This window comes from Hakea prostrata, chromosome 10, assembly GCF_041222555.1.
Source record: "Hakea prostrata isolate BN-2017 chromosome 10, UWA_Hpros_2, whole genome shotgun sequence".
Classification (NCBI taxonomy): domain Eukaryota; kingdom Viridiplantae; phylum Streptophyta; class Magnoliopsida; order Proteales; family Proteaceae; genus Hakea; species Hakea prostrata.
The window spans coordinates 35,366,937-35,439,025 of record NC_142609.1 but is presented as its reverse complement, the minus strand read 5'-3'; the positions used below and the strand labels follow the sequence as shown (position 1 = coordinate 35,439,025).

Below are 72,089 nucleotides of genomic sequence, written 5' to 3'. Positions count from 1 at the left end.
TGCTTTGATTCTTAATGTTGATCCTCCCATTCTCAAAAACAAAAAACCTTTCAGATTTGAAAAATTTTAGACCCTTGAACCTACATTCTTAAATGTCATCTCTGAGCACTAGAAAGTTGATTTCAAGGGGTCTCCATCTCATATTCTTCATTCAAAGCTTATCCACCTCCAACAGCATCTTAAAAAGTAGAATTGCTCTCATATTGGAGACCTACATAACAAAGAATCTCAAATTAGAAGGGACATTGATATCCTTATGAAATGTCCTTCTCATCTTAGAGATTCACATTGGGAATGTACTGAAAACAAATTGTTGGCAGCACTTAGATTGACTCTCAATCAAATTGATCAAAAATGGTTTCAAAAATCTAGAGTTCAATGGCTCCAATCTGGAGATAGAAATACGAAGTATTTTTACATCACAACCATGAAAAGAAGAGCCCGAAATAGGATCAGATCTCTAAACTATAATGGAATCTGCCATACTTATCCTAGCAGCATTGAATCAGCCTTCATTTCTCATTTTAAATCTGTCTTTAAATCCTTCAAACCCACATTTGTTGATTCTTATCTTGACCCTATTAGAGGAAGGATCTCTAAAGAACACATCAGCTTTCTTAATTCCCCTGTCACTGATGAAGAAATTCAATCCACCATATTCAGTATTCGAAGTCAAAAAGCTCCGGGACCTGATGGATTTTTTAGTGGTTTCTATCATGCTACTTGGAACATCTGCAAAAAAGAGATCATTGATCATGTCAAGAACTTCTTTAGTACAGCCACCTTAACATCTACTATCAATCAAACATTCATATCTCTTATCCCCAAAGTTGATGTCCCTTCCTCGATGAATGATTATAGACCTATTAGCTTATGCAATGTCACCAAGATTATGGTCAATAGGATCAAACATATCCTTCCAAAAGTCATATCCTTCAATCAAAATGGATTCATCAAGGGGAGACATATTCAGGATAACATCCTCATTGGTCATGAAGTCATGCATAAGATCAATCAAAGAAAGAAAGGGAAAAGAGGCATAATGGCTGTGAAACTTGATATGAGTAAGGCATATGATAGGCTTGAGTGGATTTTTCATTGACCAAGTCCTTCAAGCTTATGGTTTTCCATCAAACTGGATCAATGGATTATGTTTTGCATTACTACTCCACAATTCTCGATCCTTATCAATGAAAATCCATCTGATTTCTTCAAGCCCGAAAGGGGTCTAAGGCAGGAGGACCCTCTATCCTCTTATGTGTTTGTATTATGTGCTAAAGTGCTATCCAGTCATTTGGAAGAAGCTAGATTAAAAAATAAAATTAAAGGAATTAAACTTTGTAAGGGGGGAGAAAGTCTATCTCACTTGGCTTTTGCTAATGACCTCATCTTGTTTGGCCAAGCTAATTATAGGGAAGTATCAAACTTCCAAAACATCATCAAGAAGTATTGTATGGCTTCGGGTCAACTTCTCAATTCACAAAAAACAAGAGCACACTACAACAAGAGCACTCCGAACATAATCAAAAAATAATTAGTTGAAAAGTTCAATGTGACTCCCACTTCTGAACTTGATCTATACTTGGGTATCCCGTTATTCAGTGGTAAGCTCAAGCAACAATACTGTTTGGGGCTTATAGAGAGAGTCAATAAGAGACTACATGTAAAATTCGGCCTTATCCTAACCCTGACCCGGCCCGGATTTTATACTATTGCAGGTCCGAAGACCCGAAGTTGAGGTAGAAGAGACTTGTGGGCCCTCGTAGTTGAAGATTCGATGCTTGATCAAGAGCCTATGGACATTGACAATGATGCCCCTTACTTGAGCACATTGTCAGTGTTGAGTGAAAATCTGCGCATTGATGACAATTGAATTAGTTGAAGCACTTATTGGACCCCTGTGATCAATCCGAAGGTATTTCTTGAAACTAGACTTGTTGATTGACTTGTAGGAGAAAACCCAACTCAATTCGGATCTGTCTGGCCTTCCAAATCCACTCTTGAAGTTGCTGTCATGCCTTGGTTGGCTGCTTGGTCGACTGACAGTTGACTAGCCAGTCGACCAGCAGTAATGAAATCCGAAAAGTTACAAAATCACTTTCCATTTTGCCCCTACCTTTTTGGAACTCGTGAATGAGGACCTAAACTAATCATTTGTAGTCCAGAGCACGAAGTTGGACACTCTCTTGGGCTTTTCTTGATGTTTATGAAGATCTTTGACTCCAATCATTAGTATTACACATCAATCATCAACTGATGGTATGATTCCTTCTATTCTTCTTCTAATCTATTCATTTTCTACCAAATTATGATCTTAAGACCATGGTTGAAGTGCTGCAACCTTGCAAACACTTAACCATGAAGTTTCCCCATTCAATCCCATGATCATCACCTCATGCTTGCTATGTTATGATTCAATTAGGATTACTTACATGTCATTACTTTGATTTCTTCCATTTCAACCTTGTCATGATTCAAAACTGATATGTAAATACATGTTAGGTCTAGATTACTATGAATTCATGATTCTAACTTGATTCTTACCATTCTCTTGATTGATTCCCATCATTCTTTACAATTTCAATCAATCCAATTCGATTTGTGATATTTATCATATAGAACATAAGGCTTCAATTTGGGTATTTATAATTGGACCGTTGGATCGTCATGAAATTTAGTGTGTAGTATCATCATATTGTTTTAATCATGCCTCCAAATTTCTCGTCGATCGGAGCACCGGAAGGTCAGTTTCGGACCAAGTCTTCAATTCTGCCCATGGTTAACAAGTCTTAGTCGACTGACAGTCGACCAAGCCAGTCAACCAAGAGATGGTGACATCCCTGTACTTGGCCAAATTGCTTCGTTTGACCTCTGATTCGATTGTTTTCTTCTCTGATGTTACTTGTATGTTGTCTAGGGTACCAACAATGATTTTTGGGACTATCCTTGGTGATCATTGATTTTATTTACGACTCGATTAAGGTAAGGACAGTTGTTAACTCAAGTACATTGATTATGTAAACATGCTTATACTTTGAGAACTCAATGGTTATATTCCTATGTGTACTCCTTAACCATGCATGACTATTATATGCATTTTTATCAAGTAATAGTATGTTACATATCATTTGGAATAAATAATTATCCTTTATGATTATGTATATGATTAATCATGTTTTGACATGTCTTTAATTATATGATGAATTGTTGAATTGATATGATATGATGAGATTGAACTTGTGGATGACTACGAATGACTTGGGATTGAGGAGTGTTGTTCCGACACTTCTGTCCTTGGACATCGGAGGGAATAGTATGGGATATTCTCCGAAGGTGTCCATCGACGCTTTCCCGGGTTATTGGATGACATGCATAGGATTGTCTAGGTGTATGGTTAGGATTATCCTTGTTGTATTAGACCCGAATTGGAAGGGTATTGAGACCAAACGACCCGTGGTAGAGTATGGTTGATGGGCGCTTAAGACCGGTAACCACTCCGTGAGAGGACTTAAACCATACTGCGGATACTTGAAAGGGGCCATTTATTGGTAGGGTTGCAAATGGATAGACCTGGGCTCACGGGCGCTTAAGACCGGTAACCAACTCATGAGAGGACATGAGAGCTTCCCGTTTACCATTTGTGGATGACCAATAAGGTTGATGAGTCCGTAGTCCGAGTTGGTCGGTGCCATAGGATACGCTAACTCTAGTGTGAAGGATACGGAACCGAGTTGGTCGGTGCCATAGGGGAAGTATCCGAATCTAACATGATACGACTGAGTAGATGATTTGCATTGGGCTAGGCTATGCCGTGACATGCGCCAATACTTTTACCAATGGTGATATGAGAGAGTGGTGACTTAACCCCCAACCATGGTTTGATGAGGACTTTACCCAATTATCCCGGCAGACCCAAGATATCTTGTATTATTGAGGGGGGGGGGGGTGATAGATGACCTAAAGAATTATGGTGCTATGGCTTAAATCATGCCTACCTTAGAGACTAGCATACTTAGGGTTAAAATCATATATCATCAATGTATCATATCATCTTGCATCATATCATGACTTGTTTCGAATGAACTGTGTATTATGAAATGACTTGCCTTGCTGAGTTCTTTTGAAGTCATTCCTTTCGTGCAATTTGTTAGATTATCCTATAGGTGTAGACGATTCTGATGGCACACTCTACGACCCGAACTATGATCCCGCATACTATCGTTCGGGTGATGGCTACGATGAGAGTCAGGATTATTGTGCCGAGGTGGATTATGGTTCGTACCAGGGTTAGCCCCACCATGGTGAGGGAGCAGCCGCGCTGAGTTCACTTCATCCACACTTATGAAGAAACAATCATTAGGATAGAAGAAACCTTTGCGTAGTGCCCCATTTCCCTGGATGACTGTAAACATTTGGATATATTGTCTTTAACTCTTATGGATTTACTCTTGATACTGATTGTAATTAAGTTTAATTAACCACTTTTCCACTATTCTTGAAGGAGTGACTCCTGATCACTCTTTCTCTTTGAGATTATTTTTATGTGAAGTTGATACTTGATAATTCCGTACTCTGATTGATTATCTTTTCTTATTCATTTGATCTGTTTATTGCTTACTTTAAACATTGATTATATTGTTCATGATTATGTTATCGTGTATGTGGGAGGCATGGCCGCTCGATCTGGATCTTCGAGCTGTGGATCACATCTCGGGTATGCCAGATAGGATACCAGCTGGGTGGATGTGACAGAGTGGTATCAGAGCCCAAGATCAAGTAAGGCCCCAACCACAGAAACGATAACGGAACATTCCGAGTCATAGATCCAAGGTGACTCAATTATTCTTAGAAGTGAATAATAGGTAACTCGGACTAGAAACCCGATTAATGAAGCATAAGTGAATTGTTGAATAACATACAATAATTAAAATTTAACAATCATCACTTAACGAAACGCAAAAGAAAAGTGAATAATGCACAATAATAGATGAAACAAAAGTAACTTTCATTAACTTAAATAAGTTTTACAACGGATTACATATGGGAAGCATAAACTGAAATCCTAGTACAATCTATCTATCTAGGAGATCGTCGTCGATCTCTGGGTGCTCTAACATCCTCAGTAATCTGAGTGAGCTAAGACTGCATCTGATCATGTCTGGACTCTATTTGTGCAAGCCTCACCTCCAGCCTCTCATACATATGTGCCTGACTCACCTCCATCCTCTTGTATCTGAGTCTGCTTAGCTCCTAAACTCTCGAACAACTGCTCCTGTCTGACCCCCATCATCTCCATCATGGAAGTCATAGACAACATTTGAGCATACAGATCCGGTGCCTCTGGTGCAGCCTGTGATGGACCCCCAACCTCAAACTGTGGCGCAGGAATCTCCTGATCATCGGGACCGACATCCTGCATGCCTATGTCATCTCCAGCTTGTTCCTCTGCTGGAACATCCACATCATCATCCTCGGACTCCGACTCGTCCCCTAGACTGGTAGACCTGGCAACTCGATCTAACTGCATCAATCCAATAGTCCTCGTACAGATGGAATACCCTACACCTCCAACAACTCTCTCCTCACCATCCAGGTCTACTCCAAAATACCTGAAGATGCGTGTCAGTAGGATCCCAAAGCAAAGGTTCCTAACACCCGGATGCGTGATAACCTCGATCAGAACATTCTGTATGATGTAAGCTAGATCGATCTCGAATCCCATATAGATCCGATAGATGAGCAAGGCATCCATCACCGTAACCACATGATGATGTCCCGCTCTTGGTATGATGTTTCTCCCTACAATCCGTCCAATGATTCTGGCTGATGGAATCATCTCGCCGCTGTTCCTAGGCTGATAACACCTATCATCATTCCAAAGTGTCATACATACCTCGTACAACTCATATAGAAGCATATGTCGGTTGAGATCCTCTCCTACTGATATCCACACACATGCATGTGGACAATGTGGAACCCCGAGAATCTCTGCATATGTACGAGTAGTAAATCTAATCTGAGTCTCTTTGATCTGACTCGCTATCACTAACTCCATCTGATCAGCTGGGCCCTCCACAAAATAAGTCAAGTTGCTGTAAAACAGCCGAACTAACTCTGGGTACACCGGTAAATCCTCAGTGAGTAGGTGTGTCCATCCCAAAGTGTCGAATCTCTCCCCGATTCGAAATGTCGTCAACTCTCCAACCCGAAATGGTCGAACATACTCTATATGACAGTGCCCAAAGTATACCTCGTAGAGGAACTCGGCCAATGGTGTAACGAAGCGGTGTCGATCAATCACCTCCGCTTGTGGCAGCAAAGGCACCTGACCTCTACCTCTCTTGGCTCCTTCTACCCTACCTCGAGCGCGACCACCTAGTCCTCGTCTCTCCATAGTGTATAAATACCTGTAGAGAAGATCAACAAGTCAATGTTAGAAGATTACCCAAAATTGGACATGAAGGGCGTTTTCGTAATTTTTTGGAAATTTTCAAATTTGGGGAAAATTCAAATTGAGTATACTGGCATATGAACAATGCTTAGAATTGCATGATTGTGAAGTTTTTTGGAAGAAAACCGGTCGAAATCGCGTCCTAAAGTTGAAAATTCATCAAGCTAGAAAGAGGAATTTCGACGTTTAGGTCAAATTTGGGGATTTTTTATATTGTTGAAATCAGTTGAAACGAATTGCATGGTAATGTCTAGCATGTCATTTGGAATGTGTAGCATCAAATTTGGTATTAAAACTCCTAGCGGTTTGGGAGAAATCGAAGTTTTACTAAAAATTGGGAATTTTCGACTATGTTAGCGAGAACAAGTTGAAATTTTGTGTTTGCTTGTTGTTTAAGCATTGTTGTTGCATGTAAACTATGGGATTATGTTTCTAAGCATGCATGAACATGTTTCTAACTTAGAACAACAAGTTTAACATGGTATTTTGAGAAATCCAAGTGAAGAAATCAATTGAGAAGATGATGAATAGTAATTTCCTTACTTGGTTGAGTAATGCTTGTTGTGTTGATGTTGTGGAAGCCTCAAACCACTTGAATCTACTTAGAAGTGATTACTAATGTGTTCTCCAGAGCCCCTCCACAAGGAAAATGAGTTAGAAGTGAGAAATAAAGTGGAAATGAAGCTAAAAACCTGATTTTCTCGTTACTGTTGAGCTTGGTCGACTGACAGTCGACCAGCCAGTCGACCAAGGCTAATGAAAGTGAGAAAATTTGGATTTTTGGTGAAGTTTTTGGATTTTGACCAATGTTTGATTATTTGCTTATTATATTGATGAACCTATGTATGAATTGAGCATTTTAATCATATGGTCAAGTGAGTTTTGATGAATATTCGTGTCTCGACGTGATCGACTTTCTTTTGCAGAATGGTTCTACTGAGAAATCGTCTTGTCGGCTCCGGTAGTACCGGTAACGAGGAGACACCTGCTGGAGGGTTTGACCAACAAACCCAGGAGGACAGCCATACTATCAATGGCATCCTCAATGCCCCTGATATTGGAAGCTTCAAGGACATTGCCAGCGTCGTGACGAACATGATGAAACAGCAGCAAACTCAGTTCAACCAGATGATGGTTGGTTTTGTGAATCTTCTGGAGGAGAACCGTGCAGGTGGGCATGGTAACCCCAGTATGGCGGCCCTGTATGTGGAGAGGTTCACTGAAACCCCGCATACCAGGCTAATGGAGAGCTTCTTGAAACTGCAAGTGCCATCCTTCACTGGTGTATCAAAGGATGTTATGTTCCCTAACAGATGGCTAAGGGAATTAGAAAAGGCCTTTCGGCATTTGCAGTGTACGGATGCACAGAAAGTACTCTTCACCGAGCAGAAGCTTCAGCAGGAAGCGAATGCATGGTGGACTTCTTCTCGCCCTATTCTGGAAACCCTCCATGCTGGTGTTGTCTCATGGGAAGTATTTAAGGTAGCCTTCTGTAAGAACTATTTCCCCGAGGCAGTGAAGGATGCCAAGGAGACAGAGTTTATGGCATTGGCCCAAGGTTCCCTTTCTGTGGCTGGACTAACAACAGAAGTTTGAAGAGTTGTTCTTTTTCGCCCTTGATTCGATAAAGCCTGACAATGCGAAAGCAAAGAAATTCTTCAAAGGACTACGGCCATCTTTAAAGACATACCTCACCCTTCTCCCTCTTGAGAGTTATGCCCAGGTGGTTCAGAATGCAAAGAAGTTGGAAGAAGCCAAAGCGGAAAATACGCGTGTTCAGAGACCTTGGCAGCCTAGGCATCCCGGTCTTGTGGATCACATCGAGCGTTAGTTTGTGAGGCCTTCACCATATCCCACTCCTGCCTTCCAGCCTAGGAGTGTGGGTCAGAGTTCTAGTGCTACTTATGTGGATCCTCATGGCCAACCTAGTGGAGCTCGACCTACAGGATTTGTGCAGCCCCCTCGGCCTGGTATGGTTCACCCTCGGCCTGCTTTTCAGAGACCCCCTATGGCAGCCACTTCTATGGGACAGTGAGATATTGTGTGCTTCCTTTGTAAGCAGCCTGGACATTTTTCTTGCTTGTGTCCGAAGAAGTCTGCCTTGCCTGGTGTTTTTGCTCCTATCATGAGAAGCGCTCCTACTCCTATTTCTGCCCCGCCCCCTCCTTCTGGCAGAGTATTTAGCATAGCTGGTACTGAGTAGGACCCTTGCCATGAAGTTGTAATAGGTACATTGTTAGTCGCTTCTTTTCCAGCATTTGTGTTGTTTGATACGGGTGTATCTCATTCATTCATTTCATCTACTTTTGCTGTGAAGACTAACCTAACACCCAGATGTTTATCCAGTTGTTTGTCAATTTGTACCCCTGTTGGGTCTGCTGTTAAACTAGATAAAGTGTTAGAGGAATGTCCTATTTTTGTTTGTGGATTGAACTTGAAGGCAAATCTAGTGTTGTTTGATATGAGGGATTTCGACGTGATCTTTGGAATTGATTGGTTGACATCCTACAACACTGTGATCTTGTGCTCTTCGAAGAAGATTCAATTTAGATTGAAAGGGAATTCAGTTTTGGAGTTCCAAGGCAAGAAGGGAAGAGTGAGCAAGAAGACTTTGACCGCTTTGATGCAAGTCCATGCTTTGGTGGAAGGTGCTTCATCTGGAAGCAAGGTCAAAGAAGGGAAGAGACTTGAAGATGTCAGTGTTGCTTGTAAATTTGTTGATGAATTTCCAGATGATCTATCAGGACTACCCCCTGATAGAGAGGTTGAGTTCTCCATAGACTTGACTCCTGGAGCATCTCCGGTGTCTAAGGCTCCATATAGGATGGCACCTACCGAGCTAGAGGAGTTGCAGACACAGCTGAATGAACTCCTAGATAGAGGTTTTGTGCAGCCAAGTGTATCGCCCTGGGGAGCTTCGGTCTTGTTCGTGAAGAAGAAAGATGGTAGTATGCATCTGTGCGTTGACTACCGGGAGTTGAACAAGTTGACGATCAAGAATAGATACCCGCTGCCCTGGATTAATGATCTATTTGATCAGTTGAAAGGCGCGGCTGTGTTCTCAAAGATTGACTTAAGGTTTGGGTATCACCAGTTCAAAGTGAAGTTAAGTGATATCTTTAAGACGGTGTTCAGAACAAGGTATGGACATTATGAATTTAAAGTTATGCCTTTTGGCTTAACCAATGCTCCTTCCGTGTTCATGGACCTCATGAACCGGATATTTCATGATGTGCTCGATAAGTTTGTAGTCGTTTTCATTGATGACATCTTGATCTACTCGAAGAGTGAGGAAGAACATGTGAAGCACCTGAACTTCACATTGCAAAGGTTGAGAGAAAAGAAACTCTATGCTAAGTTTAGCAAGTGTGACTTTTGGCTCTCAAGGGTATTGTTCCTTGGCCATGTTGTCTCAGCCGAAGGTATTCGTGTTGACCCGGAGAAAGTGCAAACTGTTACCGATTGAGAAAGACCGAAGACCGTGACTAAGATAAGAAGTTTCCTTGGTTTGGTGGGATACTATCAGAGATTTATTGAGAACTTTTCTAGGTTGGCTGCCCCTATGACTAAGCTAACTAGAAAGGAAGAGAAGTTCGTTTGGACCGAAGCTTGTGAGAAGAATTTTGAAGAGTTGAAAGTTAGATTGACAAGCGCCCCAGTTTTAACTATACCTGATAGTTCCGGTGGGTTGACAGTCTACACTGATGCTTCCAAGATCAGTTTGGGTTACGTGTTGATGCGACACGACAAGGTTGTGGCTTATGCCTCTCGGCAATTGAAGGATTATGAGCGGAATTATCCCACTCATGACTTAGAGCTTGCGGCCGTTGTTTTTGCCTTAAAGATTTGGAGACATTACCTATACGGTGAGAAGATCGCTATCTTCACAGATCATAAGAGTTTAAAATACTTCTTCACCCAAACAGAGCTGAACATGAGACAAAGAAGATGGTTGGAGTTGGTTTCTGACTATGATTGTGACATTCAGTATCACCCGAGTAAAGCAAATGTAGTTGCGGATGCTCTTAGTAAGAAGGGTCAAAGGAAGGAATTGGATTTGTGTGCTTTGAGTTGGCCCTTGTCGTCGATGGAAAGGTTTGGTTTAGAAGTGGTTCCTGAGGGTTCGGATTGTATTCTTTATGCCATAACGGCAAGATCCACCCTTAGAGACTGGATTGTTGCCTTGCAAAGTTCTGATCTTGAGTTGAAAGAGAAGATTGAGAAGATTGCCACAAATTCAGAAATGGACCCTGCTTTTAGTACATCTTTAGATGGTACCTTATTGTTTAGAGGTAGACTCTGTGTGCCGCTTGTTGAGGATATCAAGAAGGAAATATTGAAAGACTTGCACCAGTCGATCTTTACAATACACCTTGGTTGTACCAAAATGTACAAGGACTTAAGGGAACATTTTTGGTGGAATGGTTTGAAAGCAGATGTTGAAGATTTTGTTGCCAAGTGTGAGACTTGCCAACGTGTGAAAGCCGTTCGTCAACCTCCATCCGGATTGCTTCAGCCCCTTCCTATTCCTAGCTGGAAGTGGGAAGATATCTCCATGGACATCGTGACTAGCTTGCCTCGGACAAGTAAGGAAATGACACTGGGTGGGTGATTGTCAATACGTTGACCAAATCAGCCCATTTTATTCCTATGAAGATCACTTAAATAGCTAGCTAGGCTTTATGTGGACAATATGGTTCGTCTACACGGAGTGCCCGTGAGTATTGTTTCTGATCGTGATCCTAGGTTCACCTCAAGGTTTTGGAATGGTTTGTAGAAAGCCTTGGGAACCCAATTGAATCTGAGTACAGCCCATCATCCACAGTCTGATGGACAATCTGAGCAGACAATTCAAATCTTGAAGGATATGCTTAGATCCTGTGTTGTGGACATGGGAGGAAATTGGGATGAATACTTAGCTTTAGTTGAGTTTGCCTATAGCAACAGTTATCAAGCAACAATAGGCATGGCTCCATTTAAAGCTTTGTATGGTAACACTTGTAGGACACCTTCGTATTGGACTGAGACGGGTGAAAAAAGAGTCTTAGGCCCGGAAATGATTGAAGCTACAAGTCCAATGGTTGACATGATTAGTGAAAGGATTAAGTTTGCCCAGTCAAGACAGAAATCTTATGCCGATAAGAGAAGGACAAATTTAGAATTCCCAATTGGTGAGAAAGTTTTCCCTAAAGTGTCACCTATGAAAGGGGTGACAAGATTCAATGTGAAAGGAAAGCTTAGCCTTCGCTTCATTGGACCTTATGAGATTTTGGAGAAGGTTGGATCCGGACCTGTTGCATACCGCTTGGCCTTGCCCCCATTTCTTACTGGAGTTCATAATGTGTTCCATGTTTCGATGCTTCGAAAGTACGTAGAGAACCCAGAACACATACTACAACAAGCATCCAAAGGACTTAGTGCTGATCTTTCTTACGATGAAGGACCAGCTGAAATCCTAGATAAAAAAGACAAGCAGCTGCGGAATCGCACCATCCCTTTGGTGAAGATTCGGTGGAAGAACCATACCCTAGAAGAAGCTTCATGGGAGAAAGAAGAAGACATGAGAGAGAAGTTTCCTCATCTTTTCAGAAGCACAGGTATGCTTTCAATTTCGAAAACGAAATTTCTTTTAAGGGGGGGGGGGAGAATATAAAATCCGGCCTTATCCTAACCCTGACCCGGCCCGGATTTTATACTGTTGCAGGTCCGAAGACCCGAAGTGGAGGTAGAAGAGACTTGTGGGCCCTCGAAGTTGAAGATTCGATGCTTGATCCAGAGCCTATGGACATTGACAATGATGCCCCTCACTTGAGCACATTGTCAGTGTTGAGTGAAACTCTGCGCATCGATGAAGATTGAATTAGTTGAAGCACTTATTGGACCCCCGTGATCAATCCGAAGGTATTTCTTGAAATTAGACTTGTTGATTGATTTGTAGGAGAAAACCCAACTCAATTCGGATCTGTTTAGCCTTCCAAATCCACTCCTGAAGTTGTTGTCATGCCTTGGTCGACTGCTTGGTCGGCTGACAGTCGACTAGCAGTAATGAAATCCGAAAAGTTACAAAATCACTTCCCATTTGGCCCCTACCTTTTTGGAACTCGTGAATGAGGACCTAAACTAATCATTTGCACTCCAGAGCACGAAGTTGGACACTCTCTTGGGCTTTTCTTGATGTTTATGAAGATCTTTGACTCCAATCATTAGTATTACACATCAATCATCAACTCAAGGTATGATTCCTTCTATTCTTCTTCTAATCTATTCATTTTCTACCAAATTATGATCTTAAGACTATGGTTGAAGTGCTGCAACCTTGCAAACACTTAACCATGAGTTTTCCCCATTCAATCCCAAGATCATCACCCCATGCTTGCTATGTTATGATTCAATTAGAATTACTTACATGTCATTACTTTGATTTCTTCCATTTCAACCTTGTCTTGATTCAAAACTGATATGTAAATACATGTTAGGTCTAGATTACTATGAATTCATGATTCTAACTTGATTCTTACCATTCTCTTGATTGATTCCCATCATTCTTTACAATTTCAATCAATTCCAATTCGATTTGTGATATTTATCATATAGAACATAAGGCTTCGATTTGGGTATTTATAATTGGACCGTTGGATCGTCATGAAATTTAGTTTGTAGTATCTTCATATTATTATAATCATGCCTCCAAATTTCGTGTCGATCGGAGCACCGGAAGGTCAGTTTCGGACCAAGTCTTCAATTCTACCCATGGTTAACAAGTCTTAGTCGACTGACAGTCGACCAAGCCAGTCAACCAAGAGATGGTGACATCCCTGTACTTGGCCGAGTTGCTTCGTTTGACCTCTGATTCGATTGTTTTCTTCTCTGATGTTACTTGTATGTTGTCTAGGGTACCAACAATGATTTTTGGGACTATCCTTGGTGATCATTGATTTTATTTACGACTCGATTAAGGTAAGGACAGTTGTTAACTCAAGTACATTGATTATGTAAACATGCTTATACTTTGAGAACTCAATGGTTATATTCTTATGTGTACTCCTTAACCATGCGTGACTATTATATGCATTCTTATCAAGTAATAGTATGTTACATATCATTCGGAATATCATGCTTAATTATCCTTTATGATTATGTATATGATTAATCATGTTATGACATGTCTTTAATTATATGATGAATTGTTGAATTGATATGATATGATGAGATTGAACTTGTGGATGACTACGTATGACTTGGGATTGAGGAGTGTCGTTCCGACACTTCTGTCCTTGGACATCGGAGGGAATAGTATGGGATATTCTCCGAAGGTGTCCATCGACGCTTTCCCGAGTTATTAGATGACATGCATAGGATTGTCTAGGTGTATGGTTAGGATTATCCTTGTTGTATTAGACCCGAATCGGAAGGGTATTGAGACCGAACGACCCGTGGTAGAGTATGGTTGATGGGCACTCAAGACCGGTAACCACTCCGTGAGAGGACTTAAACCATACTGCGGATACTTGAAAGGGGCCTTTTATTGGTAGGGTTGCAAATGGATAGACCTGGGCTCACGGGCGCTTAAGACCGGTAACCAACTCATGAGAGGACGTGAGAGCTTCCCGTTTACCATTTGTGGATGACCAATAGGGTTGATGAGTCCGTAGTCCGAGTTGTTCGGTACCATAGGGGAAGTATCCTGATCTGACATGATACGACTGAGTAGATGACTTGCATTGGGCTAGGCTATGCCGTGACATGCGCCAATACTTATACCAATGGTGATGTGAGAGAATGGTGACTTAACCCCCAGCCATGGTTTGATGAGTAGTTTACCCAATTACCCCGGCAGACCCAAGATATCTTGTATGATTGAGGGGGAGTGACAGACGACCTAAAGAAGTATGGTGCTATGGCTTAAAGCATGTCTACCTTAGAGACTAGCATACTTAGGGTTAGAATCATATATCATCTTGCATCATATCATGACTTGTATCGAATGAACTGTGTATTATGAAACGACTTGCCTTGCTGAGTTCTTTTGAAGTCATTCCTTTCGTGCAATTTGTTAGATTATCTTGCAGGTGTAGAGGACTCTGATGGCTTACTCTACGACCCGAGCTATGATCCCGCATACTACCCTTCGGGTGATGGCTACAATGAGAGTCAAAATTATTGTGCCGAGGTGGATTATGGTTCGTACCAGGGTTAGCCCCACCATGGTGACGGAGTGGCCACGCTGAGTTCACTTCATCCACACTTATGATGAAACAATCATTAGGATAGAAGAAACTTTGCATAGTGCCCCATTTCCCTGGATGACTATAAACATTTGGATATATTGTTTTTAACTCTTATGGATTTACTCTTGATACTGATTGTAATTAAGTTTAATTAACCACTTTTTCGCTATTCTTGAAGGAGTGACTACTGATCACTCTTTCTCTTTGAGATTATTTTTATGTGAAGTTGATATTTGATAATTCCGCACTCTGATTGATTATCTTTTCTTATTCATTTGATCTGTTTATTGCTTACTTTAAACATTGATTATATTGTTCATGATTATGTTATCGTGTATGTGGGAGGCATGGCCGCTTGATCTAGATCTTCGGGCTATGGATCACATCCCGGGTATGCCAGATAGGATACCGGCTGGGTGGATGTGACACTACAGGGATGGAAGGAAAATCTTCTAAGCTATGCTGGAAAATCAGTTCTGATCCAGTCAGTTACTCAAGCCATGCCAAGCCATTACATGTCATGCTTCATCCTTCCTAAGAATGTAATCCCCTCTCTCTAATCAGCCAACAGAAACTTTTTCTGGTCTACTGGTGAAATCAAACACATGCATACCATTGGATGGAATACCATCTATCTACCTAAAAGAGTTGGAGGTCTCAACATAAAAAATCTTGAAGCATTTAATCTTGCACTTACTGCTAAGAAAATTTGGGACCTCATTTCAGGTAAGGATTCTCTATGGTTCAAAGTTATGAAGGGGAAGTATTTCCATAACAACAATTTTCGTCAAGCAACTGCCAACCAATCCTCTTCCTGGAGCTGGAAATCTCTCATTAAAGTGAGAGATTTATTGAAGGGTTACATCTTTCATCAAGTGGGTAATGGCAATGACATTGATCCATGGGTTAATAGATAGATACATCCATCTCTTGTGCTACAACAACTTCATCCTCTCTCGTAAAATGCTCCTAGTAAGGTATCTTCTTTCATTGATCATGATTCAAATACTTGGAAACATGATTTAGTTCTTGATTTGGTGGAGCCCAGAGATAGCCAAGCTAATATTCAACATACATCTCCCACTTTCTAAGAAGCAAGACAGACATTATTTGGGATCAAACCTCATTTGGTAACTTCACGGTTGCTTCAGCTTATAAAGTATTTTGCAACAGTAATACCCAACAGAAGTCCATTCCTTGGTTAAAGTTGTGGAATCTCCCCTTAGCCCCAAGAATCATTCACTTAATCTGGAAGTTACTTAATCAGAAACTTCCCACACCAAACTTGCTCAAGAACAGAGGATGTGATATTCCAAATATTTGTTACCTATGCTCATCCGATATGGCTGATATGGATCATATTTTCTTGAAATGTCAATATGCAAGACAGATATGGAAACAATTTAGAATCTGCTGGTGGAATCATTCAACTAACATTGTGGATCAGATAATCAATTGGATTGCAGCTACTAAATCAAATTCTCCATCAGGTATTGCTCTTACACTACATATTACTACTCTATGGATTATCTGGTCTTCTTTCAACAAAGCAAGTCATGGTGATTCCTTCAAAAGTCCAAGGCAAGTATGGTGGCTTGCTCAATCTCTACATACTGAGTACCTTCATAACTACCATTTTAAGGCAGTTAGATCCAAAACCATGAATATTCAGTAGACTGCTCCTCCCAAGGATCACATTAAATTCAATATTGACGGATCATTCATCAGACTTGCGGACAATCTCTTTGCAGCTGGTATTGGTGGAGTTGCCGGAAATCATCTTGGGCATTTTATTCTCAGTTTCGCATTCCCAAAAGGCTGCCTCGAAGCTCTTCAAGCTGAAGCCTTAAAGATGGCTTTACTAGTGGCTCTTTCCATAAATTTGAAGAGAGTGATCTTTGAGGGTGATAATGAAGTTATTATCAATATCATTAATCAACCAAAATCCCCAAAGCCATGAAGTATCTCACCTATCATTAAAGACATCCTTATATTGAAGAATCAATTTGAATCCATAGCTTTTGTACATACCCTTAGAGAAGGAAACAATGTAGCTGATCGGCTGGCTTCCTTTGTTGCCAATTCACAGTCCTCTTTATTGTCTTTTGTTCCCCCCCCCCCCTTGATACATTGGCTTTTGAATTTTGACTATGCAGGTTGTAACTTCCCTAGGGGTTTTTCTTTCAAATAAATGTCTTTTGGCACAAAAAAAAAAAAAAAAAAAAAAGAGATTATGCATGGGTTGACACCATAGAATAAATATAAATTATGGCAAAATTATCTTTTATGTCAATTGGTACAATGGCTTTTGAGGTAGGGGATGGTTGAAAGCTGAAAGTTGAAATGAATAACCCTACAAACATTACTATAACCGTATTCTATATCAAATACAGAGTTGTACATATAACTTCAACATCGCGAAACTACCTTCCTCTCAGTCATTTTATCAAACACTTTTTGTACATTGTCCATAGAATGAAAAATGACAACCAAAAACACCAAGCATCACTCAACTACATGCTCTCAGTCATTTAACTAAAAACTTTCTGTGCAGTCTGCAAACCACCCCATTTTTTTGGAAGTATTGACAAATGATGAGTGAAGAGCTGTGTGTAAAGTCGATGATATGATGGAGAAAGATTGGTTCAAATTGACCTAGATGTGTTCTTGTTTGTACCACCTGCAATTCAATATATGTTTTGAACTATTGAGGATCAAGAAAATGGCGGTGGTGAAGGCACAGAGCTGTTGAAAGAACTTCTCGATGGCAGATCCAAATGCATGAATTGTGGAGGTTGCATTATTTTGTCCTACTGACGTGCTTTCTTTCCTTTTGCATTTTAGCGAAATTCGATTTCAATTCAATTAATTAATAAAACTTATCTATTAAATGTTTAAATTGACTTTGCAGTAGTATTATAGCAAAGAGGAGTTTGTATCCAATGTAATCTCTAAGAACGAGAGAATTTCAACCTCCTCACTCTTCTTTTTTTTTCTTTGTAAATAGGACTTTATTTTAAAGAAGGCAAAGAGTGCACCGCTTGATTACAAAGAGAAATCAACCAGGGGTGGGAAGATGGCCTACTTGTCGTGCCTTTCGACAAAAGACCTTCCCTAGCTAGAGAGTGAGCTACAAAATTGCTCTCTCTACAAAATAATTACATAGGAATGTCTAATTGAATGTATTAAGTTTGTTTAAATTGAAAAATTCTTATCAATTCAAAGGTATTTCTTTTCCATATCAAACTAAACACCAACCAAAAAAAGAGAAGGTTTCATAAAAGGGAAAAAAAAATCTACAATTTCATAGTATAAGAACCCAATTTTAAGGCAATGAATCATAGTACAAGATGTAATTTAAAAGGGTTTTTGGTTTGAGAATTTGTTTATGATTTAGCATCCGGTGGAGCTTGATGAATGAGCTTGTAGTCTCTATGTTATTACTTACTATTTGTGTTCTTGATTTCTATAGAGTGGGTGGGTGGGTTTTCTACAACGTGGAATGACTTTTAATTTCTTAATGGAAATTGAAAAATAGCAATCTTGCTTTGCATGGAATTTTTGCTTTCGTTATAGGATGTTTAACTATTTCTATACGTTCTTTTTCTTGCATACCATGAGTATTAGTAGGGATAGGGAACAAACACCATCAATGGGGATGTAGCTCACATGGTAGAGCGCTCGCTTTGCATGCGAGAGGTACGGGGTTCGATACCCCGCATCTCCACCACTCCCAAGCGAGCAATGATTAATTGCATTCGGTGGAATAGGGTTTCCATCATATCTGACTAAGAAAGATGACACAATGCCCCTGTATGAGCTTGCTTCGTTTTGGACTTTTACTATTATCGCGCAAAATTGGCTCAGGGAGGTGGATGATCCAACCACGTCTCTTTATTTCTTTCATTTTCACATTTTCTGTGCATAACAAGTTTCAAAGAGATTGAACGGTAAGAACAATAATCGATTTCTCAAATCTAATGGCGCAAGCAGGTTTCCCTAGATTGATTGAAGTGATTTGTGAGTTGTTCGTTGTATATCACTTGACAAGGGTTTGATGGCGGCAAGAGAAAGAAAATGAAAGCCAATTAAGAAGATCATATAAGAAGATCATTTCTGATATTTGAATTTGAAAACACGTGGGAGATACTTTTGACTATTTTTTTCTTCTTTTTTTGACTGTTTAATTTAATAATCAAGATATTGATTTTATACACTGCTTCTGGGTTCTGATCGCTTGCAAAGCAACTTGGGGAGCGGCAGAGTGGTAGGAGAACATCCAACAGCCCACTTCCGTGATGTAAGTTGATCTACTTGGAAGTTGAATCTTTTGAATTGGTGAAAGCTCATAAAGGTTTTAGTTTGAAGATTTTCCTTTTAACCAGAAAGGCTGAAACTATCTGTAAACTGCTACTTAGCTTTCATGACTTCCCTTCCTTTGTTTTCTGAGCCATACACATATTCTTTTGACTCTGGTTGGAGATTTCTTATTTGGTGTTCTTAGAAAGGTGAATGGTATTCCGTTGTATCATTGATAGAGGAAAAGAGTTAGGTCTGCAAAAATACAATCTCTTAGTACCTTGGAAAATTTCCAACAAACCAAAAGACATGAAAAGAATCAATATGTTCCAACTAGCACCATTTACATACCCTACTGATGAATCAACTACCAAACCCATCTTCAAATTAGCCCCCTGATGGATTCTTAAACTATGTAATTGTTTTTGCCCATGCTTATTTATAGCTTTGTTTGAACTTTCACTCTGATTATAGCTACCAAACATACATCGCTTCTACGTGGACTGTGGGACTGTTCAGCAATGGATTTTGAGAAAGTGGTTCACAATGGAGGATGTCACTGCAAACATGTGAGATGGAAACTGGTAGCACCAAGAAGTGTTGTTGCTTGGAAGTGCAACTGTTCTGACTGCAGCATGAGAGGCATCACCAGGTTCGTAGTTCCTGTCAACCTTTTTTGAACTGTTAGGAGATTCCAAGAAGTTTCTCACAACATACACCTTTGACATGCATACGGCGAAGCACACATTCTGCAAGGTTTGTGGCATAACCTCCTTTTATATACCAAGATCAAATCCCGATGGGATTTCTGTGATTATCACATGTGTCGATCCAGGTACGCTGGATCACATTGAGATCAGGAATTATGATTGCAGAATCTGGGAAAAGTCCTATGACCAGTCTTCCGTTGCTTCATTCTCAAAAGTGGAGAATGGTGGACCAGAATGATTCCCAAAAGGAATTGTTGTTGCTATTGTTGTTGTTGTTAATGATTACATAGATAATGAAATGAAAGAAATTAACTCACGTCTTGTTCCATATTGCACAGCAAGTGCATTTGTAAAAAGCATCTACTTTTCCAAGCGTAAGGATTTGTAAGGGTCTCAATTTGTTTTGAATTTGGGAATTCAGTTTGGCAACTGGTTATTCATTGACATCCTTATGCTAAGCTTTAGGTCGAACAGAAATTGATTTGGTTTATAATTGGTTAGTATGATTGGGCTTCAAACCTATTGTAAGCCGGCTTCTAGGTTGTAACCACATAAATTAATTCATGGTAGATTGCTTGGAAATTGGTGATCATTAGGTGGATGTGCTTCTAACAAAGTGGGTAGCCTTCTATATCGAAACATTAAGATCAAGGAAGTCATGGATTTGAAGCTTTGTTCATTCATACCTTCTCCCCAATCCCCCCCCCCCCCCGGGCCTTTTCTCATTCCTTGGCTGGTTTGATAATGACTAAAAGAAAGAATGGTGATCACCATTCACCAGCATGAGGTGATTTATATATTTATTTATGGGCTCGTATTTGGGAATTGGCAAGGGGAGGGGGTTATTAGATTGAGCTTCGCCTTTTAAACTCAAATATTTACGTTGGATATGCTAGCCTATCCCTAACTAGAACCCTAACCCTGGTCTTTTAAGAGAAATAATGTCAGTTTGAGCCAACTTAGACCGACACCTAGATCTTAACTACAAAAAAATAAAACAATTCATAATTGTATATTATTACTCTACTTTCAACAAAAGTATCATATAAGGTTGTAGGGCCCCATCCATGGTTGAACACTCACTCTGGACCTTGTCCTAACCCTAATCTAGCACCATTGGACTCACCCACTAGGTCAGAATTTTGAGGCCAAATCATACCAGGCCAAATGTAGATCATGTGTAACATTCTGACCTAGAGGCTATTTGGACTAGCTTAATGGTACGGGATTCCTGCACAGGGCCCCATTAGATCTGTCGATGCGGTAGCATAAGTAGCTTATGTCCACATTGTCCACAACAAAGATAACAAGTAGAATCTATTAAATTTGGAAAGAGAAGATACATCATTTCCTTGTCTTTAACGTGCTCAATTTTACAATTGTCCAGTTGTACTACTGAAATTACATAAGCGAAATATTTAGCTTGGTTATGCCTTAGTCTACTCCCTATCTCCCTAGTTGTTGCTGTCCCGAACTTGTGGTTCCATCTCAAAGAAGAAGTCCCCAAGAGGTGTACTCGTGAGGAGAAAAAAAAGCACAATCATATGCATATGATGCTCCCATACATCTCATAATGCAGATTCTCTAACTTTAGTAACACACTTTATGGATACCGGTTCTCAGGAACGGTCTCTCAATCCATAAAGAAAGTGCACGATCGAGGATATAGGGTAAGTGTCACACCCCACCCGTCGGTCACGGTTACCCGCCCGACAACCCGTGGGTGCAATCCGTCACAAGAAAGGTTTTAGTCTATCAACAATATTTAAGACAAATATAGATAATCATGAGCAAAGAATATTCAATAACTGAATTAAATGAATTACAGGAGCCCAAAATACTCCAATATCAAAGGAAAGAAATAAAGAATAAAGGATAAAACAAAAATGAGGGCAGCGGAATAATTCAAAAGTATTTATATCAGTTTCTTTCCAGTTTGCTTCTCTAAGTCAATGAACTTAGACTCCAGTTTAATAAGGTGAGGGGTTCTCCAATTCTTCTCCAGTCTCTGTGCGAACTGCCTGACCACCTTTCGCCTCTGACCATCAACCGGTGCGATAAGCGCACTCCATGCACCCGCAGGAACTCCCGCACATGCTATTCTCTGTCACACCCCGCCCGTCGGGCCTGGTTAACCGCCCGACAACCCGTGGGTGCGAACCGTCACAGGATCCATAGTTTTAGTCTATCAACAATAATAAATACAAATACAGATAATCAAGAGCAAGAATAGTGCAATAATTAATAAAAAGGTTACAGGAGTCCAAATACTCCAATAAATATCCAAGAACGAACGAAAGAGGGAAAATCAAGAATCAAAAGTAATATCGAGTTCAGCGGAAGCAAAATAAATAACTAAATGATCTTCTCTCTGGTTTTCTTTTATAAATCTAAAAACTAGTTTTCTAACTTAGCAAATAAAGATGTCCTCCAATCTTTCTCCATACGATCATCAAAATCCTGGCAATCTGCCTCCGTCGGCCATCAATGGTGCTAAAAGTGCACACACGCATCTTCAGGAGGCTTCATGCTCTGCAAGTTCATGTACCACTGTCTGTCTCACATCAGCTTCATATGAGAAGGCTCTTTCATATGAATCATCTCCAACTTCCGACATTGTGCAGCCATCTTTACAGTTTATATAATACATACTGTTGGTGCAACCTAGAGGGGGGGTGATTAGGTTGCAACTAGTGGATTGTCCCAATTTTTCGGTTTGTGCGGAAATACACGGTAAATTGAAAATTCAAATGAAACTAAACAATACAAGCAACCACAACACGAGATTTATAGTGGTTCGACTATACAAGTCTACGTCCACTCCTCTCTTGGCCTCAAGAGAGTATTCCACTATTGATTCTCTTTCAATACAATGGGTAGAGATCAAACCCTTACAATAATCTTTGTTGCTGGGCAAGAGAACCCTTTACAATCTTTGTTTAACAAGCAGGGCAAGAGCACCCCTTAACAATCTTTGTTTACGGGCAAGAGCACCCAAGCAATCTTTGTTCACGGGCAAGAGCACCCAATGACCAATTCTAATCTACCAACCTTGACTAGAATTGAAACAGTTACAAAGGAAGGATGTTACCTTAAGAGGTGTGACACTTTACCTCTTGTGTGAATGTGATGCAATGTGAGTTGTATGCTCAAATGGAAATGTATGCACCACCGACGCCTTCAATCACCTCAAGCTTGGCTTCCACAAGCTTAGAAACACCTTGGTATATTTCTTCAAGGTTGGGAGAAGGGAAAAGGCAAAGCACAAGGCTTTCTTGCAATTTGAGAGCTTTAGGATCACTTGGGGAGTGGGTGATCAAGTGTGAGTGTTCTTACTCTCAAAATGAGGTGAATTGGGTTTATATAGAGCACCTTTGAGTGCCAAAACCCAATCCCCATCGGATAGAAAACGGACACATTTTTGTTCTGTTTTTCAGCCCAGACGGACGTCCGTCTGATCAAACGGTCATCCGTCTCAAAAGTATCCGTTGCAAACAGCTGTAGAGGATATTCTCTTTATCGTTGGTTCTACTTGGAGTCTTCATCCTCTATCTTTTTGTAGTTTTGTGTGTGAGAAACTAGGATTTGGAGTTGAGGAAAAAATAAAACTAAATTTCAATATTAATTTTTAATTTAGTCCAAACCGTTAGTCAAACTGAATCCAAACCATTAGGCCAAACCATTAGTCAACCCGAACCCAAACCGCACCAAACCGAAACCGCACCGAAACCGTTATCTTTTAAATGGGCTGGTTTGGGCTGAGGGTTTTTCAGCCCGAAACCGCTCCAAACCGCACCGTTGACACCCCTAGATATTTGTAATGAATAGGGGTGTCAATTTGGGCCCGAACTGGCCTAGCCTGCGCACCGCCCTAAAACTAAGTTGCAATTCATTATAATCCTTTTTAATAGTTTTAAATTAAATATTGTTGAATCGTCATATTATCTCTAGGTAATTGGTATAGACAATCAGAAAAATTGAGCAGACTTCAAATATAAAATAGTCATTCTACTACTTGTAAGGGACAATCAAAATAATTACATATGAATGTCTAATTGAATGTATTAAGTTTGTTTAAATTGATAAATACTTATCAATTCAGAGGTTTTCTTTTTTTCCATATCGAACTAAACACCAACCAAAAAAAGAGACGGTTTCATAAAAGGAAAAAAAAAAAAATCTACAATTTCATAGTATAAGAACTCAATTTTAAGGCAATGAATCATAGTACAAGATGTAATTTAAAAGGGTTTTTGGTTTGAGAATTTGTTTATGGTTTAGCATCTGGTGGAGCTTGATGAATGAACTTGTAGTCTCTATGTTATTACTTACTATTTGGGTTCTTGATTTCTATAGAGTGGGTGGGTGGGTTTTCTACAACGTGGAATGACTTTTAATTTCTTAATGGAAATTGAAAAATAGCAATTTTGCTTTGCATGGAATTTTTGCTTTCGTTATAGGATGTTTAACTATTTCTATAGGTTCTTTTTCTTGCATACCATGAGTATTAGTAGGGATAGGGAAACAAACACCATCAATGGGGACGTAGCTCACATGGTAGAGCGCTCGCTTTGCATGTGAGAGGTACGGGGTTCGGTGGAATAGGGTTTCCATCATATTTGATGATTAAGAAAGATGACACAATGCCCTGGTATGTAAGTTGAATCTTTTGAATTGGTGAAAGCTCATAAAGGTTTTAGTTTGAAGATTTTCCTTTTAACTAGAAAGGCTGAAACTATCTGTAAACTGCTATTTAGCTTTCATGACTTCCCTTCCTTTGTTTTCTGAGCCATACACATATTCTTTTGACTCTGGTTGGAGATTTCTTATTTGGTGTTCTTAGAAAGGTGAATGGTATTCCGTTGTGTCATTGATAGAGGAAAAGAGTTAGGTCTGCAAAAATACAATCTCTTAGTACCTTGGAAATTTCCCAACAAACCAAAAGAAATGAAAAGAATCAATATGTTCCAACTAGCACCATTTTCATACCCTACTGATGAATCAACTACGAAACCCATCTTCAAATTATCCCCCTGATGGATTCTTAAACTATGTAATTGTTTTTTCGCATGCTTATAGCTTTGTTTGAACATTTACTCTGATTATAGCTACTAAACATACATCACTTCTACATGACTGTGGGACTGTTCAGCAATGGATTCTGAGAAAGTGGTTCACAATGGAGGATGTCACTCCAAACAGATGAGATGGAAAGTGGTAGCACCAAGAAGTGTTGTTGCTTGGAAGTGCAATTGTTCTGACTGCAGCATGAGAGGCATCACCAGCTTCGTAGTCCCTGCCACCTTTTCTGAACTGTTAGGAGATTCCAAGGAATTTTTTTTTTTTTTTTTTTTTTGGTAATGAAAATTTTCATTGAAGAAGGGGCCGAGGCCCAGAAAGTACAGAAGAGTCATCTTAGGAACCAAGAGAGGAATGTGGACACTCAGTCCTATAAGAACAGGTGAGCGCCTTCCGGGCTTGGGAATGGGCTGAGCCATTTAGCACCCTAGAAATATGTCCAAAATCACAATATTCAAACTACTCCTTAAGGATTCCTATATCAAACAAGATCCCAGATATTGGCGATGGAGGGTGAGGGTCCTGAGATACAATAAGACTGATTGCCACTTCACAATCTGAGAACACTCTTATCCTTTTAAAACCACGATGGCTGCACTCAGGAAGTGCTGATCTAATTGCCAAAGTTTCACCAATTAATGCCTCTCAATAAGATACTTGTTCAGATACAGAGACCACTACTTCACCTTCATAATTCTGAATTGCAAAGCCGATACCACCACTATTGTTTTCAAGGGAAAAACGCTGCATCACAGAAGACCACCCATGCATCTTGATCATCAGAATTTCGTCTATCATTCACTTGGTGAGATGGAAAAGGATTGTGTCCACTCTTCGGTTGATTACAAGCCTTACGAAGTGCCCAAAATTCCGCCCACATTTTTTGAGCTCTTTCAAACACTTCTTTCGGGTGCCAAGTCTTTGTGCCAAAAACTCGGTCATTTCTTGAAACCCATATATACCAGCAAATGTAAGCACAAAGGCTAATGGTTTCTTTCTTCATTACCTTAGAGGGAAACTCTATTTTGCAAAGAGACTCCAGCCAACTACTGATGGATGGATTTTGGGCTTAGTAAGATAGTGAGCTTCCAAACCAGACTGGTTTTGCAAAGTTGCAGCCCAATATGATATGGTCTAAGGTTTCTATGGCTGCTCCACACTCTCTACAAGAAGGGTCACTTTGGACTTGCCTCTTCAATAGATTTTCAAACGTTGCCGTACCTTCCGCACATAATCTCCATAAAAAGGATTTCATTTTTGGGACTGAAGCCGGACTTCAAATTAACTTCCACACACATTTGGGAATTGCATCCCACTTATGTACTCTAGAGGAGGAAGCTCCCATAGCTTGAGCTTTGTCTCTGTTGTTAACTAACATATGGTATGCAGATTTAGTTGAATAAACCCCATTTCTCGAAGGTCCTAAAATTAACTTGTCTTCCCTGTGGTTTATGCTCAACTTGATTTTTCTCAAAGCAGTCCGACCTCTCTCATTCAATATTTGACTGGTTTTCTGGAAATCCCACTCTCTATTGTTTTCATGTATAAAGTCAGCCACCAAATTAACTTGACAGTCAACTGGTTTCACTGTTGTCACCCTATAATCCTCATGTGAAGGAAGCCACTTGTTGTCCCAAATATTAATCTCCTGTCCATCGCCCACCTCCCATAAAAGACCAGCCTCAAGTACTTCTCGACCCACTAGAATACTCTTCCATGCCCAAGAGGGTCTATTTCCGGATTTTGCTTGCTTAAAATCCATTGATGGGAAGTAAATTGCCTTCATAAATCTTGCCCATAAGGACCCAGGGTTTTGTATCAGCCTCCATGCAACCTTTCCCAACAAAGCACGATTATGAAGTAGGGGTTCCCGAAAGCCGAAACCTCCATTCTCCTTAAGACTTACATAGCCTAGTCCATGAAATCCAGTGAACCTTTTTCTCACCCTCCTTGTGCCCCCAATAGAAGTTACAAATGTCTTTCCTTATAGCATCATGAACTGAGGTTGGGATAGAAAAGTGAAAACCTGTGTAGGTGACAATAGATGAAGCCACTGATTTGATTAACACTTCTCGACCTGCATGAGATAAATACATGTTCTTCCACCCTTGAATCTTAACCCTTGTTCTCAAAGACAACTCCATAAATATATCCTTTTTTGAAACCCCAAATTCGGTAGGGAGACCTAAGTATTTTGAGGGTCCCTCCCCTTGTTTGATGCCCAGGATTCTAGAGAACCATCTACAAAATCTTTGAGGGGTATTCGGACTAAATGTAATGGATGACTTCTTTAGATTCACTGCTTGTCCACTGGCTGCACAAAACAAGTCCATATAGTTTTTCAAACTGGTCACCTCTTGAAGCTTCATTTCTGAGAAAAGTAAGCAGTCATCTGCAAAGAAGAGTTGGGATATAGGAGGGGCCCTACCCCTTACCTTAATACCTTTCACCTGCTTTCCATCTTCAGCCACTTCAAAGATTTTGCTGAGAACCTGAGCACACAAGATGAAAATAAAGGGCGAAAGACGTCCCCCTGTCGGATACTCCTAGAAGGAAAAACTAATCTTTCTCCACCCCATTCAACAAGAGTGTGTAAGACACTGATGTAATACTTTCCATCACCAAATCAATCCAAGTAGTACAAAAACCCATCTTTAAGAGAGTAGCTCTAATGAAAGACCAATTAAGTCTATCATAGGCCTTCTGCATATCCAACTTAAGGGCTACAAATTTCTTTTTGCCGTTTTAATATGCCTCACATAATGGAAGATTTCATGAGAAATAAATATATTATCAGATATCAATCTTTCAGGCACAAAAGTAGCTTGGGTAGGTGAGATAATACATGAAAGAGCCAACTTTAATCTTTCTACCATAATCTTTCCAATGGCCTTGATGATCACTCCTCCAAGACTAATCGGTTTGAAGTGTTTAGGCAATTCAAGTATTTTCACCTTTGGGATCAGGCACACATAAGTTCGACTCAATTTGGGAGGCAGCTTTTAGGTGATGAAGAAATTGACAATGATAATTCTGTTGTCATGTTCCATCAGCTTCTCATAATCTTTTGTCTATTAGCAAGTTTACCTTTGATAATTCTGTTTTCTTTGAATTTCATGATTCTTACTTCCATATTAAAGGATAGCTTCTCAGGTCGTATCCTGGTAACAGGGCCTCTTAAAGATGGAGTTTATCATCTTCCTGTGGAGCAGTTTTTTTTATAATTCCATTGTTGCTTTTTCAGCTATAAGAGCTTCTACTGATGTATGGCACTTACGTTTAGGACATGCCAGTTATGCTACTGTTAATAGGGTTGTTTCTCAATTTGATCTTCCATGTTCCGGTGCTCGTTCTTTAAATTTGTGTAGTTCTTGTCAGCTTGGTAAATCCCACAAGCTACCTTTTCATTCTTGTATTACACATACTACAACACCTCTTCAACTTGTGTATTCGGACTTGTGGGGTCTTGCTCATGAGGCCTCTAGAGATGGACACAGATTTTATGTGAGTTTTGTTGATGATTTTACTCGCTTTAACTGGTTATATACAATATCTCATAAGTCTGAAGCATTTAATGTGTTTCAAGTCTTTAAACTTCTTGCTGAAAAACAGTTCTTTGCAACTATTAAAGCTTTTCAATCTGATTGGGGTGGGGAATTTCAAAGTTTTTCCAAGTTTCTTGTTCAATGTGGTATTCAACATCGTCTATCATGTCCATATACCTCAGAACAAAATGGTAGAGTTGAGCGTAAGCATAGCAAATTGTAGAAATAGGACTATCTTTACTTGCTCAGTCAGGTTTACCTATGAAATTTTGGGTTGATACCTTTTCTTCTGCAGTTTTTATTTTAAATAGATTGTCCTCTGCTGCATTACACTTTGACTCTCCATTCTTTCGTTTGTTTCATAGAATCCCAGATTACACCTTTCTTCGTGTTTTTGGTTGTTGTTGCTACCCATTCTTAAGACCCTTTAACAAGCATAAACTGGACTATAGATTTGCTTCATGTGTTTTTATTGGTTATAGCCCAAAACATCATGGCTATAAGTGTTTTCATCTAGCTATTGGTAAAATTTTTGTTTCTAGGCATGTTGCCTTTGATGAATCATTGTTTCCTTCTCAGTCTCACACTTCTTCATTTTCTACTCCTTCAGTCTCCCCCTCATTTCCTTTACTACTTCCTTCCTATGTTGTTCTTAATAATGGTGAATCTGGACGGCAAGTTCTACATGACTCTAGGTTACAGCTTAATGGTTCTTTTCATGACAAACCTGGATTACACTCTACAGATTTTTACTTAATGATCAGCCACAAAATGCTGTCCCTGTTGTTGCTCCTACACATATTAGAATAGAGGTTGTTAATTTGTTACATATAAATGCATTGCCTGTTGCGAATGAGCCACTACCCTGTTCTCTTTCTAATGGGAATGCTGTCCCTGCTGTTGCTCCTACACATATTAGAACAGAGGTTGTTAATTTGTCACATACAAATGCATTACCTATTGCTAATGAGCCACTACCCTGTTCTCTTTCCAATGGGAATGTCATTAATCAACACACTGAGGCAACTATACCTAATTTTGGGTCAGCTTGTATTGATGGTAATGGGCCTCCACGTACACTTAATGTTGGATTTTCTGATAATGAAAATGAAAATGGCTCCTCACGTGTGTCAACAAGTGCTACAAATACTTCACAGATTGTTGGGTCACCTAATACTGAGATCGAAGCTGTTCCAGTGTCTTCTACTAATTTTTTTGTTGCTCGTCATCATCCAATGGTCACACCCTCCCAAGATGGAACCCGTATCATTAAAGTTCCAAAAAGATTTTATGCTACAAAGTATCCACTACCTCTTGCTCTAATGGCTAATGGACTTTCTAATTTGGAACCTTCAAGTTACATTCAAGCTTCTAAATTTGTTGTTTGGCGACAAGCCATGGACAACGAATTTAATGCTTTAATAGCCAACAATACTTGGATTCTCGCTCCTCCACCCGCTGATAGAAAGATAATTGGGTGTAAATGGCTTTTTAGAATTAAAAGGAAATCCGATGGGTCAATTGAAAGGCATAAAGCCCGTCTCGTTGCAAAGGGCTATACTCAAGAGTATGGTTTAGATTATAAAGAAACGTTTAGTCCTGTCATAAAACCAACTACCATACAGATTAATATTCTTAACTTTGGCAGTTTCCCAAACTTGGAAGGTTCGTCAATTAGATGTAAATAATGCCTTTTTAAATGTCACTATTTTTGAGGATGTCTACATGAAGCAACCACTGGGCTATGTTGATTCACACTTTCCAACTTATGTATGCAAATTGCAAAGATCATTGTATGGACTCAAACAAGCACCCCGTGCCTAGTTTCAACGATTAAGTTCTTACTTGATTACTCTTGGCTTTGAAGGGTCCAAGACGGATTCTCCTCTCTTTATTCGGCGTCATCCCACAGATTCTCTGTTTGTATTGGTTTATGTTGATGATATTTTGATCACCGGACCCTCTTCTCTCGCCATTGATGACCTTCTTAAGCTGTTGTCTTCTGAATTTGCTCTCAAAGATTTGGGTCTTGATAGATTCTTTCTTAATGTTGAAATGATTCCTCTGTCATCAGGAATTCTCCTCTCACAACATAAATATATCTCTGGGTTGCTTTGTATAGCTGCCTTACAAGATGCCAAGCCTATTACCACACCCATGTCATCTTCTATTCATTTATCGAAAGATGGTGGTAAACTCTTGACTGATCCAACTATGTATCGAAGTCTTATGGGTGGTCTACAATATGTTACAATTACTAGACTGGATCTTTCATTTTCGGTCAGCAAATTATGCCAATTTTTATCTGCACCAACAGAAGATCATTGGATTGCTCTCAAGCGTCTTCTTAGATATCTCAAAAGAACTATTCTATTTGGATTACATATTTCACCAACCTCCTCTTCTATCACGGCTTATATTGATGTTGATTGGGCAGGATGCCCAGATGATCGTAAGTCTCAGGGAGGGTATCTTATATTCTTGGGTTCCAATTTAATCTCTTGGCAATCCCGAAAACAGTCTACTATTGCGCGATCGAGTACGGAGAATGAATATCGTGCTCTTGCTCTTGCCACCACAGAAATTACATGGATTCAGTCTCTTCTTGCTGAGTTAGGCATTCCTCAAACAAAGCCTCCTACATTATGGTGTGATAATATTGGGGCCACCTATCTCTCCGCCAACCCGGTCTTTCATGCTTAGACTAAACATATCGAAGTTGATTTTCATTTTGTTAGAGATAAAGTGGCAAAGAAGGTTTTGTTGGTTTGATATATTTTCACTATTGATCAATTGGCTGATCTTCTCACCAAGTCTCTATCCGCTCCTCGGTTTCTTCTTCTCCGCTCCAAACTCAAGCTTCTTGATGGCCCCTTGACTTTGAGGAAGGGTATTAGAGATAAATAAGATACATGTATATTCTGTTTTGTTAAAATGTAAAGACACATGTCTATTAAGATGAAATCTCTATTCTATATGCAGATCCAAATGCATGAATTGTGGAGGTTGCATTATTCTGTCCTAATGACGTGTTTTCTTTCCTTTTGCATTTTAGCGAAAATCGATTTCAATTTAATTAATTAATAAAACTTAAATGTTTAAATTGACTTTGCAGTAGTATTATAACAAAGAGGAGTTTGTATCCAATGTAATCTCTAAGAACGAGAGAGTTTCAACCTCCTCTCTTTTTTTTTTTCTTTGTAAATAGGACTTTATTTTAAAGAAGGCAAAGAGCGCACAGGTTGATTACAATGAGAAATCAACCAGGGGTGGGAAGATGGCCAACTTGTCGTGCTTTTCGGCAAAAGACCTTCCCTAGCTAGAGAGTGAGCTACAAAATTGCTCTCTCTACAAAATAATTACATATGAATGTCTAATTGAATGTATTAAGTTTGTTTAAATTGATAAATACTTATCAATTTAGAGGTATTTCTTTTCCATATCAAACTAAACACCAACCAAAAAAAGAACGGTTTCATACACTACAAGAAAACGGACTTACAGCGGCACTTCGAGCAAGACTATAGCGGCGTTTTTCAAAAACGCCGTTGTATGTTAACTTATAGCGGCGTTTACCAAAAAACGCCGTTGTATATATATTTTTAACGGCGTTTACCACAAACGCCGTCGAATGTCTCTTTATAACGGCGTTTTTTAGAAACGCCGTCGTAAGTCCACTCACTTCGTATGACCACTTCAGTACTTGAAGCCTCTAACTTGTATGTGTCTTTAACGGCGTTTGTTATAAACGCCGTCGTATGCCCAGTGCACTTCGTATGACCATCCCACTCCAACTCTAATCTTTTTAACGGCGTTTGTAAAAAACGCCGTTGTATGGCCACTGCACTTCGTATGGCCATCGCACTCCAACCCTCTAAATTTTTTAACGGCGTTTTTAAAAAACGCCGTTGTATGGCCATCTCACTCGACTTCTCACTCCGTTTATCACGGCGTTTTACGAAAACGCCGTGGTTGCCCTAATTCAGTCCCCGCCTATTTTTCACTCACCCGCCTGTTTTTCACTTTTAGAAGACGGGGAGTCGAATAAACCCATTCATTCTCTCTCGATCGCTCTCTATCTCTGCCTCACTCACGCTCTCTCACTCTGTTCCTCTGGTTCACTGCCTCCAGCTCTCTCTCTCGCTCTCGCTTTTTGCCTCAGCTCTCTAGCTCTCTCCCGTTCACTGTCTCTCGCTCACGATTTCTCTTGCTGCCTCTGGTTGCTCACGCTCGCAGGTCTCTCTCGGTCGCGCTATCTCTCCAGCCCTGCAGTCGGACTTCAAGCACTGCAGTTGCCGTTGCCGTATCTGCAGTAGATAATCTACTTTGCAGCACTGCAGTCGGACTTCAAGCACTGCTCTCATTTGCCGGTAAATTTCTCCTTTCTAAGCTTTGGGTTTTTTGGTAGGTCTGTGCTCTACCTTCTAATCATTGGGATTTTGGGTTTTTCTTGTGGGGTTATAGATCAAAAATGGCGATGAATTTCTTTTATGCTTCAATTAGTTTTCTTGTGGGGCTCTCGCTCACGCTCGCAGGTTTTTTTTGTTTTTGGTTTTGTTTGATGAATGCTGTAAGCCTGCTTGTTATATCACCTCTAACTCGGCCAGAGTGACCAGCCGAAACTTCGTGATCAAGACCAGAATGGCGAAACCAGACTTTACCCACGGTGTCTTGGTGACTCTGTCGATTTCCGACTCTCAAACTATAGACCAATTCCATCCCTTCAAAGGTGACTGAATCAATTGCTGATTCTGTTAATGTTGCTCTGCACTTTTAAATATTCAATTAGGGATTCATCCGGTTGCACTTTTAAATCATTGGAACAGCAGTTGCTCTTATTTCAATTTTTGTCTATTTCTGATTCATCCGGTTGCAGTTTTTACCACTAATTGTGAACCTAACAATTGTCTGGGGATATATATATATTTTTTTTAATTTGATTGTAACTGGAAGAAAGATTTTCTCACGCTGTCGTTGTTATGTTACTTGTGCATCTGCCATGACTTTCTGGTGTAAATAATTATAAAAAGGGATGAGAAGTAGACATTTGTTTGTAGTGGTTTCTAAGTACTTAAACTCTGTTTTTGATTCCACAATAATCAGACTAGATTCCAAGCTTTAATAAATCACTTTGCTTGGGGTTTTTGCTCAACAATTTATGTCTGTCCGGATGAATAATAGATTAACACTTCTACCATGTCAAGGGGCTAGAGTTTAATCAGCTAGCATTTGGACAATCCAACTTCATTTTTCTAGTGTATTTATACTTTGTTCTTGGCATTTATTGAGGTACCACATCTGTATTGCAAACACACTTCGGGGTCATTTTTGTCTTGAATGAAATTCTGAATAAGCAGAGACAATCACTTCTTTTGTCAGCTAGAACACTTTGCCCATTCTTATTCCAAACATTAGAGCCTCAAATTAAAACCTTGATATAGCCTTTTTTTCCTTGTGGCACCAAAAAGAATCAAAGAAGCTATATTTCAAAAATTGGACCATGCATTAGGCCTCGATAGGGGCTTCCAGCGTATCTTCCCAGTTTTATTGAATGGAATTTGGACCAAGAAATTTTAAGCAGAAAATTGTGAAGTTTTCTTGAACAGAAATGTTTCCCAAGTCTCTAATGCCTGTGGTTTAGGCTAGTATTTACAAAGCTCCAAACAAAAAGAGGGCAATGTTTTGCCGTATTAAGATTTATGAAATTTTCAGATTTGAGAAATCCCCAGCATTTAAAAGCTGAGAATTGTAGCCATTGCCATGATCCAGTTTTATGTTCCTGAATTGGCTGGTTGATTTTTCAAAACTTTTTTCAATGCCATATTTTAACCATTTTTATTGGAATCAAACAGTGGTATATGCTTATTTATAAGCAGTATGTTGAGTGATTAAAGTAAGAAATATATAACATTTGGTTAATTGATATTTGGCATAAAAAGTGTCTCGGTTATGATCCAGGTTTCCTCCAGATTCAATGAGGATAATGGAATATGTGTAGAGGTTTTAGGTTGAAATTTGCAAAACGTGGACTCTTTTGGTCAAAACTAGTCAAGTTGAGTCAAAACAGGGGATACTTTAAATTGCAAGTTACCGCATATGAGATTTAGTTCGAAGTGTATAATACAGAATTGATTGCATATATATAGTGTTACTAACTTCTAATTGTAAATATTATTTAAGTCCATGTCTCCAAGATGCAATTTGCAAATGGCCTATGGAGTAACTTTTGTGATCGGTCCTTATAGGACACCATAGAATTCCAAATCCCAACCCTATATTGCAGTTTGATCATGGTTTCCATGGCAACTAGACAAACCTAACTTTAGTGTCTGATTAGCCAAGAAATCAATAGGATGAGCAAGATTACTTACTAATTGTTTATCAACTTTGCTGCTCTTCTATGAGATTTGTCTGATCTAAGATTAGAATCGTACCTTGGTGTGTAATATTCAAGAGGCTTGGTGTCCTTGGTTAGTAATACTTAAAGGTTGCTTTACTAGGTTCTTGGTGGTTCAAGTCCAGATCCAGCTGTGGCTGTGGATTCTGCCTTCATTTATCATCAAATCTGAATCCAAACTTACTGCCGGACAGGGCTAGACTAAGGGTAGAAGACCCCGACCAGCAAGGACAAGCTTCTTGCACACAACAGGAACAAATCAACAACAGCCACATCTTTCACTCCTGTACTTTGTATCTTCTGCTAGATTGTACTGTATATCTGAGTCTAGTTTTTCTTTTTTTTCCAACAATATAAAAGCATATCAGATTTGTGTTTGTCATTGTGGATTGGAATTCAACATCTTATCACCTTTTGTTCTAACTAGTTTCATTCTTAGTGTGAGGATCTATAATTCTTAACATGTATTATTTTTGTGTTGGATATTGATGGTTTTTTAACTGATCATTGTTTGGATACATAGATTCTTGTTAAATGATGGATGAGAATTATGAAGATTGTGATTATGATAATGCTTTGGACCACGAGGACCAAAGTGACGCTGACCATGGTACGACTGCGTCCTCTTCAGGTACAATATTTGATTTCTACTTTTCAATTTCAAGCATATTTAAAATGATTGTTGTAACTTATACTGGGATAGACACTAATGTTGTCACATTTTTCAAATGTAGGGCATAAAAGAGGGCGAGGGCGTACCATAGGAAAAAAAATTAACGACAGAGTTGGGAAGAAAGATGTGGATCTCAATAAAGACAACGCTATGGTTGGAAAATGTAGTACTGAGGCATCCACGTACATAGGGATACTTGCTAGGGATCCAGTCAGGTTACCATTGAACTATCCAGATTGGAGAAAGGTTCCATTACATCACAAATTAGATGCATGGGCCAGACTTAAGGTATAATGACATCCTTTATTATCTTATTTATGTTATTAATTCATGGGATTTCACATCTACTAATGTATCTTCTTTATTAGGATAAATTTAATGTGTCAGATGAAGGTCGACGCATTTTTTTAATTAAGTTAGGTCATGCATGGAAGGATTTTAAGGTTAAATTATTGAAAGAGACAAAAGAAAAATACGCGAACATATATGATGCTCCTCGTCCTACTAGTCCCATAGAGGTTCCATCAAATCAATGGGAGTACCTCAAAGTCAAGTGGACATCTGAAGAGTGGAAGGTATACAATTTTTTAAGCAGTTCTGTGATTTTAATATTTTTTTATCATAATAGAATTCTATTTTTACTTTACCCATTTACTTATAAAATATATGACAAACATGTGTTTGATATATGGTAGGAAATGTCTGCAAAGAATAAAAGGGCCAGAGAAAAACAAAATATATCTCATACAACTGGTCGGATGAGTTTTGCACAACTTGAACATGAGATGGTAAGTTTGTTATTCACATCTTGTGAAAATGGAGAAATTATGAAGTCGATGAGATTTTAGTGACATTAAGGATCAGAAATTAATTTACTTGATAACCAGCCATAATTACCATGTGGGTTGTTCATTGAAGAATCAAATTTAGTTGATATGTCTACATCGTCTCATATGCTGGGTTAATTTTTAGGAACACTTTTTGTCCCACCCCTTGTCCTTTAATATCAATGTCTACTTTTCTTGAACAAATCTACAAGAAAAGTAAGCTAAAGTAAGATATGTCAAAAAAGAAAGCATTAGCTATATTTCCCAAGAAGTCAAGAGAGCAGACTAAACCATGGCTTAATTTGTTACTGTTTTGTTTGTGATTTTACTTGGTTTCATTTCTGTGTCCTTGTTTAGTTAATTTGATAAAGTCAAGTAGTTGTGCTCGGGTTCACTATACTTAATACGCATGTGACGTAGCTATGTCTTCTAAGTTGAGTCACCACTTGTTGTCCTAGTCCAATTATCTGATTTTGGTTTTGTAAATCGATTTAATTCACAAACCAAGACACAACTTGCACATGAGATGGTGAGTTTCTTATTCACATGATTTTAATCTTTTGTCATGGTTGGTTGTTTAGGAGGCTGAAGGTGAGGATGTTACCAGAGTTAAATTTTATAAGAGAACTCACCAAAGAAAAGATGGTAGCTTCATAAATCCGGCTGCCAGAGAGATTGCAGTATGATCTTTTGTTTCAATTAAATTTAGCTTATAGAGAATACTAATATTTTCTATCATGGTATAAACTAACTTATTTTACATTTTTTTATAGGAAAAACTTGATAACGAATTAGAGAAACAACTTCCAGAGGTAAGAGACACTTCTGCTGCCCAAGACAATGCTTTTGAGGTAGTCATTGGGAAGGAACGTCCCGGGCGGGTTCGTGGTGCAGGTGTAGGAGTTACACTTGCTAGTCGTCGCCTCACTAAGAAAGACAATGAGATACGATTGGAAAGAGAAAAAAATCAGCAAAAAATGGAAAAGATGGAGAATGAGCTCAAAGACGTGAGACATGACGTCACCCGATTAACTCAACTTTTTATGGATAGGTTTGGTTCACAAGGTTCAACTGACTTATGTAAGTGTGAAATGTCTTTATGAATTTTATTGGTTTCTTTATGTTATAAATTATTGACATTTTATTTGTACAGCTGATAATGGAAGCCGTTGAGGTCCTTGCTAGAGTTGGATTGCAGAATCTCCAAAAATTTGAAGGTTATTTTCATCTTCCTAAACTTCTTCCTCTTGTCTCTTCTGTGTACCTTAGTTTTTCAACTTCTTCCTCTTGTTTAAGATTAAAGACACTTCAGCAGGTGAAATATATGATTCAATTTGGAATGGGTTGCTTTATTAGAACTGGGTCAACACTAACCAAGTCTTGTGTTGTAGCAATAACAAACAGGTTTAACATTTTGAAATCATAGTTTCCCTGTGATATCCTCCCATTGTCCTAATGCAACAGCTCTTACCATTCCCTGGTTGTCAAAAATTTCCTCCTCTTACCAAACCCCCAGAAGGTATTTTATCAGTTCAACATCATGTTCTAGTTCCTGCCCATTAAGCAAAGCCCATTGACAGTTCTTTCTTCCTTTTCTTGCGTGTGTACAGGGCAAGGCCTTAACTTAGTTTCGTGTTCAAGTCTTGCTAGAACACTTTCTCCCAGGGAGATGTGGCGCGTCAAATGAATTTTTCAGATTCTAAATGTTGCAAATGTTGAACTGCAAGTGTGAAAATAAGAAGCCTTGGCGAGATTTAAAGGAGAAAGTGAAAAGAAAAAGGCCTGGTGTAGTAACTCCATTGCAAATGATAAAAAAGGGAAAGCACTCGCCGACAAATCGACAGCAACTATTCCTCCCAGTTACATTTTGGTAAGCATCTAGAACTCTTTCTCCTTTACTCACTTTATATTTCTAGGAAGCCTACTATCACTGCACCTGTCAAAGGTTGACTTAAATCCAGACTTTTTTTTTTTTTGGTAATCGGTAATCAAGACTTGAGAGAATAAAAAACATGTAATTAAATTTTAAAATGGATAAATTTGGATAAAAAATGTCACCATTCTGATGTAGACTATAAAGATGAAAGTCTCCTAGAACCCCTAGTACATAATATGGATCAGTGTGTAAAAGGCACTGGAACATATGAATCCATGTGCAAGAGAGTCCATGGAACACTATTATGGTTCATTGAAAAAGAAGGAAATGGTGCCGTGTCAAGATTTGAAACCAATACAAGGTGAGAAGTTGATGGAAAAATAAAAAGGAAGTTTTGAAATAGAATATGGCAAGAGGCAGGCCAGAGGGCAGAGGGGGTGGTGGTGGTGGTGGTGGTGTTCATTTCAAGATCCAATCATGGATGGATGGGAATGGCAAGTGGGGCTGTGGCCTGTGAGTCACGCGTTCGACTAGAAAGTTGCGTGCCGAAAGAAGCCATGAAACGTGTTGTGTTGGTCCAACTCCAGCATGGGTAAAGTTGCAGACAAAAAGAGCTCACCAAGATCCCATGATACACACTACTAGTTTGCAATTTGCATCATGCTTAGGGTAGAAAGAATATTCATTTTCCTTGTTTACTTACTGTTGTCGATTTTGGTTCTGCTTTCACTGTCTCTAACCTAAATGTTAATGTTAGGGGATCTATCTATCTATCTGAAAAGCAAGAGAGTCACCAATTTTAAAAACCTTAAGATTCTCAAATTTTAGTTGTTCTATTCTTTCTAAGGTAAGTCATCTTATCCATAGTTTTATCTTCCTTTAGAACGAAGCAGGGCTTGCTAGATGCGATCCATTCTATTTATTTTTTCTTGTTTGCAGATCATGACCTGATATTTTAATATTTCAATATTTTAAGTTTGTGTACAAACTAAAGGCAAGGTAGAAGCTTCCAATCCTTCACAATAGGAAACACTAACTTGGACCTAACAACGAATCACGATGTAACCAAGGACAATTAAACTAACCATGCATCTAACTAGGAGACATTCCACAAGCACAGCCTACAGCTTATGCATGTGTACATGACATATATGTGCCCAAAGGATTGGGGGCCTGGGGCTGTAGAGTATTAGAAGAAGAAGATGAGGGGTTGGATGAGATGATTCAACTTACTGTTGATTAAAGAGCAGAAAATTAAAGTCAAAGATGTCTTTGAACTTGCAGAAATTCTAGCAACTTGGAGTCTTCAATGAAGATTGAAATTGGTCACTTGGGGAAGGATGAGCAGACTTTCTATTTCAGTTGGTCTCTAAATTCAGTTTAATACTTTCAAAGCATGTCTCAGACAAATAAGAGACTGCTATTGTGTTTCCTTTTTTGTTTTTATTCATCCCCTGCTGTCTATTTCTGTGCAACAGCCTGTAGAGGCTCCCAAATGATTTGTTGAATGATCAAGTTTTGCTTTGAGCAAGTTCTTTATCCCCTTTTGTTGAACTATTTGACCAAATCTTTAGCTATTAGGTAGAGAAGTGCAATCATTGGATGAAGTTATATATCCAATGTATCATAGTCAATGTTAATTATCCCAAACTACATTCTGAGAATGCTTCATTCTTTTCCTGGATATTTTAAATATTGAACTGCCTACAAATGGACCATGCAATATATTATGAGGTTTTGCTGTCAGATGATGAAACAAGAAAACTAACCATAGAAAATCTAGACCAAGGATATGATAAAACAAAAAGGGAAATGTTTATCTTCATGAAAGTGGAATATTTTTGGAATCTAGTTGACTTGTGAGAATCTTTAGGCATGTCTGAAGTACTTAGTCTTGAATTCCATGCATTTAGTACAGAGAGACACCAGGTATAATTCTGCTAGATACTTGGTGGTTATTCTGGCATTCTCATGATAGTGGATTTCATGTGTGTGAGAGAGGTAGCTTATCATGGTATCTTTTTGTTTAATTAGAAGCATGAGATACTAAGTGAGGATCTTCAATTTCAGAAGTGAAAAATAGGTTAGTTAACTGTGAAGCAAGATGGCTAAAGTACCATAAGATATATGACCCCTTGGTGAGAATAAATAAAGTTGAGAAAAAAAAAATCTCAAAATTTAATCTCTTGAAAGGTGCTTCAGGGAATTCTGGAGAAGGATTTTTCTGATAAGGGTTTGATTTTCACAAGAGCTTCATTTTTGGAATGCTGCTGTTTTTTTTATTTCTCTTAATTAACATCTTAGTGTGCCTGATAAGTTATACTCTTATTCCTAGCTATTACATTACATGTAATGGATTTTGTTCTGCTGTAAATTCTAGCCATATATCTTGTTATAATTTGCTCCCTTAATCATGTGATCCTCTTTATTACTCTTAATTTAAGGAGCTGAGTCATTTTTAGCTCATGTCTTCTCTTTTTGACAGATTAATTGGATTGTATCGCACGTAGTGAAAAAGTAATTCCACAAAGTGTGTTGGTGCAAGTGCTGTGAGGACTCTTGAAAGCTTGATTCATTAATTGAAACAAAGAGTTTTTGTTGCCGTTCCTACATCAGTGATGTTACAAGCACCCTCCAGCTTGGTTTTTGCTTTGGGATTCGCTGCAGATGCAAATGACAGATCAGAATATCTCCTCCAGTACTCCATTAGTATAAAAATGAAGATTGTAAAGTAGAGCATTCCTGTTAAATATTGGACTTCATTTGTAAACTTGAATTTGGATTGATGGAATTGGATATTCATTTGTAAATTGAATTTAGATTTTGATGGAATTGAATTTGGCTTTTTGGATTTTTTTTTAATTAAAAAAACCTATCCCGGCGTTTTCTAAACGCCGGCATAAGTATTATATATGCCGGCGTTTTTAAAAAACGCCGGCATAATGTATTATATGCCGGCGTTTCTCAAAACCGCCGCCATTAAAATAACTTTTCACGGCGTTTCTACACATATTTAACGGCGTTTTAGTAAACGCCGCAAAAAGTACTTTTGACGGCGTTTTATAAAAACGCCGTTAAAAGTGCCGTCGTAAGTACCCATCACCGGCGCTTCAATTTAACGCCGCTGTAGCTTTACGGCGGTGCTTTTGCCTGCGTTTGTTGCGGCGTTTTCGAACCGCCGGGAAAGGTTTATGGCGGCGTTTTTTGGCTTATGGCGGCGTTTTCAAAACGCCGCCGTAAGTGCTTTTTCTTGTAAAAAAAAAAAAAAAAAAAAAAAAAAAAAAAAAAAAAAAAAAAAAAAAAAAAAAAAAAAAAAAAAAAAAAAAAAAAAAAAAAAAAAAAAAAAAATTTTTTTTTATATTATTTTTTTTATTAAAAAACCATGAGAGGATGATGAAAAAAGATTAAATCGCCTACACAATACACAAAATTTTGGATTTTTGTTTACTTTAGAGGGGGGGGGGGGTTTCCACAACGTGGAATGACTTTTAATTTCTTAATGGAAATTCACCAATAGCAATTTTGCTTTGCATGGAATTTTTGCTTTCGTTATGGGATGTTTAACTATTTCTATACGTTCTTTTTCTTGCATAACATGAGTATTAGTAGGGATAGGGAAACAAACACAATCAATGGGGATGTAGCTCACATGGTAGAGCGCTCGCTTTGCATGCGAGAGGTACGGGGTTCGATACTCCGCATCTCCACCACTCCCAAGCGTGCAATGATTAATTGCATTCGGTGGAATAGGGTTTCCATCATATCTGATTAAGAAATATGACACAATGCCCCTGTATGAGCTCGCTTCGTTTTGATTGGATGATCCTACCACGTCTCTTTATTTCTTTTATCTTCACCGTTTTTGTGAGTTGTTCGTTGTACACTTGATTTTATACTCTGCTTCTGGGTTCTGATCGCTTGCAAAGTAACTTGGGGAGCGGCAGAGTGGTACGAGAAGATCCAGCAGCCCACTTCCGTGATGTAAGTTGATCTACTTGGAAGTTGGATTAATTTGCACCAAAATTTCAATCTTTAAATATTGAATCTCATTCGTTTTGATTTCTCATTTGGATGTGTATATCTATTGAATTGGTGAAAGCTCATAAATGGTTTTAGTTTGAAGATTTTCCTTTTAACCAGAAAGGCTGAAACTATCTGAAAACTGCTATTTAGCTTTCATGACTTCCCTTCCTTTGTTTTTTGAGCCATACACATATTCTTTTGACTCTGGTTGGAGATTTCATATTTGGTGTTCTTAGAAAGGTGAATTGTATTCTGTTGTTTCATTGATAGAGGAAAAGAGTTAGGTCTGCAAAAATACAACCTCTTAGTACCTTGGAAAATTCCCAACAAACCAAAAGACATGAAAAGAATCAATATGTTCCAACTAGCACCATTTACATACCCTACTGATGAATCAATTACCAAACCTGATGCAGTCACAGAAGAACAGGGGAGTTGCAGAAGAAGAATTAGAAGAGGAGTAGAGGAATTTGAGGACTTTGGAGAATAACTTCTTTCATATCCTTTCTCTATGGCTGAGCTATTACATTTATAATAAAGAAGACAAGAGTAATTTGAGTCGGTTACTCCAGATCTGTTCTCACAACGTGAAGTTTGTTAGTGCAAATAATCTTTCAGAAAGGCGGGAAGTTGTTTGATCCGTCGTGGTCTGCCAGCTGGGCTAAGTTGGACAGCTGGGGGTGTAGTATGTGCATCATGGACAGCTGGAGGTGTGGGATATGTAACATTATCTCCCCCATGTTTGACAACCTTGTCCTCAAGGTTAAAAAAAGGAAATTGCTGCTGAAAGTCTGTGTAAAGAACCCACGTTGCATCGTCTAGAGACATCCCCTCCCACTGAACTAACACCTGGATTTTGGGATCACCTTGGATGAAAACCTGTCATTTTTGTAGAATAGCTGCAGGCAGAATTTCGGGTGGTGGAAGATGTGGCGATGTGGCAAATGGAGGAGGAGTTCCAACGCAAGGCTTGAGGATTGAAATATGAAAAACAGAGTGCACCTGCGAACCTTCAGGAAGGTCAAGTCTGTAAGCGACCTTTCCTATGCGTTCAAGCACCTGATAAGGTCCAAAGTAGCGTCTTCCAAGCTTGGCGTTGAGGCGTTTAGCAACAGAGGACTGGCGATACGGCTGGAGGCGAACATAAACCCACTGCCCAACTTGGAATTCCATATCTCGGCGGTGCTTATCAGCCTGGAACTTCATGCGAGCTTGTGCACGAACTAAATTAGATTTCAGGGTAGTGAAGAGCTCGATCCTGGTTTGGAGAGTTGCAGCCACAGAAGCATTAAGGGTAGACTGGGGAAGATATCGGCTCAAGACTGGTGGTGGCCTGCCATACAAGGCCTGATATGGCAATGTGTTGATGGCATGGTGATGTGCAGTGTTATACCACAGTTCTGCCCACCCCAAGTAGCGAGTCCATCGTTGAGGAGCATCAGCAACAAAACTTCGAAGATACATTTCGAGGGTTCGATTTAGCACCTCGGTTTGCCCGTCGGTCTGTGGGTGATAGGCGGTGCTATAGGCCAAGGTGGTGCCCTGCAATCGGTGGAGCTCCTTCCAAAAGTGACTGAGAAACAGAGGATCTCTGTCGCTTACGATGGAGCGTCGGATTCCATGGTGTCTTACTACATCTGAGAAGAAAGCCTCTGCAACTTGAAGAATGTTAAAACCTGTCGGCAGGGGGCTAAAATGACCATACTTAGTGAGTCGGTCAATCACTACCAAGACAGCCGTTTTACCTTGAGAAGCAGGGAGTCCCGTAATGAAATCCATGGAGATTTCTTCCCAAACCTGTGCAGGGATGGGTAATGGTTGGAGTAAGCCGGCGGGAGTTTGTGGGGGAATCTTAATTTGTTGACAAATGTGGCAGGCAACAACGTAGCGGCGAACTTCTTTGGCGATGCCCTTCCACCAGACATTAGCCGTGAGTCTCTTGAGGGTTCGCATATAGCCAGCGTGGCCTCCCGTTGGGGAATCATGACATTCGTGTAGGAATTCGGTGCATAGTGATGATGAAGAGGGAAGCAGGATGCGTCCTTTGTAGAGCAGGACTCCATTACGATCTTCATACTGTTGATATGCCTCATCCCCAGTATGTATTTTGTTGTATATATTCTGCAATTCAGAAGAAGTGGCTGTTTCATGACACAACTGATCCAAGAAAAGCGGTGAGGGAGTGGTGGTTGTGAGATTTTGTAATTCAGGCATGCGAGACAGGGCATCTGCACCCTGATTATCTCTTCCTGGTTTGTATTGTATCTCAAATTCAAATCCCATTAATTTGCTCAACCAAAACTGCTGCTCTGGTGTTTGAATTATTTGAGCTGTCAGTTCACGAAGGCTACGGTGATCAATGCGGATGATGAACTTACTGCCCAGAAGATATTGCCGCCATTTGGAGATGGCTTGAGTAATAGCAAATATCTCGCGAACATAAGCCGAAGCTGCCTGTAGTCGAGAAGAGAATTTCCGGCTGTGGTAAGAGGTGGGATGCCTTTGCTGAGATAGAATGGCACCGATTCCTTCTTCGGAAGCATCAGTTTCGACGACGAAGGGCTGTGTAAAATCTGGAAGGGCTAGTAAGGGAGCGTGAACAAGCCGTTGTTGTAATGTTCGAAAAGCTTGTTCTGCAACGCTGTTCCATTCGAATTTTCCTTTGCGTAACAGATGAGTGAGTGGTGTTGCAATCTGAGCATACCCTTTGATGAAGCGGCAGTAATAGCCGGTGAGGCCCAGAAAACCACGAACGCCCTTTATATTCTGTGGAAGAGGCCAATCGAGTACAGCTGCAACTTTAGCTTGATCAACAGACAAACCATCTCCAGATACGATATGTCCCAGGTATTCCACTTTTTTTCTTCCAAAGGAACACTTGTTCAATTTAGCATATAATTGATGTTGCTGTAAGGTACCTAACACGGTTTCCAGATGGTGCAGGTATTCTAGCCAAGTTTTGTTGTAGATGAGGAGATCATCGAAGAAGATTAAGACAAATTTGCGAAGGTATTGCCGAAAAATGTGATTCATGGCTGCTTGAAAGGTCGAAGGTGCATTTGACAGACCGAAGGGAATTACAAGAAATTCATAGTGTCCTTCGTGTGTTTGAAACGCGGTTTTCTCCACATCTGTAGGTCTCACCCTAATTTGATGGTATCCTGCTCTAAGATCAATCTTGGAGAAGAAGGTAGCACCGTGGAGTTCATCGAACAGTTCATCCGCAGTAGGGATTGGAAACCTGTCTCGGATTGTAATAGCGTTAAGACGCGATAATCTACGCAGAATCTCCACGTTCCATCTCTCTTCTTGACAAGGAGCACCGGTGATGAGAAGGGACTGATGCTCGGCCGTATTACACCGCTGCTCAGCATCGCCGTGACCTGCCGTTCAATCTCTGTTTTCTGAAAGTGAGGGTAGCGGTAGGGTTTGATGTTTACGGGTTGGGCATCCTTGTGTAAATGGATTATGTGATCATGGGCTCTTTGTGGAGGAAGCCCAGTGGGTTCATTAAAAATATGGGAATAGCGGTCCAATAGGAGATGGAGTTCTTGTTGGGCTATCTCAGTGATGGGCTCATTAGGTGGAGATAATTCAAGACGTAGGAGGACCACTAAATCCCGGGCCTCATAGGCCTTGCGTAAAGCATGGTGTTGTAATTGGGTAGGAGTGTGGTCTGTAGCTCCATTAAGGATAAATGTTCGGTCAGCCTTTGTGAATTGCAGGGTCATCTATTGATAGTCAAAGATAATGGGTTCTAAGGTTGCCATCCATTGGACCCCTAAGATCACATCCGCTCCAAAAATGGGTAGTACATATGCTTCAAGGGTAGTAGAGTAATTTTGAAGAGTTATAGGCATACCTTGCACTAGTCCTTCACATGTGAGCTTATTTCCATCACCGATTAGTACTGATATGTTTTGTGCCTTTTCAACCATTAGATCCAAATATCTAGCCATTTCATTGCGGATGAAATTATGGGTACTCCCCCCATCAATTAGTACTTGAACCGGACGGCCTGAGATGAACCCAGTGAACCGTAATGTAGTTGGTGAATGAACTCCCATGAGTGAAAACATCTCTCGAACCGGGCCCATAGCATGGGTTAACTCGTCATCAGGTATGTTCGTTCTTTCTGAATATTCTGGTTCATCTTCTTCATCAAACTCTAATAGATAAAGTTGTCGTTGCTTATAGCGGTGTCCCGGAATAAACTTCTCATCGCAGTTATAGCAGAGCCCTCTTTCTCTACGGGATTGCATCTCTGTTGAGGTTATGCGTTTGATGGGTATTCCAGAATTCTGCACTGGTGGCGGTGTTCCTTTGATATAAGCAAGAGGTGCAGGAGTAGAAGATCTTACTGGTACAGATGTTGTACGCGTGAAAGAACGTTTGGCCTCTGTTTGTTTTTGCTCTTGAATTCGCGCCAGCATCACTGCATCCATTAATTCTACTGGTCGAAATGCTTTTACCTCGTGTCGGATTTCAGATCGAAGACCAGAAACGAAACAGCTTACCCAGAAATCTGTTGGTAGCCCATCTACTCGATTAGCCAAAGCTTCAAATTGAGCTTGGTAATCAACGACGGTAGAAGTTTGTACCAATTTAGATAAAGCTGCTCGTGGATCTTCATAATCTGTAGGACCAAATCGCATCTCCATTGCTCGAGCAAGGGTGGTCCAAGAATTGAAGAGTTTTGCCTTGCTCACCCATTGGAACCAATGAAGAGCAAGACCTTCCATGTGGATCGATGCGAGATCGAGTCGCTGCTCATCAGGTATTCCATGAAACCCAAAGAATTTCTCCGCTCGGAAAATCCAGCCGACAGGATCATTTCCGTCAAATTTCGGAAAATCTACTCTCGCAGGTCGCATTTGGATCGAACTGGGCACAAATGAATTTGTGGATCCCGGTGGTGATCCGAGTATTCCACGATTATCTGAAATTGGTGTCTCAGTAATTCTTCTTCCTTCCATAGCACTTAATTTGGACATAATCTCAGCCAAAGTGTGTCGTTGTTCTGCTAATGCGGTCTTCTGCTCCTTCATGGATTCCTGAAGGACTCCAATTTGAGTAGTGTGATCCGTTGATGCTGTGCTAAGTTGTCGTAGCAATTCTTCAGCCATTCGAGCTCTGGTTCCGTCGGCAATAGATCCGGCAGGTCGGACCAAATTGATGCAGTCACAGAAGAACAGGGGAGTTGCAGAAGAAGAAATAGAAGAGGAGTAGAGGAATTTGAGGACTTTGGAGAATAACTTCTTTCATATCCTTTCTCTATGGCTGAGCTATTACATTTATAATAAAGAAGACAAGAGTAATTTGAGTCGGTTACTCCAGATCTGTTCTCACAACGTGAAGTTTGTTAGTGCAAATAATCTTTCAGAAAGGCGGGAAGTTGTTTGATCCGTCGTGGTCTGCCAACTGGGCTAAGTTGGACAGCTGGGGGTGTAGTATGTGCATCATGGACAGCTGGAGGTGTGGGATATGTAACAAAACCCATCTTCAAATTAGCCCCCTGATGGATTCTTAAACTATGTAATTGTTTTTGCCCATGCTTATTTATAGCTTTGTTTGAACTTTCACTCTGATTATAGCTACTAAACATACATCGCTTCTACGCGGACTGTGGGACTGTTCAGCAATGGATTTTGAGAAAGTGGTTCACAATGGAGGATGTCACTGCAAACATGTGAGATGGAAAGTGGTAGCACCAAGAAGTGTTGTTGCTTGGAAGTGCAACTGTTCTGACTGCAGCATGAGAGGCATCACCAGCTTCGTAGTTCCTGCCACCTTTTTTGAACTGTTAGGAGATTCCAAGGAGTTTTTCACAACATACACCTTTGACACGCATACGGCGAAGCACACATTCTGCAAGGTTTGTGGCATAACCTCCTTTTATATACCAAGATCAAATCCCGATGGGATTTCTGTGATTATCACATGTGTCGATCCAGGTACGCTGGATCACATTGAGATCAGGAATTATGATTGTAGAAACTGGGAAAAGTCCTATGACCAGTCTTCCGTTGCTTCATTCTCAAAAGTGGAGAATGGTGGACCAGAATGATTCCCAAAAGGAATTGTTGTTGTTATTGTTGTTGTTGTTAATGATTACATAGATAATGAAATGAAAGAAATTAACTCACGTCTTGTTCCATATTGCACAGCAAGTGCATTTGTAAAAAGCATCTACTTTTCCAAGCCTAAGGATTTGTAAGGGTCTCAATTTGTTTTGAATTTGGGAATTCAGTTTGGCAACTGGTTATTCATTGACATCCTTATGCTAAGCTTTAGGTCGAACAGAAATTGATTTGGTTTATAATTGGTTAGTATGATTGGGCTTCAAACCTATTGTAAGCCGGCTTCTAGGTTGTAACCACATAAATTAATTCATGGTAGATTGCTTGGAAATTGGTGATCATTAGGTGGATGTGCTTCTAACAAAGTGGGTAGCCTTCTATATCGAAACATTAAGATCAAGGAAGTCATGGATTTGAAGCTTTGTTCATACATATCTTCTCCCCCAATCCCCCCCCCGCGCCTTTTCCCATTCCTTGGCAGGTTTGATAATGACTAAAAGAAAGAATGGTGATCACCATTCACCAGCATGAGGTGATTTATATATTTATTTATGGGCTCGTATTTGGGAATTGGCAAGGGGAGGGGGTTGTTAGATTGAGCTTCGCCTTTTAAACTCAAATATTTACGTTGGATATGCTAGCCTATCCCTAACTAGAACCCTAACCCTGGTCTTTTAAGAGAAATAATGCCAGGTTGAGCCAACTTAGACCGACACCTAGATCTTAACTACAAAAAAATAAAACAATTTATAATTGTATATTATTACTCTACTTTCAACAAAAATATCATATAAGGTTGTAGGGCCCCATCCATGGTTGAACACTCACTCTGGACCTTGTCCTAACCCTAATCTAGCACCATTGGACTCACCCACTAGGTCAGAATTTTGAGCCCAAATCATACCAGGCCAAATGTAGATCATGTGTAACATCCTGACCTAGAGGCTATTTGGATTAGCTCAATGGTACGGATTCCTGCACAGGGCCCATTAGATCTGTCGATGCGATAGCATAAGTAGCTTATGTCCACATTGTCCACAACAAATATAACAAGTAGAATCTATTAAATTTGGAAAGAGAAGATACATCATTTCCTTGTCTTTAACATGCTCAATTTTACAATTGTCCAGTTGTACTACTGAAATTACATAAGTGAAATATTTAGCTTGGTTGTGCCTTAGTCTACTCCCTATCTCCCTAGATGTTGCTGTCCCAAACTTGTGGTTCCATCTCAAAGAAGAAATCCCCAAGAGGTGTACTCGTGAGGAGAAAAAACAAGCACAATCATATGCATGTGATGCTCCCATACATCTTATAATGCATATCTCTAACTTTAGTAACACACTTTATGGATACCAGTCCTCAGGGACGGTCTCTCAATCCATAAAGAAAGTGCACGATCAAGGATATAGGGTAAGGGCCACGTTTCGTACCACGATCGGGATTAAGGGATATTAGGTCCACACTAGGCTCACAATCTCTCATTATCCTCACCATCCACTCGTCACAACAATGGCATAGACTAGCGCATGTGGAGACTTACCTAGCCAAATACAAGGTCTCTTATCTGGGTGCACTCCATGGTTTAGGAAAACCACCCTCAAGCAACCTGCTATCTTGGACATACACCCCAACACCTAGGCCACCACTTAAAGCCCTGCTATCTTGGTAGTGACATGAATGGCATACTAGGGTACCCAATGTCTCCTTATGGCTTGTCTATTGGGCGACCACAAGTATCACTACTCCATACCAAGGTTTGCCAACCTCAATACCCCTGTTGATAGGTTGCTTGCACGCTAGGATGAGCTTAACCCAGTGCAACTATAGGGTCATAGATGTATATGCAAGTATGCATGAGTGTTCGGAGGCAATGGCCATAGCCACCACCCTCGTCATATATAAGGATACGGTTCCCCATTTACCCTTGATCATCTACATTGATATATAGCATTAAGATAAGGATAAGTAAAACATTAATAGACAAGCATAGTGTGTGTGTTTGTGTGTAGGACCCACATGTTATATTATGGATTTATGTAATTATGTCATACATAGTAACACATTCATATCACATCATACATAACAATCATGGCAATCAATTATATAAATAGCATCCTAAGTCTAACATCCATTTTCTCCTCACCTTGTATGGATTTCCGATTCAATCCATTTGCGGTTTCGAGTTGGGTTGTTATATTCCGACATACACATGTTAGTGTCTGTGTAGGAATATCCATCTCCCAAAGTTCTCCTAATATTTAGCCTCAAGCCACCCCTTGTCAACACCATGGTAAATACAACATCCTCAGCGGACAATTGTTGTATTGATTGGAGGGTCTCCAGGAGGAAAACCAGACCGAAATTTGGGTCTTCTTCTCCCCCCAGTTCTAGTAAGCTTCCAGCAAATGTCCCTCACCCAAAGACCCTTTTTTTATATTTTAATTTCCAGGTAAATTAGCCCCCTATTCTATTCCTCAACTTGGGTTCCATTTCATCCAACTTTGGGGTTTCAAACCCAATCTTTCACCATCCTAACTAAATCACCATTTTATCCATTTCTATAGTTTACTCTAAGGCCTTGGAACATGCATAAACTATTAATAGGAAAAACCCCTTTGTTTTTCCCATTCCCTTGCATTGGTGGTTCCACCAAATAACCCATACTTAACCAAATGTCACGAAACTTACATAGATAGGTAGGGGACAATGAGATTCACCTTGTACTAGTGTTTTCTCAATAGAATACACAAGCTTCAACCTTCGATAAGTCTTGCCAACCCTTGGTCTTATAGCTCTTCTTTCCCTTCTCCCTCAAGCTACTGTTTGACAGGGTTTTTCATGAAATGAAGACTTCCCTTTGCATCAGGGTTATTTCTAGGGTAGACGGCCTCAAATTTACAATTTCATTTTACCATTTTATCATCGACTAGCTGGGTCCGGCGGTCAGTACATCAATTGGCTGGTCCAACAATCTCATACTGGGCCTTTGGTGGCTACTGTTACCCTAATCATATTTAATACTCTCTCCCCCATATTCCATGGTTTCCTTCCTCCCTTTTACTAGGTCTCTAAGTCTGATCTATTCCTGGAATGGATTCTAAACTTAAAGGTCGCTCTTGACTTGTCAGACCCCACCGGTTCCAAGGTTAACCCTTCATCGCTAAAAAGGGGAAATGTTACATCATGACCAAACCAGATGCACCAATCAACAATGACTTGTTTTTACTTCGGATTACAACAAAGTAAATTTCCTTGTTGTAAAGTCAAAAATGACTTGTTTTTAACATATAATTAGAGCATCATTAGCTTTGGTTTACATATTTCTATGTTATTCATTTTTTTAGCTAGTCCAAAAAACCAGATGCACCAATCAACATTACTAACACAAATCCTCTATGTCCAGGCAAAGCGTGGGTCCGTGCATCCACCCGCTGGATGCCCTAGCTGTAGTACCAAGCAACCATGGTTGGTATCATCGGCAGCGCATCCAGTGGGCAGACACACAGACGAAGACTCTGCCTAGTTGCAAAGGATTTGGACTCTAAGATTACACAACCCCCCTCCCCCCCCCCCCCCCCAAAAAAAAAAAAAATCTTATACATTTAAGAAACCAAGGTTTTGTAGCTTAGCCATAAGTACTAGTTATAGAAATTTACTAATAGATACCAGTTAATGTAGGCCCATACAAATTGGATAATGGACTAGCTCAAACCCATGATTATAATTCTTAAAATTGTAATGGATATCAACCCACATAACCGGCCCATTAAATAATTAATTGCTCAACAAGTTTGAATTTTATCTAATGACAAACCTACTATGGGAAACACAATATTACTCTTCACACTATGATTTTTTTTTTTTTGGGGAACTAAACTTCTTTCAAATAGATGACATTGATTATGCATGGGTTGATAGTAGCGGAGGAAACGAGAGGGGAAAATAGGGTTTCGTAGAGTTGGGTTCATGTTTTTCTTCTTCATGGAGATCGTTTGAGATATCTTTTGGTCTTTATGGGTATGATTCTGCATGTTCTTATGTCTTTCCTCTTTTCTTGAGCTTGAAAATCTGGATTTCGCAGTCGGCGAGTTGGCTAATTGAGGTGGTTGGATTTCCCTCCTGATAGCAATTTCAGCTATGATCGAGACCTTTTTGTTCATTTCCAGTGCTCTCTGTTATGACTTGCCTTGATCTCTTTCGGATCGAGAACATTTCTCTTCACCTGAAACTCTTCTGCTAGGTACGGATCTTGTTACCTTTTCCCCACTGGCTATGGATCCACCTTGTTCGAGGTTAGTGCTTCTCTCTCCTTTCCTCTGGTTTTCCCCAATTTTAACAGCATAATTTCTCTTCATTATTTTGATCACTGGTTGCTGCTTTTCACTTGTGTTTATTTCTGCATTTATTTCAAATCATTTTTACTTGTTGCATGCAAAATGTTTTCTTGAAACTTGATTTATTTGCGACGATCTGTGCATGTTTTTGCTTGCGGGGTTCGATATGATGTTTGAGCATGATTTACCCTAGAAACCCTCCCTCTTCTATTAGCCTTATCTCATTTTCTTCCTGGAAACTCTTCGTCTTCCCCTCTACTTGCTGCTCTCTACCTTCCCTTGGCGGCGATAGGCTTTCATTAGGTCTACTTTCCTGCAATTCTCATCTTCTAATCTCTCCATGGATTCTTTTCCCGTCTAGATTCATTGGCTATTGCTTCTACTCTTTGTCTATATATCTTCGGAGATGGTTTTGTTTACCTTATCCCTTAGGAAACCTACATTAGGTGTTCGACACGATTAGTGTTAGTAAAACTGTGTTTAAGTACTTTGTGGCTGAGGCTAGTATGGCAAACCCATCCCCTACTCAATCCTCCTCCCACCTCCACTCTGATTCTCTCCATTTTCTCCCAAATGACCCTTCAGCTGAGGGATTAGCAGCTGACTTTGTTACGAAATTAGACCTTCCTGTTCACCGTATTCACAAAGTCTCTCTTTCGTCACAACAACTCAATGAAGTGCAGCATGACCTCAATATACTATCATTGGGTGGGTTCCTTATGGTATTCACATTACTTATTTTGAGTTGCAGAAAATGGTCCATGGAGGATGGAAATCTAAATCTGTTAAAGTTGATGGTTTCCATCTCATTGAAGGAGCCCTTGATAGGTTCATCATCAAATTTGCTCGTGCGATAGATATGAATGTGGTTTTGTTTTCTCAACCTTGGTATTACGAGAACCATGTAGTTTTCAGGCAACCTTGGGATCAATCCATTCCAGCCAACATTTCCCCCTTTCCTTTCGGTATCATGTGGGTACAAATCACAAACCTGCACTGGAGTTTACATAAGAATGAGATCCTTCATGATCTATTCTCCACAGTTGGACATGTCTTTGAAATTGAAAACCCCGATGGTCCTGTTACTTCTAACAATCTTCCAGCAGCTAGAATTGCCATCCCACTGAACCTTGATCTTGTCAAATCAGTGATTTTTGAGATTACTCCAAACAAGCATCAGGTGATTTACTTCAGCTTCGAGTATCTTCCTTCAAACATTTGCCAAAACTGCATTAGAATTGGCCACAAAGCTTGTGATTGTCCCTTTAAAATTTCCGATAGGTTGATTCAGTCCATCTCTTCCATTCTTGATTTGGTGGAGCCCAGAGATAGTCAAGCTAATATTCAACATACATCTCCCACTTTCTAAGAAGCAAGACAGCATTATTTGGGATCAAACCTCATCTGGTAACTTCACGGTTGCCTCAGCTTATAAAGTATTTTGCAACAGTAATACCCACCAGAAGTCCATTCCTTGGTTAAAGTTGCAGCATCTCCCCTTAGCCCCAAGATTCATTCACTTTACCTGAAAGTTACTCCATCAGAAACTTCCCACACCAAACTTGCTCAAGAACAGAGGATGTGATATTCCAAATATTTGTTACCTATGCTCATCTAATATGGCTGATATGGATCATATTTTATTGAAATGTCAATATGCAAGATAGATATGGAAACAATTTAGAATCTGCTGGTGGAATCATTCAACTAACATCGTTGATCAGCTAATCAACTGGATTGCAGCTACTAAATCAAATTCTCCATCAGGTATTGCTGTTACACTACATATTACTACTCTGTGGATTATCTGGTCTTCTTTCAACAAAGCAAGTTATGGTGATTCCTTCAAAAGTCCAAGGCAAGTATGGTGGCTTGCTCAATCTCTACATGCTGAGTACCTTCATAACTACCATTTTAAGGCAGTTAGATCCAAAACCATGAATATTCAGTGGACTGCTCCTCCCAAGGATCACATTAAATTCAATATTGATGGATCATCCATTAGACTTCCGGGCAATCTCTTTGCAGCTGGTATTGGTGGAGTTGCCGGAAATCATCTTGGGCATTTCATTCTCAGTTTCGCATTCTCGAAAGGCTGCCTCAAAGCTCTTCAAGTTGAAGCCTTAAAGACGGCTTTACTAGTGGCTCTTTCCAGAAATTTGAAGAGAGTGATCTTTGAGGGTGATAATGAAGTTATTATCAATATCATTAATCAACAAGAATCCCCAAAGCCATGGAGTATCTCACATATCATTGAAGACATCCTTATATTGAAGAATCAATTTGAATCTATAGCTTTTGTACATACCCTTAGAGAAGGAAACAATGTAGCTGATCGGCTGGCTTCCTTTGTTGCCAAATCACAGTTCTCTTTATTGTCTTTTGTCCCCCCCCCCCTTGATACATTGGCTTTTGTATTTTGACTATGCAGGTTGTAACTTCCCTAGGGGTTTTTCTTTCAAATAAATGTCTTTTGGCACAAAAAAAAAAAAAAAAAAACAAAAAAAAAAGAGAGAGAGAGAGAGATTATGCATGGGTTGACACCATAGAATAAATATAAATTATGGCAAAATTATCTTTTATGTCAGTTGGTACAATGGCTTTTGAGGTAGGGGATGGTTGAAAGCTGGAAGTTGAAATGAATAACCCTACAAACATTACTACAAACCGTATTCTATATCAAATACAGAGTCATACATATAACTTTAACATCGTGAAACTACCTTCCTCTCAGTCATTTTATCAAACACCTTTTGTACATTGTCCATAGAATGAAAATTGACAACCAAAAACACCAAGCACCACTCAACTACATGCTCTCAGTCATTTCACTAAAAACTTTACGTGCGAGTCCGCAAACCACCCCATTTTCTTGGAAGTATTGACAAATGATGAGTGAAGAGCTGCGTGTAAAGTCAATGATATGATGGAGAAAGATTGGTTCAAATTGAACTAGATGTGTTCTTGTTTGTACCGCCTGCAATTCAATATATGTTTTGAACTATTGAGGATCAAGAAAATGGTGGTGGTGAAGGCACAAAGCTGTTGAAAGAACCTCTCGATGGCAGATCCAAATGCATGAATTGTGGAGGTTGCATTATTCTGTCCTACTGACGGGTTTTCTTTCCTTTTGCGTTTTAGCGAAAATCGATTTCAATTCAATTAATTAATAAAACTTATCTATTAAATGTTTAAATTGACTTTGTAGTAGTATTATAGCAAAGAGGAGTTTGTATCCAATGTAACCTCTAAGAATGAGAGAGTTTGAACCTCCTCTCTTTTTTTTCTTCTTTGTAAATAGGACTTTATTTTAAATAAGGCAAAGAGCACACAGCTTGATTACAAAGAGAAATCAACCAGGGGTGGGAAGATGGCCAACTTGTCGTTCCTTTCGACAAAAGACCTTCCCTAGCTAGAGAGTGAGCTACAAAATTGCTTTCTCTACAAAATAATTACATATGAATGTCTAATTGAATGTATAAGTTTGTTTAAATTGATAAATACTTATCAATTCAGAGGTATTTCTTTTCCATATCAAACTAAACACCAACCAAAAAAAGAGACGGTTTTCATAAAAGGGAAGAAAAAAAAAATCTACAATTTCATAGTATAAGAACACAATTTTAAGGCAATGAATCATAGTACAAGATTTAATTTAAAAGTGTTTTTGGTTTTAGAATTTGTTTATGGTTTACCATCCGGTGGAGCTTGATGAATGAGCTTGTAGTCTCTATGTTATTACTTACTATTTGGGTTCTTGATTTCTATAGAGTGGGTGGGTGGGTTTTCTACAACGTGGAATGACTTTTAATTTCTTAATGTAAATTGACCAATAGCAATTTTGCTTTGCATAGAATTTTTGCTTTCGTTATAGGATGTTTAACTATTTCTATACGTTCTTTTTCTTGCATACCATGAGTATTAGTAGGGATAGGGAAACAAACACCATCAATGGGGATGTAGCTCACATGGTAGAGCGCTCGCTTTGCATGCGAGAGGTACGGGGTTCGATACCCCGCATCTCCACCACTCCCAAGCGAGCAATGATTAATTGCATTCGGTGGAATAGGGTTTCCATCATATCTGACTAAGAAAGATGACACAATGCCCCTGTATGAGCTTGCTTCGTTTTGGACTTTTGCTATTATCGCGCAAAATTGGCTCAGGGAGGTGGATGTTCCTACCACGTCTCTTTATTTCTTTCATTTTCACATTTTCTGTGCATAACAAGTTTCAAAGAGATTGAACGGTAAGAACAATAATCGATTTCTCAAATCTAATGGCGCAAGCAGGTTTCCCTAGACTGATTGAAGTGATTTGTGAGTTAGTTCGTTGTATATCACTTGACAAGGGTTTGATGGCGGCAAGAGAAAGAAAATGAAAGCCAATTAAGAAGATCATTTCTGATATTTGAATTTGAAAACACGTGGGAGATACTTTTGACTATTTTTTTTTTTCTTTTTTTAACTGTTTAATTTAATAATCAAGATATTGATTTTATACTCTGCTTCTGGGTTCTGATCGCTTGCAAAGCAACTTGGGGAGCGGCAGAGTGGTAGGAGAACATCCAACAGCCCACTTCCGTGATGTAAGTTGATCTACTTGGAAGATGGATTAATTTGCACCAAAATTTCAATCTTTAAACCTTGAATCTCATTCTTTTTGATTTCTCATCTGGATGTGATTATCTATTGAATTGGTGAAAGCTCATAACTGGTTTTAGTTTGAGATGGAAAGTGGTAGCACTAAGAAGTGTTGTTGCTTGGAAGTGCAACTGTTCTGACTGCAGCATGAGAGGCTTCACCAGCTACGTAGTTCCTGCCACCTTTGTTGAACTGTTAAGAGATTCCAAGGAGTTTCTCACAACATACACCTTTGGCACGCATACCGCGAAGCACACCTTCTGCAAGGTTTGTGACATAACCTCCTTTTATATACCAAGATCAAATCCCGACAGGATTTCTGTGTCTATCGCGTGTGTTGATCCAGGTACGCTGGATCACATTGAGATCAGGAATTATGATGGTAGAAACTGGGAAAGATCCTATGACCTTTATTCCATTTCTTCATTCTCAAAAGTGGAGAGTGGTGGACCAGAATGATTCCCAAAAGGAATTGTTGTTGTTATTGTTGTTTTTTTTTTTTTTTTTTTTTTTTATTTAATTTATAAATTAAATGAAACTCACATTTTTTTTTATATTTCACAAAAAAAACCCTTTTTTAAAAACTTCTTTTTTTTTTTACCCCTTTCCCCTTCCCTTACTTGAAGTATTCGCAGCGGAAGTCTAGATCCACGTTCTCGTTCCACCACCAAAGGTTTACCGGCAAGATTCCTCAATCACAGGGAAAGGGAATAATATCCACAACCCAAATGCCGTGGATTAATGGAGTGAAGATCAAATACTAGCAAAGAAGAAAATCTAAGCCTGCGATTCTAAGAGAGAGATGGAGATGGACCGTTTCTCGAGATTCGCTCGTGCGAATGAATTACTCCGTTACTTGCTCACTAATGCGGTGGTTACTAAAATATATAACCTATTTTGTAACCGCCCTAATAGTGAGTTTCCAATATTGCCCTTGGGCATTTAATTTATTAATCAAATTAATAAATTCCAACAGCTCCCACTTGCACAAGGGCAAGTGTTAATCTTTCAATGTGTCCCAGACACACTTGTATATCCCAGATATACATATATATTGATCTCTTCACTATGTATCCCAGATACATAGACCACCTGTGTCCCAGACACTAATATCCACAATCATACTGGCAAAATGGGTTGTGCGACCGGTGATATACCTGCACGCGTGAGCCCCAAACTAGAAACCTTCCCAGAAGGCCAGAATGGCACATCACTCATAGAAACAAATCAAATAAGCATTAGTATAACACAGTGTCCTAGGTTTATTCAAACTCACCAGACTAAAGGTATCTCGATCCCTCTGAGAGATCACCTTCTTGTCCTTAAAATGTTCACTACTGTAACACATACAGTTGGCGCCAGCAAACACTTTTTAGGGTGCAGTTGAATCAAACCTTTCCTTTCGCCCCAGACCATCACTACACTCAGGATTGACTCCTTTCCTGGTAGTGCCCCTTTAGGTCGAATCTATCATGACCATAGGTAACACCCCAAAGTAGCCACATCAACCCTTCGTTTCATGATGTCGTCGAAAGTCACTAAGAACACTAATGGACCATAAGGTCCAGGACTCACACAATGAGAGGAGCAGGGATCCATCCTCTCATTTCCAATGATCGCTAAGCACACATAGTATGATATATGTGCTATGGTGGAGCATTCTATATACAATAGAACGTATGTCCATCTCAACACCATACAGGTCTTAGTCCAGTCGCAACCCCTTGCGCCTAACCCGAGTTACTTTATTGTCGCCACCCTAGCGCCACATAAAGTACTGCACTTGGCTCATATAGGCAACATGAATAGTGGGAACATTCATGTCGATTCTCTTCACAATAGAGAAACTCATCTTGATTCCAAATCAAGGCGACATCATGATTATGAATTGACCTACACAAAGTCATTCACAATCCGTCTCATCTCTGCTCGCCTCCAAGGCGCCAGAGGCGAATGCTCGTGTGAGTGAGCCATTCTCTTGCCTATTGACATATGTTGTTTTATGCTAGAAGAAACACAATCACACAGAAAGTGAATAATAAAAATGCTGGAATGAACTCATATTATTCATTAATAAGAAAGTCTCAGTACAAAAATAAGTCACAATCTACGCAAGCCCAAGGATTTTACATGAGAAATAAAAACATCCTTGGCTATAGGTTTGGTAAGAGGGTCAGCTACCATCAAACTAGTAGATATGTGCTTAAGTACAACTTTCTTTCTTGATGTAATGTCTCTAACAAAGTGATATCTCAATTGTATATGTTTGGTCTTCCCATGATACTTGGGGTCCTTGACATAGCTAAGAGCTGCCGTACTATCACAAAGTAGACAAGGGCAGCCTCTTTGGATGTCATCACAATCCCAGTATGTCGAAGGAATCTCCTCAACCAAACAGCCTCTTGAACCGCAGCGGAGCATGCCACATACTCGCTTCCATGGTCGAGAGGGATATACAAGCTCGCTTCTTGCTACACCACGAAATGGCCCCGCCATTCAGCAAGAAAGCATATCCAGAGGTTGATTTGCGCTCATTGATGTCTCCAGCCCAGTCGGCATCACTATAGCCAACTAACCGCAAATCCGATCCTTGGTAACACAACATGTAGTTACTCGTTCCTCTGAGATATCTCAATATCCTCTTGATCGCTTTCAGTGCTCTATGCCTGGGTTTGATTGGTACCGACTAACCAAACCCACCGCATAACAAATATCCGGCCTAGTACACATCATAGCGTACATAAGGCTACCCACCGCACCGGAATATGGAACTCTTTCCATCTTGGTTTTCTCCTCTGGAGTCTTAGGACCCATATCAAGGCTCAAATGCAAACCCTTCTCCACTGGAGTATCAATTGGTTTGCAGTTGTGCATTTGGTATCTCGTCAAGACATTGTCAATATAGGTCTCTTGAGATAAACCCAGTAATCTCTTTTGCCTATTTCTGACAATCTTGATACCAAGCACATAGCTTGCTTCACCCATGTCCTTCATATCAAATACGGAGGACAACCATTTCGAATGGTTTCCAATAGCTCCTTGCTATTGCTAGCCATAAGTATGTCATCTACGTACAGTGTCAGAATGACATAATTATTATCAGATCTCTTGGTGTAAACACAGTGGTCTTCCTCAAGCATGGAAAAACCATTTTCCATCATAGCTTGGTGGAAGCGCACATTCCACTGTCTAGATGCTTGCTTTAAGCCATATATGGACTTCTTAAGCTTGCACACTTTGCGCTCAAGTCCATGTGCTTCAAAGCCTTGAGGTTGATCCATATAGATCTCTTCCTCAAGTTCTCCATTGAGAAAAGCAGTTTTTACATCCATCTGATAAAGCTCCAAGTCCAACCGAGCAACAATGGCTAGTATGAGGCGAATTGAGGCAAACCTAACCACGGGGGAAAAGTTTCCTCATAATCAACGCCCTCTCGTTGGGTGTAGCCCTTAGCCACTAAACGAGCCTTGAATCTCTCAATAGATCCATCCGCCTTTCTTTTGATCTTGAGAACCCACTTGTTCCCAATCGCCTTTCGGCTGGCGGCAAGTCAACCAAGTCCCAGACATGATTAACTTTCATCGACTCCAACTCTTCCTTTATTGCTTTTAACCATTTCTTTGAGCTTGACCCCGCAAGAGCTTCCTGCACGCTCTTTGGTTCATGCTCATCGACTGAAATCATCTCACGCTCGATCTCTTCAGAGTTACCATGTAGGCTTCATCCTCTATGTCGAAACGTCGACGAGGAACTAGCCCGCGCCTACTACGGCGCAAGTGCATGTCGATTGCTCACCGTCTAAGGTAGCTATCACATCTGCACTCCCACTCCCACTAGGATCTTCCGGATGAACCCCAGTTCATTATCCGGAATCTGAATCCCTGGAGTGACAAGACCACTATCTTGTATCTCAAAGAATTCCGATGATTCTTTGTTAACTCCTGAAAGAGATGGAAAATCATTCTCCAAGAATGTTGCATCCCTAGACTCAAGTTCCGTTCTCCTCTCACTCTCATCTAGTCCAATGAAGACATGGCCCTTTGAGGGTTCTGAATATCTCACAAAGATACACTTTCTTCCTCTCGGGTCCAAGCTTTCCATATTGGTGAGAAGTAGAGTGAACATATGCTGCACATCCCCATGCGCGCAAGTAACTCAAATCTGGCTTCCTTCCGGTCCACAACTCATATGGTGTGGAAGGAACCGATTTGGTTGGAACTCTGTTGAGGATATAGGCCGCAGTCAGCAAAGCATCTCCCCAATAAGAGATGGGTAGATTTGCCTGCGCCATCATGGATCTCACCATGTCTAGCAAGGTTCTATTCCTCCTCTCAGCAACCCTATTTTGCTGTGGAGTCCCTGGAATAGTGAGTTGTCTAGATATCCCATTTTCATCACATAACCCTTTGAACATATCGGAGAGATACTCTCTACCTCTATCCGTTCTAAGAGTTTTAATCCTTTTATCTAACTGATTCTCAACCAAGCTCATGAATTTCTTCAAACATTCCAGAGCTTCTGACTTATGAGAAATTAGATAAATGTGACCATACCTTGTATAGTCATCTATGAATGTGATGAAATATGACTGTCCTTTTCTAGTATGCACATTCATGGGTCCACACACATCTGAATGGATAAGTTCTAAAGGAAGAGAGGCTCTCAAAGCCTTTTTAAATGGTTTTCTAGTTGCTTTTCCCGCTAGACATGACTCACAAAGTTGGCAAATCAGATAGTGAACCTTGGCCTAAGAGACCTTCTCTTGCCAACCTGTTCATCCTATCTAAGCCAATATGTCCTAGTCTAGCATGCCACAAATTAGAATCAATACACACAGTATTTTGGCAAACAAAAGCATTACTAGAATTAAATGAATAATCAATTGTATCCAATACAATGAAACCATTATCAAGAAAACCATAACCATAAACCGTATCACCCAGATACAAAACCAAAGAATTGTTTTCAAATACAATTCTAAAACCATGTCTTAAAAGATAAATAACAGAAACAAGATTTCGCCGAATGTCCGGAGCATATAGCACATCATGGAGTAACAGTCGTCGGCCACCTCGCAAAACTAATTTGCATGTGCCTATGCCATGAACCTCCACGCTTGAGCTGTTCCCCATCGTTATCCTTTTGCTTCCTCTTGGAATACGACGGTATTCCACGAAGCTCGAGCGTTCCCTTGTTATGTGTTCTGTCGCACCCGAATCAACAATCCACAAAGGATTTAGTTCAGCAAGCATAGTAGAACTTGTTACATAACAAGATGAGGTATAACACACAAGACATACCTTTTGCTCGGTGCAATCACGAGCAAAATGACCAAGCTTTCGGCACTTGAAGCAAATCAAAGCTGATTTCTTCTTGCCAGCACTAGTCCCCCTTGAACGCTTGGGCCCACTCTTGTTTTTGTTCCCACCCCCGTTACTTTGCTTGGACCGTTGAGGTTGAGCTTTCTCTCTCTTGCGCTTGAAGCCCGCACTCTTACTAGTGCTAGCTTCAGCAAAGAAACACATCAGTTTGAGGGGTATCGGCCAACATCCGATCCTCATCAAGCTCAAGGTGCTTGGCAGCTTGATCGAAAGTCTTGACCTCATCAGCATGAGTCAAGAAGATCTTCATATGCTCCCAAGTCTTTGGCAATGACCTGATGACTGCGAGACTTGCTCCTCATCGGTCTTCGGCGCCCACATGCGCTCAACTCACTAATCATGTTAGACATGATGGTTATATGCTGCCTCATGGTGTGACCCTGGCGCATCTTATAACCGTCAAAAGTGAGTCCGAGCTGGCAGCCTCTTGTGGTGGAAGTCCCTCCATACTGGAACTTCACAGCCTCCCACAAAGACTTTGCAGTCCTATGCTTCTCATAACGAAGCATCAGGTCATCCCTCATGGAGCTCAGGATTGTAATCCTGGCTACCCAGTCTTTCCTCTTCCAAGCATTGTATATATCAAGGTCCCTGCGATGCTGTGCAGTGGTACCTTCCTCAGGTGGGTTCATGGTCTGGTTTATGGTCTCTAGCATATCCTGCTCTTCCAGGAGATATTGCACCTTTCGGTGCCAGAGGTCATAATACCTCTCATTCGGTTTATCTCCTTTCGCGAAGTTAGCAACAATGCTCTTGGTAGCAGCCATTTATTCTAGAGACATTACATACTAGGATGAGTTCAACTATTCTAGCATAAAACACAACTCAAGCAACAGCAAATCACACTAGCATAGTCAACCTATGGGATAAGCATTTAAACCAAAAGAGATGCTAACAAACATTCAATCAAATTCTCACGCAAACCCACATAGACTTATACACTAGTTTCATTCTGTGCAAGAAACATGATTGATAGACCCATAAATAAAAAATAGTTTTATTAAAATAAAACATGCAATCATGTTCAAGCTATGAGGTGGTTCACACAGAACACTTCTACCTCATTAGCTCCCACTAGGCCCCATTAGGCCCTTAATGCTCAAACATCACATAGATTGTGAGCCATATATGTCCAATAAATGGAAACACATTCAAAATTGGACAAAAAACTCAGACGGATTCTGAGACGGATCACCGTCTGACAATCCGTCTGAGACAGATTCTAAGACGGCTCTCCGTCTGGAGTCCATCAGCCCAGACGGACAGTCCTTCCGCCGACTGACCAGCGGATTCCGAGACGGCGCACCGTCCGAGAGTCCGTCCGGCCATGACAGTCCGAGATGGCGCACCATCCGGAGTCCGTCACGTGCCAAACGGATTCTGAGACGGCTCACCGTCTCAGCATCCGTCTGGTACACAGACGTCAATTCCCCATTTAACGAATTTTTTTCTTTTGAGCAATTTTTTTCAAAAAAACGAAAAATCACGTTTTTTTCTTTACAAAAATTCATCCAAAAACACATGAAAAAAATCCAACAATAATTATTAACAAAAATTATCATCATGGATTATCAATTCATGCAAATCTTCATTAGGAAAATCCACAAGGATCTCCCACTCGGATCCGAATCAAAATTAAAAAGGTTTCCAAAAACCCTATCAATTCTCCCATGGGTTTCGTATTAAACCCTTGATCCTCCCATTGGATCCATACAATAAAATTAAACAATGGGGAGGAACAATAAACGTGGGAACCAATGGCTCTGATACCAATGTTGGTTATACATCAAAAGTAATTCAATTCAATTAATTGATGGGGAAAAAAATTCCTTACCTGAATTCGCTTTCCCTTACTTGAAGTATTCGCAGCGGAAGTCTAGATCCACGTTCTCGTTCCACCACCAAAGGTTTCCGCAAGATTCCTCAATCACAGGAAAGGGAATAATATCCACAACCCAAATGCCGTGGATTAATGGAGTGAAGATCAAATACTAGCAAAGAAGAAAATCTAAGCTTGCGATTCTAAGAGAGAGGGAGAGAGAGATGGAGCCGCCGTTTCTCAGAGATTCGCTCGTGCGAATGAATTACTCCGTTACTTGCTCACTAATGCGGTGGTTACTAAAATATATAACCTATTTTGTAACCGCCCTAATAGTGAGTTTCCAATATTGCCCTTGGGCATTTAATTTATTAATCAAATCAATAAATTCCAACATTGTTGTTATTGTTGTTATTGTTGTTGTTGTTAATGATTACATTCATAATGAAATGAAAGAAACTCACATCTTGTTCCATATTGCACAACAAGTGCATTTGTAAAAAGCATCTACTTTTCCAAGCATAAGGATTTGTAAGGGTGTCAATTTGTTTTGAATTTGGGAATTCAGTTTGGCTACTGGTTATTCATTGACATCCTTATGCCATGCTTTAGGTCGAACAGAAATTGATTTGGTTTATAATTGGTTAGTATGATTGGGCTTCAAACCTAGTGTAAGTCGGCTTCTAGGTTGTAACCATAGAAATTAATTCATGGTAGATTGCTTGGAGAATGGTGATCATCCGGTGGATGTGTTTCTAGCAAAGTGGGTTAGCCTTCTATATCGAGACATTAAGATCAAGGAAATCATGGATTTGAATATTTGTTCATTCACACCTTCTCCCCCAATCGCCCCTGCCTTTTCGCATTCCTTGACTGGTTTGATGATGACTAAATGAAAGAATGGTGATCACCAGCATGAGGTGATTTATTTATTTATGGGCTTTTATTTGGGGATTGGCAGGGGGAGGGGGTTTTCAAGTTGGGCTTCGCCTTTTAAACTTAGATATTTACGATGGATACGCCAGCCTAACCCTAACTAGAACCATGACCCTGGCCTTATAAGCTAAATAGTGCCATGTTGAGCCAACTTAGACAAATACCTTGATCTTTACTACAAAAGAATAAGGTTATTAAAAAAAAAAAAACTACAAGAGAATAAACAATTCATAATTCTATATTATTACTCTACTTTCACCAAAAATATCATATAAGGTTGTTGGGCTTGGCCCATCCAAGGTTAAACACTCACTCTTGACCTTGTCCTTACACTAATCTAGCACCATCTGATCACCCAGTTGGTCGGAATTTTGAGCCCAAATCATACAAGGCCAAATGTAGATTATGTGTAACATTCTGACCTAGAGGCTTTTTGAATTAGCTCATTGGTACGGGATTCCTGCACATGCCCCCCTTAGATTTTTCAATGAGGTACCATAAGTAGCATATGTCCACATTGTCCACAACAAAGATAACAAGTAGAATCTATAAAATTTGGAAAGAGAAGACACATCGTTTCCTTGTCTTTAAGGTGCTCAATTTTACAATTGTCCAGTTATACTATTGAAATTACATAAGCGAAATATTTAGCTTGGGTATGCCTTAGTCTACTCCCTATCTCCCTAGTTGTTGCTACCTCCAACTTGTGGTTCCATCTCAAAGAAGAAATACCCAAGAGGTGTACTTGTGAGGAGAAAACAAGCACAATCATATGCATGTGATGCTCCCCTACATCTCATAATGCAGATCTTTAACTTTAGTAACATGCTTTACAGATACCAGTCCTCAGGAACGGTCTCTTAGTCCATAAAAGAAAGTGCATGATCGAGGGTATAGGGTAAGGGTCGCATTCCGTACCACGACCGGGATTAAGGGATATTAGGTCCACACTAGGCTCACAATCCCTCACCATCCACTCCATCCACTCATCACAACAATTGGCATAGACTAGCGCATGTGGAGACTTACCTAGCCAAATACATGGTCTCTTATCTGGGTGCACTCCATGAACAACCCGCTATTTTGGCCTGGCTCCCCTCACCATTCTAGGAATGCATATCCTCAAGCAACCTGCTATCTTGGACATACACCTAGGCCACCACCTAAAGCCCTACTATCTTGGTAGCGACATGAATGGCATACTAGGGTACCCAGTGTCTCCTCATGGCTCTCATTCGGCCTATTGGGCGACCACTAGTATCACTACTTCATACCAAGGGTTGCCAACCTCAATACCCCTGTTGATAGGTTGGTTGCATGCTAGGATGAGTCTTAACCCAATGCAACTATATGGTCATAGATGTATATGCAAGTATGCATGAGTGTTCGGAGGCAATGGCCATAGCCACCACCCTTGTCATTTATAAGGATATGGCTCCCCATTTACCCTTGATCATCTACATTGACATATAGCATTAAGATAATGATAAGTAAAACATTAATAGATAAGCATAGTGTGTGTTGTGTGTAGGACCCACACGTTATATTATAGATTTATGCAATTATGTCATACATAGTAACGCATTTCAATTATATAAATAACATCCTAAGTCTAACATCCATTTCCTCCTCACCTTGTATGGTTTCCAATTCAATCCATTTGCGGTTCCGAGTTGGGTTGTTATATTTCAACATACACATGTTAGTGCCTGTGTAGGAATATCCATCTCCCAAAGTTCTACTTCTATTTAGCCCCAAACCACCCCCTATCAACACCATGGTAAATACAACATCCTCAGCGGACAATTGTTGTATTGACCGAAGGGACTCCAAGGGGAAAACCACACTGAAATTTGGGACTTCTTCTCCCCCAATTCTAAGCTTTCCAGAATATGTTCCTCGCCCAAAGACCCTTTTTCCGTTATAATTTCTTGGTAAATTAGCCCCCTATTCTATTCCTCAACTTGGGTTCCATTTCACCCAACTTTGGGGTTTCAAACCCAACCTTTCACCATCCTAACCAAATCACCATTTTATCCATTTCAGTAGTCTACTCTAAGGCCTTGGAACATGCAGAAATTATAAAAGGAAAAAGCCCTTTGTTTTCCCCATTCCCTTACTTTGGTGGTTCCACCAAATAATTCGTACTTAACCAAATGTTACGAAACTTATATAGATAGGTAGGGGACTATGAGATTCACCTTTTACTAGTGTTTTCTCAGCATAATACAAAAGCTTCAACCTTCGATAAGTCTCGCCAACCCTTGGCCCTGAGCTCTTCTTTCCCTTCTCCCTCAAGCTACTGTTTGATAAGGTTTTTCATGAAATGATGACTTCGCTTCGCATTAGAGTTATTTCTAGGGTAGACAACCTCAAATTTACGATTTCATTTTACCATTTTATCATCGACCAACTAGGTCCGGCGGTCGATACATCAATCGGCTAGTCCAACAATCTCATCTTGGGCCTCTGGTGGCTCCACTGCTACCCTAATCATATTTAATACTCTCTCCCCCATATTCCATGGTTTCCTTCCTCCCTTTTACTAGGTCTTTAAGTCTGACACTATTCCTGGAAAGGATTTCAAAACTTAAAGGTCCCTCTTGATTTGTCAGTCCCCACCGGTTCCCAAGTTAACCCTTCATCGTTAAAAGGGGGAAATGTTACATGATGACCAAACTTCCAACCCTAAAAAACAGCTTCGGATTACAACAAAGTAAATTTCCTTCTTGTGAAGTAAAATATGACTTGTTTTTAACATATAATTAGAGCATTGTTAGCTTGGGTTTACATATTTTTATGTTATTCATGCTTTTAGCTAGTCCAAAAAATATGATGCATCAATCAAGATCACTAACATAGATCCCTTATGTTCGGGCAAGGCGTGGGTCCGTGCATCCACCCGCTGGATGCCCTGGCCGTAGTATCAAGCAACCATGTTGGTATCACCGGCAGAGCATCCAATGGGCAGACACACGGACAAAGACTCTACCTGGTCACAAAGGATTTGGACTCTAAGATTACACCCCCCCCCTAACTCTTATACATTTGTGCAACCAAGGCTTTGAGATTAGCCCATAAGTACTAGTTACAGAAATTTACTAATACATACCGGTTAATGTAGGCCCATAGAAATTGGATAATGGACTAGCCCAAACCCATGATTCTAATTCTTAAAATTGTAATAGATATCAACCCACATAACCGGCCCATTAAATAATTAATTGCTTAACAAGTTTGAATTTTATCTAATGACAAACCTATTATGGGAAACACAATATTACTCTTCACACTATGATTTTTTTTTTTTTTTTGGAATTAAACTTCTTTCAAATAGATGACATGGATTATGCACGGGTTGACACCATAGAATAAATATAAATTATGGCAAAATTATCTTTTATGTCAATTGGTACAATGGCTTTTGAGGTAGGGGATGGTTGAAAGCTGAAAGTTGAAATGAATAAACCTACAAACATTACTATAAACCGTATTCTATATCAAATACAGAGCCATACATATAACTTTAACATCGCAAAACTACCTTCTCTCAGTCATTTTATCAAACACCTTTTGTACATTGTCCATAGAATGAAAAATGACAACCAAAAACACCAAGCACCACTTAACTACATGCTCTCAGTCATTTCGCTAAAAACCATCTGTGCAGTATGCAAACCACCCCATTTTTTTTTGGAAGTCTTGACAAATGATTAGTGAAGAGCTACGTGTAAAGTCGATGATATAATGGAGAAAGATTGGTTCAAATTGAACTAGATGTGTTCTTGTTTGTACCACTTGCAATTCAATATATGTTTTGAACTATTGAGGATCAAGAAAATGGCGGTGGTGAAGGCACAAAGCTGTTGAAAGTATTCGAGATAAATAAGATAGGTGTATATTCTGTTTTGTTAAAATGTAAAGACACGTGTCTATTAAGATGTAATCTCTATTCTATAAATCACATCAGATGGTCTTCTTTAAATCATCAAATGAGTACTGAAAATACTATTGTAATATGGTATCAGGTTTCTCGTTCGATCCTAAATTCAATTCATTTTTTTAAATAGTTATCTTCCTCAAAACTGTGTTTTCAGATCTAGTAAATTTCTGTTCTGTTTAGTTCTTGAAAGGCTTCTTCTCCATCGCGTCTCTATTTCTTCTGTTAGGGTTTTTGTTTCTCTATTTCTCGATGCCGTCAACTTCATCGCCCTCAGATATGCAATCTCAATAATCATCTCCCTCTCTCTCTTTTGCGAATATCCTCCATTATCTCTCCATCAAGCTCACTGGTGATAACTATCTGGTATGGAGATCGCAGTTCCTACCTCTACTAAATACTTCAGGTTTGATGAGTTTTGTTGATGGAACGCATCCACGACCGGTGCCGTTTCTTGATTCTTCTTCTCCAACTCCGGTTGCAAATCCATCGTTTTTTCTTTGGTATAAACAAGATCATCTTCTCCAACTCCGGTGCATTCTCATGTTGTTGGTTTGGAGACCTCTGCGGCTGTTTGGGCGGCATTAGCCACCATCTTTGCTTCATCGTCTCAAGCTCATTTGATGCAACTTCTTCTACAGTTGCATAGTATCAAGAAAGGTGGGAATTCCATGGCCGATTACCTTCTCAAAATCAAGAAATTAGTTGATGCTCTTGCTCTGGTGTCTGTTCCTGTATCAGATTCTGAATTGGTCTTATTTGTTCTTGGAGGATTAGGTTCTAAGTACCAATCTTTTGTAACGTCTGTGACCACTCGGGAAAATTCAATTGGTTTTCAAGATTTACAGGGTCTTTTGTATTGTGAAGAAATCATACATGCTTCTATCCTTCAAGATTTGACCAACACTGTTACTGTTCAGGTAGTTCAAGCCTCTGATTCTCGGACATCAGTAAATTCACGATCCCCTGCAAAATTTTGCCAATATTATCCTCAACGATTTCATGGAAGAGCTCCTGGTTGGGGTTTTGGTAGGGCAACTGGAAGGAATTATCGTCCTCTCGTTTCGTGTCAACTCTGTGATCGACAAGGGCATACAACTAAGAATTGTTTTCAAAAAATTTTGGGTAATTCTCTGCCTCAGGCACACTATGCTGTTTCCTCAACACCGCAAGTTAATCTGGAAAATTTGAGCTCGAAAGGTGTAACATCATGGCTTCCTGATTCGGGTGCTTCTCATCACATAATAGCTGATTTATCTTCCATTAGTTCACCTTCAGAGTATCTTTGGCATGACTCTGTTCATATCGGTGATGGCACAGGTTTATCTATAAAGCATGTTGGTAATTCAAACAAATCTGTTTCTGGAAAATCTTTTCAATTATCTTAGATTCTTCATGTTCCATCAGCTTCTCATAATCTTTTGTCTATTAGCAAGTTTACCTCTAATAATTCTGTATTCTTTGAATTTCATGATTCTTGCTTCCATATTAAGGATAGCTTCTCAGGTCGTATCCTGGTAACAGGGCCTCTTAAAGATGGAGTTTATGATCTTCCTGTGGAGCAGTTTTCTTCTAATTCCATTGTTGCTTTCTCAGCTGTAAGAGCTTCTACTGATGTATGGCACTTACGTTTAGGACATGCCAGTTATGCTACTGTTAATAGGGTTGTTTCTCAATTTGATCTTCCATGTTCTGGTGATCGTTCTTTAAATTTGTGTAGTTCTTATCAGCTAAGTAAATCCCACAAGCTGCCTTTTCATTCTTGTATTACACATACTACAACACCTCTTCAACTTGTGTATTCAGACTTGTGGGGTCCTGCTCATGAGGCCTCTAGAGATGGACAGAGATTTTATGTGAGTTTTGTTGATGATTTTACTCGCCTTACCTGGTTATATACAATATCTCATAAGTCTGAAGCATTTAATGTGTTTCAAGTCCTTAAACTTCTTGCAGAAAAACAATTCTCTGCAACTATTAAGCTTTTCAATCTGACTGGGGTTGGGAATTTCAAAGTTTTTCCAAGTTTCTTGTTCAATGTGGTATTCAACATCGTCTATCATGTCCATATACCTCGGAACAAAATGGTAGAGTTGAGCGTAAGCATAGACAAATTGTAGAAATGAGACTATCTTTACTTGCTCAGTCAGGTTTACCGATGAAATTTTTGGTTGATGCCTTTTCTTCTGCAGTTTTTATTTTAAATAGATTGCCCTCTGCTGCATTACACTTTGACTCTCCATTCTTTCGTTTGTTTCATAGAATCCCATATTACACTTTTCTTCGTGTTTTTGGTTGCTATTGCTACCCATTCTTAAGACCCTTTAACAAGCATAAACTGGACTATAGATCTACTTCATGTGTTTTTATTGGCTATAGCCCAAAACATCATGGCTATCAGTGTTTTCATATAGCTACTGGTAAAATTTGTTTCTAGGCATGTTGCCTTTGATGAATCATTGTTTCCTTTTCAGTCTCACACTTCTTCTTCATTTTCTACTCCTTCCGTCTCCCCCTCATTTCCTTTATTACTTCCTTCCTCTGTTGTTCTTAATAATAGTGAATCTGGACAGCATGTTATACATGACTCTGGGTTACAGCTTAATGGTTCTTTTCATGACAAACCTGGATTACACTCTACTGGATTTTTACTTAATGATCAGCCACGAAATGTTGTCCTTGTTGTTGCTCCTACAAATATTAGAACAGAGGTTGTTAATTTGTCACATACAAATGCATTGCCTCTTGCTAATGAGCCACTACCCTGTTCTCTTTCTAATGGGAATGTTGTCCCTGCTGTTGCTCCTACACATATTAGAACAAAGGTTGTTAATTTGTCACATAC

The 72,089-nt window shown here is 39.7% G+C and overlaps 3 non-coding genes and 2 pseudogenes across 3 annotated transcripts; all 5 read left to right on the top strand.

Annotated features, from left to right (window-relative positions):
- Positions 1-18,333: 18,333 nt before the first annotated feature.
- TRNAA-UGC (transfer RNA alanine (anticodon UGC)) lies at positions 18,334-18,406 on the top strand. Its single transcript has one exon. It is a non-coding gene; the product is annotated as a tRNA-Ala (tRNA).
- Positions 18,407-19,499: 1,093 nt separating this feature from the next.
- On the top strand, positions 19,500-19,926 carry LOC149002656 (uncharacterized; annotated as a pseudogene).
- Positions 19,927-41,719: 21,793 nt separating this feature from the next.
- Positions 41,720-41,792, top strand: TRNAA-UGC (transfer RNA alanine (anticodon UGC)). Its single transcript has one exon. It is a non-coding gene; the product is annotated as a tRNA-Ala (tRNA).
- A 5,957-nt stretch (positions 41,793-47,749) lies between these two features.
- LOC149002654 (uncharacterized) lies at positions 47,750-48,175 on the top strand (annotated as a pseudogene).
- An 8,303-nt stretch (positions 48,176-56,478) lies between these two features.
- TRNAA-UGC (transfer RNA alanine (anticodon UGC)) lies at positions 56,479-56,551 on the top strand. The gene has a single exon. It is a non-coding gene; the product is annotated as a tRNA-Ala (tRNA).
- The last annotated feature ends 15,538 nt before the right edge of the window (positions 56,552-72,089 follow it).